This window comes from Zeus faber (genome assembly GCF_960531495.2).
Source record: "Zeus faber genome assembly, chromosome: 15".
NCBI classification, from domain to species: Eukaryota; Metazoa; Chordata; class Actinopteri; order Zeiformes; family Zeidae; genus Zeus; species Zeus faber.
In genome coordinates, this window is record NC_137194.1 from 23,191,599 (window position 1) to 23,263,687 (window position 72,089).

At 41.9% G+C, this 72,089-nt stretch overlaps 1 protein-coding gene across 1 annotated transcript; it reads left to right on the plus strand.

Annotated features, from left to right (window-relative positions):
* Positions 1-22,835: 22,835 nt before the first annotated feature.
* On the plus strand, positions 22,836-37,182 carry opn7b (opsin 7, group member b; the record flags this gene model as incomplete). Its single annotated transcript, XM_080015407.1, has 5 exons — positions 22,836-22,923; positions 23,021-23,183; positions 24,026-24,153; positions 36,243-36,577; positions 36,682-37,182. 5 exons carry the CDS (start codon positions 22,836-22,838, stop codon positions 37,180-37,182), a joined length of 1,215 nt encoding a protein of 404 aa, XP_079871533.1.
* Between the last annotated feature and the right edge of the window lie 34,907 nt (positions 37,183-72,089).

Below are 72,089 nucleotides of genomic sequence, written 5' to 3' on the forward strand. Positions count from 1 at the left end.
CAAATAGTTGACATAATTTTGGTCGCTCTTTGAATGACTAAGATATAGCTCAAATGTACACGTGTTAACCTACACAATGAGACCGTTCCGAAAATATGTTTTGGTTTTGCTCTATGACAAATAAAAAAAACAAACTCTGATTTTATTCCATTTAGAATGTCTTGGATTCCAATGGTCTCCACACTTGGCACCCGACTGCATTGGCAGGGTTGGATTTTTTTTTACTTTGTCGTCAATTCGCCTTATCAGGACAACTTTTCAAATGTTCAGTAATGACTGTTAAAGCGGACCTCAAACTTACTTTTTCAGTGTTTCTGCACATACATTTGAGTCTCTACTACTAGTCTCTACTAACACACAAACTGCTAAATAAGACAACTCAGTCAGTTTTTTTCTGTGAGGTGTCCATTTCAGAAAACATGTCCTTGAGCAAGCCGTGCAGATTTGCGACACCTTCCTACATCACATGGGGCCTCAGTAGAATTAGAATCACCCCCCGTCTGAGTAACTCAGCCCATGAATACAGCCCGTACTCACCAGACCCCCGAGCATTATGTCGAAGCTAAGAGCCAAGCATAGGGACTGCTGTAATGTTGGCTGCACGGACAAAAATCAGCAAAAATCTTAAAAAAAAGAGGATCAATACCAACTGTCAGTGAAAAAACAGATGAGGGAAATGTAAGTATTTACAGAAAAAACTGCTGTGTGTTTCTTTTGCCGTTTACCACTAGCTGATTCTAATAGTTCACCTGGTTACACTATAATCTTACGATCAGAAGATCTTGGTGGCTGTGGGTGTGATTCGCACGACTGAACGTAACATTGGCGAACTGACATATAAACAAAAACACACATAAAGAGAACCAGAAAGAGCGTCTGTCCATCTTGGTCAGGTCCAACCGTTCCGGAGTGGGGCATGTCGTAAAGTGACACACACACTGAAACAGCGTGTAAGGAACAATCTGGGTTATAGAGGCATGTTAGAATGGCTAGAATGCATAATCAGAGAGGTATTTTCAGCAGAAAATCTCAAAAACACATTTTGGGAGCGTGAGTGACCTGTATTAACTTGTTGAAAATGAGTATAATAGGTCCCCTTTAAGGTTTACAAGTCCTATTTTTAAATTCTGCTTTGAGCATGTTAGTATGCACAGCGCAAACATAATTTGCTGCTGACATACATTGTAGTAAGCAAGTATTTCTGTCGAATTGGGCTTTGTTCAAGGTTCTATCTATCTCAGCATAAGCATTGCACATAATCAGCTGTCTGTATCTGTGCGCTTTTGTACTCAGGAATATAATTGTCCTGTGAATTTTTCCACATAAAAGCCAAATCGCTGTTATCAATAGGTACAACTTGACAGCTGGGCTCGCTAATTAACTTTCCAGCTGCATGTCGACCCACTGATCAGATGTCAGCAGCAGGGAGTAGTCTTCAGCGCTTCTTACAGGTTAGCAGGTTACCCGCTGAGCAGAACCTTGAGACATTGAAACATTCTGCAGCCGATTGTCCTCACTGACGCATACCGGTCGCACTAGAAATGGACTCCTGAGAAACTGCTGAAAATAACCTTCTGCACAAATACTCTTTGGATTATTGCACTGAGTGCAGATGTTCTCCACTTGCAAAATATGTGTCATCTCGTGACATATTTTGCAGTCTTTCACTCCATATTAATTTTAAATTGAATGTGAGGAACCTGCTTCTTAATTTATTTGTTTTTGTTGTTGTTCTCAAACTGTATATATACATAATGCATTATAATAATATGAAAGTTGTCCAGAAAATCTAATTAATGCATTACAGCCTACATAAATTTAGACGACTGTACGGTACCATTTTAATTTGTGATCTAGACTGATCTTGGTGTAGTAAGTGCATATCACTGGTCAAATGTAATGAATTTTCCTCCTTACAAGTACATGTATTATTTTGATTTGATAGAATGGCTTTTTTGCATTTACTCTCAAAGCCAATATTATTGTTTCTAATGGGCCATGTAAAGGCTGTAATTCTTAATTCTTAAGTTAATGTGAGTGTCAAATAATACCTCAGGGGATAAGCTTCGTCACTGAAAAAAAACCAACACAGTTTAATTATGCAAATTATTATTAAACTGCAGCTTGAGGACTTGGTTCCGCTACATGCGGACTCTCATCTCTAGATAGTCCCATTTAAAATGCAAGGCAGGTATTGTACAACAAACTAATTTTTGAAGTGACTCCAAATTCCAACCTTTCAATCACTAGAAACACACACATGCACACGAACACACACACACACACACACACACACACACACACACACACGTCAGCATCTGTCGGTGCAGCCTGGTCGCTCTGGAGCATAGATAGCCGATGATGGGTGACATCGACACAACTGATGTGTGGTGCCTGCATCAGATCAAATGTAATCTGAGGGAATGAAAACAAAAGGTGCTGAAGCAAAGTAATTGTCGAGAAGCTACTCTAAATAGTGAGAACCTAAGAGATCTTCATGAGAAATAATATACCGTCAACGGCCTTAGACTAATTCACTCTGACGGGTCTCATGCCAGGCCAAAGCTCCTTTGTGACTCTTCATCATCTCCATGGCCTAGTCCTGGGTGAGGGGACGCACCTCTGTTTTGGGGAAAGGCTCCTCCAGGTTCCAGGATGGCCCTGATCCCAAAGCGGTTTTAACAAGCTGCAGTTTCAAGACTCCCAGGAATCCCTCTGTTTCATTCACGGCCCTCATGGTGAGGCAGGGGCTCCCTCCCTGGCTGCCTGCCTCTTCATTATTGTGTCATAATTTCTCATTAGGAAGTTAGTACAATGCTCCAAGCTGTGTATCAAATGTTTTCCAGAATGTATTATTCCGGCACACAACTATTCCCGCCGATTGATTGTACTTTTTTTTTCGGCTTGATTGATTCACCCGTTAATCCAATCAAAACGCTTTGATTCATGTAATATCGGTTGTGTTTCCTGGCACGAGCCTCGCAGCGCAGGGAGGGGAGATGCGGTGTGAACCGAATGCAAAGCGGGAGCGAGGTTAAAGGAGGCCTAATTAAGACGCCTGCTTCTATCAGCATCACAGGAGGCAGAAAGGCCGCAGGCAGAAGGTGCAGAGCCGTTTTAGGGATTTTGTAAAGCGACATGGGCTAATCACTCCAATCCATGGATCAATGAACAGGTCTGGATACAAAACCGGTGTTGCAGGCATTACCAGGGCAAGTTGTGTTTTGGTCACTTGTGACTTGTGACTTGTCTCGTTTTTTGGGAACCCAATCAACAACCAATGAGATCTAAGCTGGAGCTAAACATCAGCGAGCCGGGTGCCACTGGGACGGTGTGAGTGCCCGTGCACAGAGATGAAAAGAAGCTGCAGTCTTTGTGGTGAAGGAGACAGACAGAGAGAGGGGGGGGGAGGAGAGAGAGAGAGGGGGAGAGAGGGGGAGAGAGAGGGGGGGGTGGAGAGAGAGAGAGAGAGAGAGCGAGGGAGAGAGAGGGAGAGAGAGAGAGAGAGAGAGAAAGGGGAGAGAGGGAGAGAGAGGAGAGGGACACAGAGGGGGAGAGGGAGACAGAGAAAGAGAGAGAGGGATAGAGAATGAGAGGGGGAGGGAGGGGAGAGAGAGAGGGGGGGGGTGATGGCTAAAATCTAGGTTTGAATAACGGTGGCAGTGGACAGGGATATTTTCAGTGTGATCATAAGTCATCCCACCAGGTCACACACATATAGAAGCTGAATGATCTTTTTCAGCTGAATTTGTCTTCATGTCAATCGTTCTGGGGTTAGATTGTCTTCGTAAACACTGAGGTACAACACATTCAACTAACAATTGATGGTATGCACCACGACGATGACTGATCCATCATTCGCCATCTGACAATATTGTTGAATCCATTTATGGAAGAAAATATTCTAATTTTATTTTTTATTTTTATTTTTTTTTCCGTTTTAATTCCAGGTTTAATTTTTCACTTATTTTTGTTGTCCATTTGCTTTGGTAATGTAGCATTGCTTCGGCCACGGCATTTAAAAATTAAATTCAGTTCACAGCTTTTTGAATGGAATTGAACTGATTTGAGAGAGAGACAGAGATGTGGAGCGTGTACGCGCAGTGACTTACGCTTTGAGCAGCGGCTGGAATACGTTGCTTGGATCGTCACGCACTCGGTTTGAACTCTCCACTTGCGTTGCTATGGACTGGCCCGTGTCCCTTTTGGTCTCTGTGTGGGTTGATGCGGAGGCAGGAAGTAATGAAGGACAGGTGCCTCGCTTGATCGATCAGCTCCTGCAAACCGGCTCAACATGTGACCCACACAGTCAGACCTTGAGACACTCCTCAACACGTGACTGTTAAGCAAGGCAAGGCAACTTTATTTATATAGCACATACAGGAGGTAGACTCAATGTGCTTCACATAAAATAAGAATAAAAAATAAGAAAATGTGCATGTTACTCATCATGCACACACCACTGCTGTTATGCTGCATCGAAAGGCAATGCACACTCTACACTCTACAAACTTTTCTTGAATGAAATTCACTTTCCATTTCAGTCTTGGTGTTAATGGCATGTTGGAATCAACAACACCACACCGCCATTCCATTCTGCTCCTTATCTTATCTTAACTTCAGCGGTGGAAACCGTGCTAAAGTTCATTTTTGAAGTCTGTACTTACTTAAGTTCAGTTTCGACGTTTGACTTCAATTACATGACATTTCAAAGCAAGAATCTAGACATTTTACTCCTCAGCTACGGTTCTATCTTTTTTTTTACGTTACTATCATTTTAATTTTATTTTTTTAATCTGCATGGGCTGGATGAATTAAACCGCTGATTTTGTATTTTGCAATGAGTGATCAGGTCCATATCCGCACCACCATGACTGTGTGTATCACGGCATTGGATATATCAAGTACTTTTACTTACTTTTAATACTTACAAACTTACTTACAAATTAGAGATTTGCTTTATTGCGTGGTGCGCATATGTGTTTGTGGTGTGTGTGTGTGTGTGTGTGTGTGTGTGTGTGTGTGTGTTTGTTTGTGTGTGTGCGTGTGCGTGTGCGCGTGCATGTGCAAGTGTGCGTGCGTGCGCGTGCGTGTGTGTCCGGCACCTGTCTCCAGACTTGACTGTCTTTGCTCCGGCTACAGCTGTTGCCGGGCTAATCTCCGCCGGGCAGAGTGCTCTGGGCGCTGTGTTTACACTCTGGTGGCTGCACAATCCTCTTGCGTCCGTTGAGATCGCTGCGTGTCAGCTGAAAGGGACCTCGGGGATAGTTCACCACACGTCACACGCCGGGAACCTCTCCCTTTTGCTTTATTTACTTTCTTTAATCGCCTTTTTACTTTGTCGACCACACCGACTTGAGCCACTCTGCTCCTTTTCGCTCTTTTTTTTTTGTTGTTGTTTTTTATCACCACTCACGCAGCTGCTTTCCGCTGGTTCTGGGATTCGACCGTGCGTTTTCTTTTGTTTTATCCTCCGTTTGTTTGTGCATGTGGCTTTTTGTTGGTTCGTCGCTTGAATGCAACGAGTGTGAGATTATTGGAACAACAAATGCCTGGGTTGGGCTTGATGGCACCGCAGAGCGACGCCTGGCAGAACATGAGTGGAGCAAAAATGTGCGTGAGCCCGCTCCTCCGTGATCGGCAAACCTGATCAGCGGCCAGGAAGGAGGCGTTAAGAGGTTGGATTGGCTGACCTAAATAAATTGCAGAGACACAGCTAGACAATTTATTCGAGATAAATTGAACCAACATTTATTGCAGCATTTCGCTGTATCCTGGGAATGACTTCCAAAATGTAACGCGCGCCACGTCCAGAAAATCGGATTTCTGAAACATTTTTTAAGCCGACTCTGCTTTCAAGGCATCTATCTGGTTACTCGCTAATCAGGTTGCGCTCCAGAGAATCAGTGTCAATAAATGATGTACCATCCTTTAATCTCCAACTAAGCTTGCTATACATTCAACTGATGTTTTGGAAACATACATCTTCCAGGGGCTGGACTGGGGTTTAACTGACAACCCCCCGCCCCATTAAAAATCACTCTGGATGGGGGGCTAGTAAGAGATTTGATAAGTGTCACTATAGAAAATGAACGGATGGGCTGCTTTTGCTTGGGGCTGATAGGCCCACCTTGGGCCCACCCACCTTGGGGCCCCCTTCCGGCCCCCCCGTAAAAGCCCAGTACACCAGATTACCGGTCCAGCCTTGCAGTCTTTTATTGCAAACTCTGTTGGAGTCACAAGATGTGCACTATTATGCAGCACTGGGTGGGACGCAGGCACTAATAGTCAACCGGGACAGGGCAGTCTTTATTTCAGCACCAGTTGTAACATCTGTGCAAATGTTTATTGATCGTTGAATTGTATTCGAAATGTACGGAGCAGAAATACGCACGATGAGAATTAAAGAAAGATAGATTAAAATTCAATGCATTAAAGCAGCATTATGTAACTTTCGGTATTTGTGCCAATGAAATGTGCCATTCCCCATATTACAAGTCAGTGTCCCATCAAAATGATTCTGAAGCTGTTATTTTAAGGTAAAAAATGTACCTAGTGTTGCTTTAAGGCCTTTGTATTTGCCACTTTGGTACTAATTCTGTATGAATGCAGCTGTTATACTTTACATACTCCACTGCATAGTATTATGCTTATGACCAGCGTTGAAAATGGCTTCAAAAATCTTCTCATTCCTTGCTTCAATATATACTTGTGGTTTTGGGTGAATGTCTATGTGATGGATATGTATTTACATAAGATAAGAACAATATTCTATTATGTAAGTACAGAATTACAGTATTAGCATATTGGTACTGAATATATTAGAATCTATTCAATATTAGGTATCCATGACATTTTTTCAACTGACATCACACAATTGAATTTTGTATTTTTGTACCAAAGGCAGCTTTCTTAAATACAAGTTATATGTTTGTTGTTTTTTTATGTGACATTCCAGAAGGGATCATGCTTTGAGGAATCTGTCTAGAGTGGTATGTCAGGGTGGTATGTTATGTATTCCGATACTGTCCTGGCCCGTGTTTACATTCGACAAATACTTTTCAACATTTGCATAAGAACTGGTATTTGAAAAAGGATGAAATGAGGAAGAGTTACCAATTACCATAAATCTCCATTATTTCTCATTCATGACACTGATGGGAGATCAAATCCAAGCACCTTGTAGAAATGAGGTTCAACACATTCTAGTAGAACAGATACGAGCCATAGTGGTGTTAAAAACCCTGTTTGAATATGATCAAATAATTGTACCCCTGCCTGTTGGGTTTGTGCCAACACAATTTGTGAACATAATTGTCATATTGCCATATTGTGGCCTGAAGCTAAAATGGTCCCATTGGGGATGTGGGCAAGGGTTGGATTGTGGTGCATGGAGCCTCTGTGGGCCAGGTGGGAGCCCTCTCTCCTGGCTGGAAGTCAGGACAGTGAAAGGCAGCAAGGGACACCAGATGGGCCCACACGAGGCCAGGCGCTCACCATTATCCAGCTGGGTATAGGCATGAGAGACACAGACCCAGGGATGTGTTTTAGTGTCCATACTGTCCAACTGCAGCACCGCTCCTCAATAGAAGAATGAGATTGTCGGAGGTTTCATGCTCAGAGTTGCTGGTAGAGAGGCACGCTGACAAAGAGACATAAGCCAAACACAAACACATAAGAACACTCACACACACTATGTGGGGAATTTCCCAACTCTCCCCCGATATGCTTACATCTCTTTCCATGACCACAGGATTTGTTTGACAGCTTTTTCCCCATCAGAAAACTCTTGGGCAAATTCTTGGGCAAAAAGGTCAAAAGTTTAATATTTCATTAACTGCCGGCCATTTGTTGGGATCAGGCCAGTCATTGTCATATATGCCGCAGTTATGTTCCTTGAAAACTGGGGGAAGAGTATAATAATAATAATAATAATAGTAAGTGTTTTAGCTCCATTAATGATTGGTGTAGCTAAAGAATGGTGTAAGGTTTCCCAATATCAATCTGCGATACAACTAAATTGTAAAAGGACACATTAGTCTATTGTTTGTTGCAAGTGCATATTTAGACTATGTAGGAATACTCATACACAAACATACACACACACGTACGGACACACACACACACACACACACACACACACACACACACACACACACACACACACCTATACACACACATACATGCACAATTTGCACCAAACAAAGATAATTGCAATAGATGTCCAATTTCTATCTATTTATATAGGTACTCTTTATCTCCACTGCGCTGGCCAGATGAGAAGTGAGTGATTGAAACGCAAACCTCCCCTCCCTGTAAACGACTTGATTCACAGAATTCTGACAGTCTAAAGACTTTCTGAGCCATTCTGCTTCATGTAGATGTACGAAGAGGGTTCTTGCGTTTTGCTTTTGAGTCATCTAATTGTGAAAGTTTCTCTTCCATTATTTTGATTCTGATGCGTGGATCACTGTCAATGCATTTGCTATCCTCTTTATTCTGGCAATTGTTTGCATGCACAAAGATGCACAACAACCTCTATTTCTATTACTGCTTCTTTCTTGCATGCATACAAAGTATGCCCCAAATTGACTTAATAATGAAACACCTGTCTGCATATGTGTGTGTATGTGTGTGTGTGTGTGTGGGTGTGTGTGTCCGTACGTGTGTGTGTCCGTACGCGTGTGTGCGTGTGTTTGTTTTAGCATGTTTATATGGCCCCAATTTGATTGGTTTACCGCATGAATGTCTATATAAATGCATATAAACCAAACAAAGCCCACAAACGGGTTGGCTGCTATACCTGGGTAGGAAATTTCCAATCAAAATGTAAACCATCTCATTCCATACCAATACCATTCACATACTGAGGTGAAAAAAAATGACTTGCATGTACTGTATATGTACATTGCCTTTTAAACTGTTCACATTTTGATTGCATTACAGCCTGTAATGAAAAACGTGGTTAATATATTCCAATTTTGATTAAATATGTTTTAGCTTCTTCTTTTTCCTTTGGCTGCGCCCGTCAGGGGACCTGCCTCCAATACCTTCTGTTCTGCACATCTTCCTCCCTTTCACCAACCGCCTGCATGTCCTCCCTCACCACATCCATAAAGCTTCTCTTTGGCCTTCCTCTTTTCCTCTTGCCTGGCAGCTCCATGCTCAGGATCCTTCTCCCCATCTAACTCTTATCTTTCCTACACATGTGTCCAAACCATCTCAATCTGGCTTCTCTCACTTTTCCACCAAACTGTCCAACCTGAGTTGTCCCTCTAATGTACTCATTCTTAATCCTGTCCATCCTTGTCACTCCCAATGAAAATCTCAACATCCTCATCTCTGCCACCTCCAGTTCAGCCACCTGCCTTTTTGTCAGAGCCACCGCCTCTAAACTGTGCAACATAGCTGGTCTCACTACCGTCCTGTAGACCTTCCCCTTCGATCTTCCTGGAATCCTTCTGTCACAGATCACACCAGACACTCTTCTCCACCCACTCAACCCTTCCTCTACTCTCTTCTTCACCTCTCTCCCGCACTCTCTGCTGCTTTAGATGGTCGACCCCAAGTACTTGAACTCATCCGCCTTCTCCACCTCTACTCCTTGCATTCTCAGCTTTTCACCGCCCTCCCTCCTATTCAGGAACATGTATTCTGTCTTACTCCTGCTGACTTTCATTCCTCTTCTCTCTAATGCTGCCTCCACTTCTCCAGGCTCTCCTCAACCTGCTCCCTGCTCTCGCTACAGATCACAATGTCATCCGCGAACATCATAGTCCACGGAGACTCCTGCCTGATTTCATCTGTTAACCTGGTCATCGATGAAATATGTTTTATAGTTAAAGCATACATCTTGTTTTTTTTTCATAATTTTGTTGAATTATATCCTAACTAGTGCCTGTCTCCCACTTCAAACTGGGTTCTTTCGAAAGCACAAAAGTTCTTTGTTATTCCAAGTTATTCTGAATGTCTGCAATCAGACATTGATCTTCATTTTAATGAGTGAGGATCATTTTAGAAAGCATTTTGAAACCTTTCTGATAACAGTGTTCACACCTTTTCCCTGTGTGTATCCCATGCAACAAAGGCATCGAGTGCAATTATGAAGAAAACGAGTGAAACGGAGAGCTCATACTCTAGACTATAATCAAGGCAGAAATTGAGAAAGACAAGGCAGAGACAAGCTGCTGCTTCCGACTCAAGCTCCAAACATATTGCATGACAAAAGTTGCCACTCACGAATTATTGCTTACCGACTTATTAGATCAAGTTGTCCTGGTACCTTTTTCTTCTCTTTTTTTTTAATCCTGCCGGCTTATTGCGAAAAAAGCGACTCGCTCAACAAGTCACACTGTTTGATCACACGCGTTTATATTTCCAATGTATTGCGTCTGCATTAGACAGCTTGTGAGGAAGACAAATGACCCCTGAGGTATGTAAATGCCTAAGCCTTGTGTTTGCAGCAGTTTGACTCGAGGGTGCCTGAACAGATGGGTGGGAGGGCGTGCGGGATGGAGCGAAATGGCGATGAGGGGGATTGATGAGGCCAGTGATAACAAACTCGCAATGGGGATAAAGAATTTCAATGTTTGTTTGCATGTCAGAGCCGAAGACCCGAACAGATGGATGGATAAATTATGGAAGGGCAGCGTTACGGGGAGCAGAAGACGCAACCTCGGTACATGCGGTTTTGTATGAACTGGGGTAAATGTTTGGGATCCGGGTTGTCTTCTGCTCTGGGAGAGTGGAGGAAACAAAGGGGCAGATGAGCTGTGGAGACGACGGAACGTTGGGGGACGTGAATGAACGGCGGGTTGGAGGAGGAGGCCAGATCGGCCGGGTTGGGAATTTCAACTGCTCCTTCCATCTGGCGGAGAGCGTGTTAACTGGGATCTGCGAGATCTCCTCAGTGTCGTACACAAGACCAGTCAATCTTTCTTTGCACGCTGCATGAGAAGGCTCCCTACTTAGTGATGGTATCTTATTAATCGAAATACATTTTGCACCCTTTCCGCATGCCAAGGCTAAGGCAGTAGATTTATTCTGTCGAATGGCATAGCTATCCAAGCAGAAGTGGTTAGTCATACACACTTCTGTTGATCTGTTGAGTACTACGTTGATTAAAAATATCTATGTCTATCGTGAAAGGATTTTAACAAGAGTTTTGTTCCACTCCCTGTCCATCTAAATTGGGTCTTTCTTCCCAGCATTCCCTGAGCCTGTACCTTGTTGGTTTGAATGCTATTGATTTGACAAAATTGAATTTCAATTGCAATATTTACAATCTCAACAAGAATCATTGGGAGCGTCGAGAGTTCACTGATCTCACAGCTCACAGTTTTGTCATAGCAGAAGAAGAAGTGACGTTTTCACATCCGCCTTAACCTCTCTCAACTGAGAAATGATCGTATATGATGCCCAGTATCTGTTCTCTACAAATGACAAACTTCCAAAATCCCACCAGATTAACCCCTTCTGTGCTCCTCTCTTCTAATGAATTATTTTGCCTTTGTCTTCCAAAAATCAAAGTCTTTGTGGGCACATTGTAATTTCTTACCAATTCCCTCTAATGATCTTGAAGGGATGACACAGCAGCTCAAGTCTTCCACATTTTCATAAATGTTTCTCGTGTCTTCGTGTCTTTCACAGCGATTCAATATTACAAAATGATCGAATAAATATAAATATTCCTTTACCAACCTTTCACAAGCTTACCACACTCCAGAGCAACCTGGATAAATCAGCGATGGAAAAAATGAAAACGACAGACAATTCTCCAACATTTCTTTCCTCCGCAAAACACTTGAAAACGTTGTCAACCAACAATCCCTGTTCCTCAGCATTCTGTTTGATCTGTTCCAATCTGGCTTTAGAGCGTGGAAACATACCTTGTCAAAGTAGTTATGTAGTTGAAGATTAGGAGGGACGTAAACATTTGTCCATTTTAGTATTGAATATTTAGTACCCCGCCCTTGGATACTTTCGATCATGACTGAAATGTGTAAAAGTGTATTTTTGCATTTTTTCTGAACTAGTATTCTTTATATTTAAAGACTGGACTTGACAGGACTAATGGTCATTTGTAGAATGAAGAACTCAGCTGTTTGTGGCGTCCCACAGGGCTCTGATATTGGTCCTCTTTTATACTCGGTTTCACTGATAATAGATGGACGTCCCACAAACACAGAGAGCTGAGCAAAGACAAGACAAGACTAAGGCATAAGACTAGGGGTGATTGTGAAGTAGGTATAGTATTTTTATCGTTGTTTTTCTTCTTTCTCCCTCAAACTTAGTTGTTTCGCCAGAATTTCTGTTTGTCTTCAAGTCTCGTCACGAACGCACTCATTCGTATGCATATGCACACACACACACACACACACGCACGCACGCACGCACGCACGCACGCACGCATGTACACACACACACACACACACACGCACGCACGCACGCACGCACGCACGCACGCACGCATGTACACACACACACACACACACACACACACACACGCACTACACTCTACTCCACTTGGGAGAAGAGTCTCTGTCGTGCTCGTTTGGCTTCCTAATAATTGTGTCTGAGTGTTGATAATTAGCTTCATCCACGGGAGGAAAAACAAAATTATGATGTGCTAAGGGAGGAAAAGCTAAATCATCTGTGTTGAGGTGCAGGAGAAGAGAGCGAGAGAAAGAGAGCGAGAGAGAGAGAGAGAGAGAGAGAGAGAGAGAGAGAGAGAGAGACAGAGAGAGACAGAGAGAGACAGAGAGAGAAATGGGGAGGGGATTAGACAAATTAATAGGCTTGGGGAAGAAGATAAAGACAGGATGAAAGACAGATACTGTGGAATGTCGGAGGTGGGAGTAAAAGAGATGGCGGCGGTTTGATGGATGGTAAAAGGTCCTGAGCCTGGAGATTTGGAGACACAAGTTGGGTGGAATCCAAATGAGAGGGTGACGGTATTGGATTGGAAAACAAGTATTGAGTACCTGCCGTCCCCCCAATCACTCTCATCAGTTCTTCTGGGGAAAACAGTGTAATCACTCAGGTCCTCTTCACACCGTCATAGGTATTTCTTGTAATTGGCTCAGGGCAGAGATTTTTTCTTGCTGATGCTACAGTGAGTCTGAATTATTCAGTGATGGTGCCAAGGGATGTACTGTATGGTAATATATGTTCGTAAGGCCAGACGCGTGGTGTTCAAAACTCAGTTTCAAGCACTATGTAAATGCCTCTGTTGATTCACAAGCAACAGCCATTGATAGACCTGATGTGAAGTGAACTGTGATAGTGTCGACCGCCATAAATGAGACCATAAACGAACAAACCAACAGCGCATCCCACCCACAGCGGACAATGTGAATCATGTACCTTTTCAACTGAAAAACAGGAAACAACTAAAACGCTATCTCACAATGTCCACCGCTGTTCGCTTTACATGGACACACAATACGAAAAAATACACTGTTATTTATTAAAGTCAAATAAGACAAACAACAGATGCAAGGCTTTAGCAGGAGTTTGACTAATCCTAATATGACCACGCAATACCTCAATTAATTTGGCTACTGAATTTAAAACGCAAATCAACAAAATCAGAGTTTATAACTTTATTGCTGCCGCTGCGTGGGTGCAATGGTCATTTCTAATTTCGAATTATTTCGAATTACCTTTTTTGTTGTATTTCTGAGAGAGAGAGAGAGAGAGAGAGAGAGAAATGTAATGAGAGAGAGCAAGAGGAAGGATTGTTTGTTGTTGCTTACTTTTAGATTAATTGCACTTCTTCTGAGTGACTTGTGGCCTGTGCAGGTTTGAGAATTACGTGTGTTCCCTCCTCAACAGGCCTCGGTAATATATCATGCACAGCTTAAGTTCCCAGAATGGGACTTCCTCCTGCTTAATTTATGAATCTTACAAGGCTCATAATGGATCAGTTAGTGTTCTGCACAGCAAGAGTGGCATATCACAGTCTCACAGAGGTGACTCGGAGGAGCGCGAGCGCATCTGGATGTGTGTGTGTGTGTGTGTGTGTGTGTGTGTGTGTGTGTGTGTTTCTGTGTGTGTCTGTATACTAGATGCAAGTGATAGTGTTGCAGTTTCAAAACTTGATTACTTGATGAAAACGTCGGGATTCATTGCAATTCTGTGGCTGAAAAACATCCACTCAAAGAGCTCAAGCTCCAATGAGTAAAAACACCTTTCATTGTGGAGAGACCATCGCATCGACATCACCAACATCGGGCAGCAATAGATCCCACGGTTCCCAACATGGACTTCCCTGTTGTGAAGAGACCATCTTCACCCGAGCTCTGCGGCAAATATTCTTTACAACATATTATCCTTTAATCGTCCGCCCCTCTGATTTTGAGAGAAGGATGATGTAAGGGAAGATGTGCTGTATAAATGGTGAGGGGGGGACAAGATAAGAAGGAAGAGATTAATTACACGGGAATCGCCACAAGGGGGTTGGAGAAAGGGAAGGGCACTGCAGCATCAAGGCTTGAGCGGTCAGTCGTTTAATTCATCGGATAATAGAAATGTTCTTCCCAACTTTCTTTTTAAAGATTACATATTCAAATGTCCTATCCCTTTCCCCTAAACCTCCATCTATACAGCAGGGGAGGTGTTAGTACACCCATGTATCTGTAGCCCCTTCTACACAGCCTGTGTAAGGCGGGAATGTTGCGCCATTATTCCGCCTCCGCCGTTCTGTGTAAACGGTACTAACATGGGATGGGGGGGCCACTGTTGATTGGGCAATGAGCCGGTAGCGGAGGTCGTCACAGAGCCGAAACAGAGCCGAAACTACGTCTGTGTGAAAGGGACAGCAAGAGACATACTAGGACGGGGGTTTGACGTTTCGATGTCAAAGCCCCGGACCAGTGGCAAATCATAGCACGCTCCTGTGAGCGACGAGTGCGCGGTGTGAACTGCTCACATCGCGATCCGACCGCTCACCGAGCACTCGCCGACGGCTCGCAGACGCCGGCAAGGTATCAAAGCAGGTTCCATTTATGGTCGTGTTGGGCTCCACTCGGGATTGACGCAAACAAGGGGGAGGAGTCGAGAAGCAGAAACCTGGGAAACAGAAATGCATCGGAGCAGCAGCTTTTTTTACACCTTTATTTTACTTTTCTTCTCGAGGTTTTTAATTTATTTCTTATTTAAATTCAGCTTTTTTTACGTTATTTTTTTGTTTGTTTTTACGGTGATCAAGAATTAAATAAAAAACAATAATAATCCTGTCCCGCGCATGATATAGCGGAGGTTTCCGGGGTCACTTCTTGTGTGTGTTTTCGTGACAAAATGTAGTTTGAAGACCCGACAGACTCGTCAGGGATTCCTGGTGTTCCTGGTGAAAGATCTTGTGATGTGTGACCCCCCAACGACAACTTCAAGATTTCTGATCACAAGACAGAAAGTTGTGTCGTGTGAACAGTACAGCGATCTGACAACTTTGAAAGTGGTGTAGTGTGTCCATGGCACTATGTATGAGACCCGCCACCGTGACCTCTGCATTCACATGGAACATGGCAGACAGCAAACTGGAAGTCAAGTTCCTGGATGACCGCATGAGAACACCGGCAACGACATCGGTACACGGCATTTTCCGTGCAAAGTAAAAATATTTCAACTGTTTGTCGTCCTGCGTGACGGAATTACAACCGGATATCACGTAGGCGAGGAGCTGACTGTACTGCGCACATCTGCCGTGGCCGCCTGCCCGTCTGGAGTTTTGCACCGCAGTGACGGAGCCGGCCGTTCTCTCTGGAATATCAAACTTAAATGGCTTGATAAAAAACGCGGATTGATATAAAGTTTTCTATTCATTGATTGCGTGGAGGCTGTTTGGTGCTTTTAGCGAGGAAGCAGAAGGAGGATTTGGACGCGTTGGCATGTGTGGTGCGGAAGGTCTGCCAGCTCAAGATTATTACTTGTCAAATAATATAATTAAATATGAATAATTAATAACCATAATAAAATAAGGGCCTTTATTGCCAGGGGAAACCAGGTGATCAGCAACTTGATCACTTCAGATCATTGATGTGACACGTATATTAGACGTCACACTAGAAGCCGGCACTGTTGTGTTACACGTCACTCGCCATGATCACGCCTCCGGAAGCCTCATTCTATCTAAAATCACACACGGGCAGCATTATTCCGCCTTTGTTTGGTTCGCGTCGTCTTTACGGCAGTAATGCGGAACTGTATAAAACTAGCTTGTGTGTGTGTGTGTGTGTGTGTGTGTGTGTGTGTGTGTGTGTGTGTGTGTGTGTGTGTGTGTGTGTGTGTGTGTGTGTGTGTTTGGGTTTTTATACAGAAGGTGTGGTCTGATTGGGAATGCGTCATTGAACTCGAACAGGAATGGTTTGCTCAAGTCCTCTGGAATTGGTCATTTCCTTCACTGTGCCATTCTTATCGGCAGGACAGCGGGTCTCAATTGTAGGACTCACAGATTCTGTCTTAAATGGCTCCTCCGGGTGATTAACTGTCAGAAAAGATTCAGTGTTTTCTGTTGATGATGGTAACTAGAGTGCAATGGGATGACACTCGTACAGATGATTAGAATTTGTGGTGGTATACAATAATTGGTTCTATATATTTATTCAGTGACTGTACAGCTCTCATGTGCCAATACATTAATGCTTATATCTTCTAGTATTTTCCGGAATATAGACCTATATGATTTCATTTATTTACTCTGAGGCCAGAACTACAGTCTCCAAATTAGGGGTCCAGTGAGAAGTTTGTTATTGTTCAGCCCAAGGGGGCGGGAGTCCTTTTGCTTTTGTAAATGAAAAACTGATAATACTAAAACTGATAAAACACGGGACCTTGAAACAGGGTTCCCATACCTCAAACCAACAAATGTGCAAAAACAAATAGCTATGGGGCCTGGTTCCCCAGAACAGCACCATCCATCGGCTTCCTTCCCCCAGGGCGACGACAGACCGCCTTTTCCCCTCTTCAGGAGCATAGGGCCTCGGCTGCTGCGCTGGCTGGTGAAGGCGTGGTCGGACTTGACTCTTGCGGGGGCTGTTTGGAGGGGTGGCCAGCGGTTACCAAGTTTGATCTAGATCGGTCCATTATTGTGGAATCATTTATTAAAAAGTGCATTTTTTTTATCTTCGCCTCAACGCGCGCGCATACGCAAATGACAGAGCGCACAGGTCACATGATAGGATCACAGTCTAGTGATTGGTCACAAGATGCACCAAGATGGCGCATGCAGATGTAATTGACGTCAGAATTTCATGGATGTCATGGATCTGACGAGCCAACGGACAAACTGAATACGTTTTGAATTCGGGGCAGTTCCAACATGGCGTCGTTCCAGTTTCATCCAGATCGGTTCAGTATTTTGGAAGTAGTTTGTGATCAACAATTGCAAGCTCACCAACATGACGCCACGCACAGACATATAAATCCTTGCTCACATTCGCAAGTTGACAGAGTACACAGATGACGTGATGGCACTGCAGTCTACCAGGCCACTATTTTTTTCTTGCAAAAAACCGGCAGGTGTAAAGTAACTGACCTTCTTGTTTGGATGTAATTTATACAGTATATACATTTAGGAAGACAGAATTGATGTGAAGAAAGTCCTATTTTAATTCAAAGATTTGTACATTTGTGTTTAATTATTTATAGGTTTATAAAATACATTATTATTGTGAACGCAATTTTCTGTTAATTTACAATACAATACAATTACAATACGAAATGCAATAAAATAATTCCGTTCTCCAAAATGGATGAATAATTGTGATAGATAATCGTGATCACAATATTTCAATAATTTCAGCCATAATCATGCAGACCTACTTCAGAATGATAACTGCTGTTGGTTGCGGGGTAGGAAACCCACCCACAGCCGCAAACACTGTCCAATTATAAAATTACAGTGTAACCAGGCCGGAACAAATTAAGTTCTGCAGTCACAACACACTACAAAGAGCCAAAGCAGACTCATCCACTGAACTTTAACAAAGGACTGACTTCCCTGGACCCTGCATATTGCTGCCTGCAGCTACATTTAGGGGTCCATCAGGTATGGACCCCTGCAGTAGTCCAAAACAGTCCAAAACATATTCCATGTTTGTGTCCTCACACATGGAGTTCGCTTGCAGGTGTCCGAATCGTGTCTTTTAAAAAATTGTTGAAATGTCTCTGAGGGACATGAAGTGTTTCATCCGTTTGAATGGAACCTTGTTGTTGGTAACCTCCACACGGAGTGATTTCCTCCCACAGAGACACCGTGAGGCAGGACTCTGTGGACTACAGGATGTAGACAGCCACCTTCAATTTTAAGGATCAAGTCAAAACACACAACAAGTGTATCCTTGTATTAGTAATAAAGCGCGTCACCTGGACTCCAGTCACTGTGTAATTACGTAATCAATGCTGCGTTCATGGAAAGCTCTGAAAATTTAACTCGTCCTAGACGTAATGCTGATGTAAAGAGGAGCGACAGTACGAACTGATGCTACATTCCATGGGAACTTGAAAATGTTTAATTGGTGTCAATAATGGACTCTGCGCCTTGCCCCATTGCTACCACCATCTCTGTTTGAATGGTGGATTGAGTGGTCGCAAGATTAATTGCAATGAAAAGCGCTATATAAATTGCAGTCCATTTACCTCCGTAAATACATCATTATTGACCCGAATTTTCACCCGATCCTGGACTTGTCAATGTTGACCAAGTATCAAGTGAAAAAAAAAAATTCCAGATGCTGACCGTACATCAATCATGGGGTTTATTTGACCAAACAACTGGTTTGTGGAATTAGATCTGAAAGATGCATTCAGCCCGGGACTGGCACTCACTTTTGTGTCAAAAACTACTAGGTATGATGACGTCAGCGGCTTTGACATTACCCCTGTCAACCAGGACGTTCCAAGGGTGGTAGGCGACCAATCGATTCCACCGGATGACAGTGTCATCGAGGTGCAAGAGGACTTTGTCAGTGTGAAGAAGTGCGGGAATATATTACCCATGAGTAATAGATCTGGTCCCTCCTCAGGGTGCCAACACGACCTAGACGTTTTCCTCAGTGCGACGGAACCTTGGAAACCTGTAATACGTACCTAACATGATTAAACTGGAGCCTGTGTATTGCTGCTTGCAGCTATATTTATAGTTGCTTTTGTTCTTGGATGCCATTTTCAAGAAAGTCTAAAATCAGACACTTTCAAAAATATGGAGTGGGATGTCCTGATATATATGACATTATTGTACATGAATTACACAAATTCACAAATAGGTGGCATCAGTGGTGTCGTTAGGGGGTGACATCCGGGGTTTCAGCTCGAATGTTTTATAAATAGAGAGGGAATATGAACAAAACAAGCAAGGTCAGTAATGGGGACACTTTCTCCGTCACTCCCATCACTTTGTCTAGAGCAGCAAAATTGCTAGAGCCTGCTTGGGCATCTGTTTTGTTTAAGCAGGTTATTTGCGACAGTTTCCAGAAATTATAAGCGTTTGCTGTATCCAAGGCCAAACACACCATGATATCCAATGTGAGTAAACGCGACTTTGTCTGGCTTATGACAAAGGACAACATTCATAAAAAATATTCCCAGAGTCATCGAAAGTATAGCCTGACTTTCACATTTGGGGGACGACAGGATTTATTTCTGTAATTCATCTTTGCAAACCTCGATCCTTTTCAGTCTCACAAAACATCCGGATATATGTTTGTCTTTTCCAGCAGATTTTATGTGTGTGTGTGTCCGTGCATGCATGCGTGCATGCATGTGTGCCTGCGTGTCTGCGTGTGTGTGTCGGCGTGTGTGTGTGTCTGCGCGTGTGTATGTGCTGGTGTGTGTGTGTGTGTGTGCGTGTGTGTCTGCGTGTGTGTGTGTGTGTGTGTGTGTGGCTGCATGTGTGTGTGTGTGTGCGTCCGTGCATGCATGCGTGCCTGCGTGTCTGCGTGTGTGTATGTCTGCGTGTGTGTCTGCGTGTGTGTGTGTGTCTGTGTGTGTGTGTGTGTGTGTGTGTGTGTGTGTGTGTGTGTGGCTGCATGTGTGTGTGTGTGTGTGTGTGTGTGTGTGTGTGTGTGTGTGTGTGTGTGTGTGTGTGTGCGTGTGTATGTACCTAACCTTCATACATGAGTGCAGGTGCGGATGGACTTCCAGTTCCGTTTTCATGACAGCAGGTTGTAAGTTTAGGTTGCAATTTATTCCAATTTCCCCTTTATTCCATTATAGTTCCACAGGCTTGCAGCCACTTTGCAGCTTTCTCTTATTTTCACCACTCGTGTTTCCTCTTGGGTCGATGTGTGAGGTAAACGTTCCTTCCTTCCACATTCCGTCCTCCTCCCTCCTTTCCCTCTTTCCCTTTCATCCTCCGCTGGTTAATCTGCCCAGTCCGCTGTGCTGCTGACTTTGCTTAGAGCTTGGCAGGGAGGAGGTTCTGCGACCGGGCGACGATGTAAAGAATCAAAGGGCTCGGCAGAAAGAGCACAGAGCTAGTGGGCAGGAAGACGGGCAGAAAGACTGTGTTTTTAATTTCAGAGTGAAAAATGAAAATGTCAGTGATACAAAAAAAAAAGATGATAAAACACTTTAATACTTGATTTCTTCTCTTCTCTCCTCTTTGTTCAATGAATCAAATTGCTTTTAAACATGGTTAATTTTTGCAGCGATGGAAGAAGAGCCCAGACCTTTTACCTTTAACCTACCGTGATACGGCTCTTATTACATTTCTTAATGATATTCGTCTAAACACTGACCGAGGAAAAATACTACTCATAAACTGGGTTGGACTTTGGGGCCTTAAATTGGTTTAAGTCGTATTTACAAGACAGGGTGGTCAGAGTGACCTAATATCACATGTGGAGTTCCCCAAGGTTTAATTTTTGGGCCTTAATACCTAAAGTTAGGTGTCAGAGTTAGAAATGGAAGTTGAAATTGGAAGTAGACATTTTCTTTGAAATGTAGTGCAATAAAAGTGGAAAGTCTCCAAAATAGTTTATTCTGTTATTAAAGCGAAGTAAGTACAGCTACTTAAAAAAGTGTACTAAGCACAGCATCAAAGTACTTGAACCTTTTTACTTTCCAACACTCGAGAGAGCTATGCAGTAAGACACCAAGTTAGTAACTCTCTACAAGGCTTTTACAATTTATCGAACAGTCTGACGTCGATAAACAGCAAAAAGCCTTAATTGCAGGAGATTAAGCTTGGCACACATCATTCTCAAGATTCACCAAACGCACTTCTTCCTTATAAAAATGTGTCATACTCAGCTTGTACCAGACGCTCAGTGAGCGCATGTTAGAGGTGTAATCTGGATGTGGGAATCCGACACCAAATGAATAGGCGTGCATGCATTGACACAAGTAAACACACGTGGACATGCCTATGATCAGTGCTCCCGAAGGCTTCTAATATCTATATCTATGTATCTATAATATCTCTCCATAGAGAGGGGGCGTCGTAGACATGAGAAGAGATAATTAGTGCTCGCTCGCTTTGAAGACGCATCTCTATGAGTACATAGTGAAAGGGAATTATCAAACGGTTTCATTCACCCCCCCGCGGGTGATTCCACGTGTCTGCCGTCTGCCGTTGTTGGATTACCGTTCATATACATGTAGACTAGTATCAAGTATATACATATTTGATTATACACACCCATACATCATGCTAGAGAACATTATGTGTGAACTTTCTCAGAAAAAAGTTCACATTCAAATGGAGGGTTTTTTTTATTTATTTTTTTAATCCTTTGGTAAAATCTACAATTGATCTGGTGTAAAGGAAAGTTCACCGGTGCATTTAAAGAGAGATCGCTTTCTCACTGGGTGTGCATTAACTGAAGAAGCAAGAACTCCAAGAGGTGGAACTTCTTTGCCCTTTAGCTCATGGTTTGCTGCTTTCACCCAAAGGGGAAATGTAAAAGGAGACAGAGGCTGTTTTGTTTTGTTTTCTCTCCGTTTTTCAGACCTCCACATCTGTTTGGAACAGAAAACTTCTGATGGAAAAGTGTCTTGAGGCAGGACATTTCTACAAAAAAAGACTCTTTATTTGATGCGATTTTAGTCCGGAGGTGGTGTGGTCCTGCATTGTTTGGTGACCCAAGTGACTTTGAATTAGGTAAAAGTGCAACCGGTTTTTCTGTCTCTATTTGATGAACTCGGGTAGTTGTCTTTGCATAAAAAGGTTGAGTTGCACATAAAGTAGAGTTACGGTTTAGGGAACAGTGTGTGACATCCTCCAATAAACAACCTTGAATTGCAATGAATTTGTGAAATTATTAATGATAAATAAGGAGTGTTCTGTGTTTATCCTGACCTGTCGCTCGGTGGACAAAAATGGTAAATACGTCCTGATCGGCCTCACTTGGGCTTGTGCAAGGTCGGTAAAATGAGAAAATTTATTGTAGAAAACACCTCTAGAATAATGAAGCATGGAGTGCACTGTAATAGTAGTTTGGAATTATAATGCATCTCCATTTTTATCCTCAACTCAGGATCTGATCCATGACTCTCTGCATCGTCCTATGAATAAATGTAATGTTTTAAGAATCACCTTTAAACACAATCTTTCGCTTCTTCTTATCATCATGTTTGACATGTCTATTATTGCATGCCTCTTAAATTGCTGGTGTGTACAGTTTGGGAAAATGTGGTTTTACTGTTTTTCTGCATTTTGTTCTTGGCTTTTTGTAGGAAAGTAATTAAATTTGGTACAAACAGTCTTTTTCGGTACAACCTGTTTAAAAGCACTACACAGTGTGAATACAAATGTGAAAGTTTTTTTCTACAAATTACCAATACCAACTCTCTCTTCACCTGTCTGTGCCCTGTGTTTATGTCTCTCTTTCTAGATGGGAAATGCCTCTGAACAGATTTCTATCGTGTCAACAATATCCAAAGAAAATGACTTTGTCATGGGGACTGTCTATGCTATTTTTGGTGAGTCACCCCTCCCCACCCCCACCATCCCCATCAAATATTAAAAACTAAAAGTGTACCCCTCAGTGTCAAATTCCAGCGTCTCGGTCTCTTCCAGGTGTGGTGTCTCTGCTGGGGAACGGCATCCTGCTCTTCGTGGCTTATCGAAAGAAGTCCTCTCTGAAGCCAGCCGAGTTTTTCGTGGTCAACCTAGCGATCAGCGACCTGAGCATGACCACCACGCTGTTCCCACTCGCCATCCCCTCAGCCCTCACTCACGGGTGAGTCGCCGCGTTCTCCTTTCCTTCCTCCCCCATTGGTTTTTCCCTGCAGTTGTACGGTATGTTGCCACCCGTGGGTACGCTCTTGTGGGTCCACCCAGCCCGTTGACCACTCCGCATTCGTCTCCATTACGTTGTTTTCTGTAAGGACGTGCATTCTTAAGGGCGGGCAGGGGGCGAGGAAGAAGCGGAGGAGGCGGAGAATTTTAGGGCGGAGCTGATATGTTTAAGAGGCCTCCTGGGAAATTACGCTTGCCACCAAGCGGTTATGACAAATTCAATGTGAGGCGGGTCTTTATAAATCAGGTAAAGAAAACGTTACAAATGAATCCATAAGGAATGATCGGTGATCAATGCAGTGTGGCAGTGCATGGTTATTTCTCTTGCCCTCCCTGCCTCTCTCTCTCTCTCTCGCTCTCTCCTCCCCCTCCCTCACCGCTCGCCCTCGTCGTCTCTCTGATCCCTAAGTGCGTGAGTCCGTAAATCACATTCGGTACCGCCGATCGGCATTTTCGGTACAAAGTGTGAGGTTTTCCCGTGATTGATACTCTGTGGTCGAACTCGCTGCCAAGTTGAGCGTCAAAGCTCAGCGCGGCTCAATGTTTCCCAAAGTGGCGGCCTTAGGGGAACCCAAAATCCCTTTCCCGCTTCATTCACAGGCTGAGAGTGTCTTCATTTATCAACTGCTTCTTGTTGCTAAGGGACACAGGGAGCAGTGGCCTGCTATCAAGATGTCAGCGGGGGGATAAATGAACCCCCCTCTATTGTTCTTTCTTCAAGTCTTTCTGCCACTTGTTATTTTGAGCCCATTTTTTCCTGCTCTCTCTCTCTCTCTCTTCCAGGTGGCTGTTTAACCAGACGCTGTGCACCATCTATGCATTCTGCGGCGTGCTTTTTGGCCTGTGCAGCCTGACCAACCTCACGGTGCTCTCCTCTGTCTGCTGGCTCAAGGTCTGCTGCCCGAACTACGGTAAGGCGGCCGGCGACCGCATTTCGCTGTTATCCTCGGGCGGACCGCCGTCGCTGTAGTAGAATCGAGAAAATGCAAAGCTCAATCAAGAAAGCATCTGGATTATTTCACACTCGGGTTACATCCCTCCAGAGGAGCCACATACACATGCACCCTACCGCTCATAATTAGCGAGTTTTATTAAACGGCTCAGTGGAATACTCGATTCCGTTTTGTCAATGGGAGCAATTAGCTGTCAATTATTTCTGAATAATGACTGGTCTGTAAGTAATGACCATTGTCATGGAAACCTTTTTTCCCTGCCTGCATTCGTGTCCTTTGTTTCATGGCACCTACATGCTACATGCATCCTTAAGGCTACATTGGAGCTGCAATGGAAGACTTTAGACGTTAAATGCAAATATGTACAATTTCACATTTCACCAACAGCAAACACTGTAGGTTATTCATATAGTGCTTTTTTTTTTTTTAGAAAACCAATCAATATTCGAATATTCTAAATCAATAGTCTGTTTAAATGTAGTCTTTCATTTACTAAGTAGCAGTGTAATAAGTGTAATAATGTGTCTGGGTCCCTTACTTACCTGGTACTTGCCACTGACTGTGCATTATTGCCTCATAACACATTGTTACCGTGATTAAGTCTGCCCAAGTCGCTCGTATTTCTTTTTTTTTTTTTTTCATTCTTTTTTTACCTGTGCTGTCAGCATGCTGGGCATACAACACAGAGTATTTGTATGCAATTTGTATGCAATCAAGGACAGAGTTAGACTGCAAGTGGAGTTCAACTTCTCAACCGGCAATGCAATTTTTTAATCTATTCTTAAATCATCAAGAACTGCTGCAATAACTCTGTCCTGTGGATGACCGGGTGTCATGACATTTCACTGCATATATGTATGACCGTATGTATATGTATGTGACAAATAATCTCTTGAATTTGAACTTGAACCTGTAGAATGACAAGAGCACAGTTTTTGGTTATAGAGAACTACCACCAATCCCCCACTTTGGAGAATTATTTTTCATGTTTGGGTCTATAAACAACTGATCACTACTCCAAGAGGGAGAGATTCACCACGGTGAGACAAATAAACATAGAAACAAACAACATTTACACAAAAACATAAAAATTGGACGACAACATGTATGTAAGAGCAGTTAATTAGGTCCAGGATAACTACAACTACAACTTGGCACATGGCCCCTTCCTGTCATAGTTATGGCAGCAAATGAGGGAGGAAAGGAGAGGAATGCAACCAGGAGGGTGGTGGGGTGCACTCCAAGCAGGTGTGGTGGTGTGTGATGGGACCGCCTGTTTGTGTGTGGGTGTGTGTGTGTGTCTGTGTGTGTGTGTGTGTGTGTGTGTGTGTGTGTGTGTGTGTGTGTGTGTGTGTGTGTGTGTGTGTGTTTGTGTGTGTTAGATTCAAGAGATTCAAGAGGTTTACTTGTCACATACATATAAATACTTTCATACATGTAAGCAGTGAAATCTCAATGCAACGCACCTCGTGATTACACACAATATGTCCTAGACTGAAGACAATAGCTACCTAAGAATTTCTAGTTGACTAACGAACTGATTCCTAAAACGTAAAGAAGTAAGTCAAATACTATAGAATAAAATAAAATAAAATAAAATACAAACTCAACAAGGTAATGCAGGGTGGGGGTACAAAGTAGATAAAGGGAATAGGCTTATGTATATGGGATAGACTTATGTAATGGGATAGGCTATTTATGTATATACAGATACAGTATGTGCATTAAAGTGGCATGTGAATAAAGAGAGGTAGTGTTTGGGAGATATACAGAACAGTATACAACAGTACGGCGCAGAAATACGGTAACACAGAACAACCCAGAACAGTGACACAGTATGCGGTACAGTATGCTACATACAGCACAGTAAGGTAGTGGCTCAGTGAGGACCCCTGTGAGGTCAGCATTGATAGTTCTTATGGCTTGAGGGAAGAAACTCCGTCTCAGTCTCTCTGTTCTCACTGTGTGACTGTGGAGGCGCTTGCCTGACCACAGCAGCTGGAACAGTCCGTTGTTGGGGTGGTGAGGATCCTTCAGGATCCTGTGGGCTCTGCTACTACACCTCCTGGTGTAAAAGTCCTGCAGGGATGGGAGGGTAGTTCCAGTGGTACGTTCAGCTGAACGCACCACCCTCTGCAGGGCCCGCCTGTCCTGAGCAGTGGTGGTGTTGCCTGTCAGGATGCTCTCCACTGCTCCAGCGTAGAAGGACTTGAGGATCCTCACCGAGACCCAGAATTTCCTCAGCTGCCTGAGGTGGTAAAGACGCTGCCTCGCCTTTCAGAATCAGAATCAGAATCAGAAATACTTTAATAATCCCAGGGGGAAATTACTTTCTTCTTTCTTTCTTACCAGAGTGTCTGTTTGTAAACTCCATGTTAAATCCTCTGTGATGTGGACTCCCAGGTCCTTGAAGCTACTCATCCTGTTGACAGAAGTCCCATCAATCACCAAAGGCGCGTGTGTCCTCGGTTATAATCCACGTCCTAAAGTCCACAATCAGCTCCTTAGTTTTGCTGACATTCAGGTGGAGGCTGTTGTCCTCGCACCAGAGTGACAGGTCAGTCACCTCCTCGCGGTAGGCCTTCTTCGGTGATCAGGCCCATGACAATGGTGTTGTCAGCAAACTGGATGACGGTGTTGGAGCTAGACCTGGCCACACAGTCATGTGTGTACAGGGTGTACAGTAGGGGGCTGAGGACGCAGCCCTGGGGGGATCCTGTGTTCAGAGTGATGAATATTGTAGTGAACACCGGGGCTAGCTGGTTAGCACAGGTCTTCAGTACTTGCCCAGATATGCCATCTGGGTCCGCAGCTTTCCTGGTGTTCACCCGCATCAGAGCCCTCCTGACGTCATGTTCAGACACTGAGAGTGCGCGCTCATCCCCAGCGGTGTAACTCCAATTAGCCGGCGAGCTAGCGGTGTTGTTGCCAGACTCAAACCGTGCATAAAGGGAGTTCAATTCGTTGGCTAGGGAAGCTTCCACACTCGTGGCCGGGGAGGGGCTGCTCTTGTAGTTTGTTATAGTCCGCAGCCCCTGCCACAAGCGTCTGGTGTCCCGCTGCTCTATCTGTAGCTCCACAGTCTCTCTGTACGTCAGTGTAGGGTCCTTCACCGCCCTCCGCAGTTTGTACGACGCCGCTTTGTAATTGTCCATATTTCCGGATACAAGACCGTCATTGTAAGCGACCGTGCAAGCATTCAGAACGCAGCGGGTGGATTTATCGACCCACGGCTTCTGGTTTGGAATTATCCGAACTTTCACCGTGGGAAAGATTCTGTCTGATAACGTAGCCATGAAGCTCACCGCTACATCTGTAAACTTGCTGACGTCACTTAAACTTGATTGGAATACGTCCCAGTCGACATCAGTCAGAGCGTCCTGAAGCGCAGCCTCTGATTGGTCCATCCACCCCTTCACTTCCCTCGTCACCGCCAATTCTCGCGTGATAAGAGGCCTGTAAACGGGAACCAGCGTAATCGTGGTCGTGATCGTGGTGTGATTTCTGAAAGCAGGGAGCGAGACCGCCTTGTATCCCTTCTTGTAAGGTGTGTAACAGTGGTCCAAAGTTCTATCTCCCCTGGTGGCACACGTGATGTGTTGGTAGAAATTAGGCAGAACTTTTTTAAGGTTTGCCATGTTAAAGTCCCCAGTCACCACCACAGCTGCGTCAGGATGTTTGTTTTGAAATCCGCACAACACATCATACAGGTCCGACAGTGCTGTGTCGGTGTCCGCTTGCAGTGGAATATAAACGGCTTAATGATGACCATGCTGAATTCCCGGGGGGAGATAAAATGGATGGCATTAGATTGGAGTGAGTGCCAAGTTCCCATGCACGTAGCAGCGCGGGGCACCTTGATGTTACCCCCCCGATGCCAGCAGGCCACCAGATATACAGGCCCTCCACCACCCCCAGCACCGGGGCGGCCGCCACAGAGAAGCCGTGCAGCGGAAGCAAAAGGCCAACAGCCGCCCCCCACACTGCAACCTACACCCACAACTGCAAGCAGTCCCCCCAGGGGCCCCAGAAAGCACCCGGCGGCGCTTTCCGTAGCCCCGCCAGGTCGCAGCACATCCTAAGCCGTCGCTCTTATTTCTACCTCGAATCCTCTCACGGATTTGAATATGTGAATATCTCCCCTTCTTGTGGGGTTATGCCTGCTTAAGCATACAAATCAATTTTTCTAATGGCACAATCCCCTTGAGGCTCTTTTCTGGCAGATAAGCTGTGCCCATAAACACATCCCTCGGTGGTCAATATGTATATTGGAAGAAGCTGTAGCTACAGAGGTCTATTTGACAGCTTTTATTTTTTAATGTGTTTTTCCTCTTGTTATGTTCCCAAGGTCAGGACGCTACACGCAGACATCAAGTGCGTACGATTCGGTCGTATATTCTCCAACATCAAAGTCAATCCAATCCAATAATCCTAAAGGGTTATTCATAAAGTTAAAGTCTGGAGGCCAGATTTATTCCATATTCAAGGTCAAGCTTTTCTCCAGGTTTGAAAAAGAAGACGTATGCTCATCAAGGAGCACTCAACGACAATTGCACATGGGATTATATCCACATTCATGCATACCCAGTCAATCTGAAAATCTATTGGATCAAGAGTCTGCATTAGTAGGGCAAGCGAGGAAGTTAGTAGGGATAGTTAGTCATCTGCATTGGGCATCGCTTCCCATTTAACATCAGGATTATTCTCCCGATTAGATTTACACCCTCAAAGCTGATCGTTTACATACTGCTGGATGGATGTCAGAAAAAAAACAACCAGTGTTTCAGAGCAGCCAACAGGGTTTACGACTGTGCTTGTGTGTTCAGGACACTGCACGACGATATTTGGAAATGTAGAACTCCCAACAACTTAAAATAATAAATCTGGTCGGATACTAAAAGATTTGTCTTGTCGGTCGGTACATGCAAGGAATCTTAACTTTGAATTCTAAACCCCTCTCCACCTCACGAAGCGCTCAGCCTGTCTTCTGGTCCTGTTTCAGTTGAGCGCTCACGTGTTAATTTGTATGAATGTATTTTTGTCAGCAAACCATTAATGATCATAATGCATCCTTTGGACTGGCTGTCACACACTTGCTTGTTTTAGTACACAAACTGTGTACGACACAAACTAATATGTGATACAAGTGAGGTGCTCTTTTAAAATACGTACAGTAGTATGCTGATGGTCCCATTATATATAAATCCGAATATAAATTTCAAAAACATCTATATAAATTATAGTAGACTGATTGGCCTCGACTTAATTTGCTCCTTAAAGCGCCATTATGAGCAGGTTAACATATTTATTTCACGTGGAAGAAAGTCATTCATCAGAGCACCTCTTACCCAAATCACAACTAATTTGGAAACATCTCGTGTAATTATTATAAATTTGCAGCGGTTTACAGTAATGGTATATAACTTAATTGTGTTTACATGTGGGATTAGTATCCTATTTCTCACACTCGCGGCTCGAAGGATCGCTGCTAATACCCACAGATAATTGGAATAAAGTTTTCAAAGAGCTTTTCTTTTCCTGGTTTTCTGGTTCTCGGAGAGCAGAGAACACCGACACCCCAGAGACAACGGGCGGTGCAAAATAACAACTGTTTGAATTGCAGATGAGCACAAATAATTATTTGTTTACAAGACTCAAAAAGAACCTCCAGAGCGAATATGTAGAGATTGCAGGCACAGCATTGAACTACAGCGTCCTCTGGTCCTCACATGGATCCACATCTCCACCTTAACCATAAGAAAAAAGTAGTGAGATCGAAACACCCACCGAATTATGAAAAAAGTAAGATTGAACAATTTTATTATGAATTATTTTTAATGCGCATGATTCTGCATAATTCTCAAAAAATTCGATGGAAAAAATATTGTGAGCTGCTAATTCAAGCTTTAATCTCGAGCTGTGATCGTCGTGTCGTGTTATTAAATTTATTTCAGGGGTTGCAACGGTAACAAGGGATGCAGGGGATTTCAGCAATCTCAGCATCATTGCACAAAGTTTGTTTTACATCCCAAGTGAAAAAATATAGTATATATTATAGTATTATAGTATATATTATACTATATATTTTTTCCATATTGAAATAATATTTTAATATATGAAATTAAATGTATATATATATATATATATATACAGTATGTATATATATTTTTTGTGAGTATGTTTGAAGTGTATTTATTGCTACTTCATATTTATTTTTATGTAGTAATTTAAAGTACAGCTTTAGTATATCAGTCAGTAAAATGCTGTTAATGTAGTGTAGTTGTTGGTACAGTTGTACAAGGTTTGTGGAAATATTTACCTAATTTAAGCTGTTCTTCAGTATACTTGTTAAAAGTGTGTTTATTTGGTCATCAAAAGTAACTAAATACATTAAAAATAGATGTGTTCATATATTTATGAACATGCACACAAGTACAACACACCAAGTTTCAACTCAACACAACCTTAGTACATTAGTTTTGAATACATAAAAAGTATACCAAATACACGAAATAAACTATATACTAAACGCCTATCATCCTTTCAATGGTTTCTTTGAGATTTTGGGGAATGAAGAATTCCTTTCAGTTCTGAATTAATTTAGAGTTAAATGCAGTACTAGATTTGTTATTGTTTAAAATGTTAACATGTGAGTCAATCATGTGCGATTAATCATGGTTAAAGAGGACCTATTATGCCCCTATTTTCACAAGTTAATTGATTTTCTTTTGCTGAAAATACCACTCAGATTATGCACTCTAGCCATTCTAACATGCCTCTATACCGTCCTGTTCCACAACGGGCTGTTTTTTTTTTGTGGGAGGAGCCACCTTCCTGAGGCCCCTAGTTCTGTGAGCCAATGGGGCTTGAGAACAAGTTCCGGGTTCTACGAGCCAAGCGTTTGAGCATGGTTTCCGGGTTTCGTTGTAATTACTCCATAAACCTTCACTGATTTCACCTCATCAGTGTAATAAAAACTTTCTGAACAAATTTGAGGCGAGGAATAAGCAATCCAGTTGCTGATCTTCACTCATATTATGTAAACACATAAGACAAATTTTTCATTTAATGCTGAGCCATTGGGGGAATCAACTAAGATTACCAGCATTATGTATCCTGTATACATTCAATATAGCTTGTTATTCTTACTGTATATAATTAATCCACACTTGTAAAGTTAGTACTTTGATTATTTTGTTAGATTTAAGCTGTCTTTACACCAAATCCAAAAACTGATCTGACTGTCGGACCCTCCCCTCCAGCGGCCGTCGTTGTGTATGTGTGGATTTTGCATCACAAAATATGTGGGAGAAAATGGGAGAGCTTGTTCTTCTTGTTCTTCTTGTTCTTGTTCTTGTTCTTGTTCTTGTTCTTGTTCTTGTTCTTCTTGTTCTTCTTGTTCTTGTCCTTGTTCTTGTTCTTGTTCTTGTTCTTGTTCTTCTTCTTCTTCTTCTTCTTAACGCAAGCAGTTTGCTCAGCTGGACATTTACCATTTTCGCTGAATGAGGGATTAAAACATCCTTTATATAGATGTGCACAAATTAGAAAAATATTCACTCATATTTCATAAGAGATTCATTGATATTGAATATGGTGACACCCAACGTTAATGTTAATAATGTCATTATTTTATTTATGTAACTTAAGTTAATTTGAAGAGGTGGCATGTGCAGAGTATATTATCAGAAGATGTGTAGTTTTCACCGCTGGAAGTGGGGGGTCTGATTCGGAGACATTTTGAAATGTTATTTTGAACACCTGAAACACCATTTCCTTCAATCTAAAGCTCTCAAACGGATGACATTGACCTTGTCCGTAACAGTGACCATGTTACGGTCAACCAGGATGTCCCCCTCAATGGACACGAGCAATAAGTAACAATATAATAATAACAATAAATAATAAAAGAATCTTCCATCGTTAGCACTACAAAATGTTTTCTCGATTGTAGGGGCACTCTGAATAGCACTTTATAACGTTTTCTATATTGTAGCATCTCAGAGAATCTGGAACCCAGCAGGACTCTGTGGTATGAGGGGTTCAGACGCTGCCTTTCAGTTCTGCCATCACAGGTTAAAATCCTGATACTGCTATACAAGCCACCGCTGTAGTTCTTGAACGAGATGATCAGAGGAGACAACCTAATTTATGAAAAACCTTTTCAGTGCTTGTGCACATACATTTGGGTCTCTGATGGGCCTATCTACAAACTGTGAAATAAGACAACTCAGTCGGTTTTTCTGAGCTGTCTGTTTCAGAAAACATGTGGTGAAACACGTCGTTCAGATTGGCAGCCCATACCTACATCAAGTGGGGGCTTCAATAGCATTAGAACTGCAGCACATCTGAGAGTAACTCAACCTTCAGCTGGAGAAATAACACAGAGAATAACAAGTGCCTCTGTGAAGACCAGCACAAAAATTTTAAAAGAAAAAGGAATTAATACCAGTTGTCAATGAAAAAACTACAAACGAGGGAAATGTATGTATTTAAAAAATAATTCTACTGTGTGTTTCTTTCGAAACAAAAATAAAAAAGTATGCAAGTAGATAGACTGTAGGCTGTGATGTGCGATCCACTGTGCTTTTCTCCAAACAAAACCAATGAACATAGTGAGTTTTTATTGTTGATGTATCTATTTTATTTATTTTATTTATTTTATTTTCCAATGTTTACAAAATCCCTGGTTTGGTATCCCGTTGGAGTGTCCCCCCACAAGCTTGCAGAACACAAAGACAGTCAGAGCAAACTCTTAAATGAGGCCTTGTAGATCTAATATGAGTGAAGATTCAGCAACTGGATTGCTTATTTCTCGCCTCAAATTTGTTCAGAAACAGATATTGGTGGACTGATAAGGTGAAATCAGTGAAAGTTTACGGAGTAAAACAACGGAACCCGGAAGTGAAGCTCAAACCCCATTGGCTCACAGAACCCAGAACTCGGCTCACGGAACTCTGGGCCTCAGGATGGAGGCTCCTGCCACTTAAACAGAGCATCAGGAACCCAAGGGATTAAGAGGCATGTTAGAATGGCTAGAATGCATAATCTGAGTGGTATTTTCAGTAAAAAGCTTAAAAAAACATGTTCTGGGGACCTCAGAGACATATATTAACTCGCGTAAAGAGGAGCTTAATAGATCCTCTTTAAGATCGGTGCTCAAAGAGATAAGCCACTGTCTGAGGGTTTGAAACCATACATACCGAGGGAGCATTTAAAGTGTCCAGAGAACAAGGCCAAGTTTTGAGGTGACCCAGTGGCATGATGCGTTACTGTCAGAATATATCTGCAGCTGGTTCAGCTGGCTCAGTAGCCAGCTTGCTGCCGAATAAGCTATTGAAAGCCAGTGTCAGTGTTCGTCGTCATGTTGTTGTTTATCTGATTCAGTGTAATGGTGGGTAAAGGGGCAAAAATAATTTCAACCATAAATCCTGTTGACACTATGTATTATCTATTTCCTGGCGCAGATGTAACGCAATATTCCGTTGAGGTTCTTTTGGGCTCGTAGGAGAGCTTCATCAGTGAAAGGAAATATCAGATAAGAGCCACCCATCCCACCATGAATCCACACTGCACACACACAGAAATGTCTGTCTCATGCTTTGTTTACCACGGCTCCCCACCTTGAAATTGGAACAATTTCCAGGAAGTGCTGACACACAGCTTAGTTCACCCTCGTTCCACTTTCTCCTAAACCCCGAGGCTGTATGTCGCTCCAGATAACACTCCCTCTGTGTTTGCTTGCACGGACTCCACAGAGAAGGTGCTCGGCTCTGAATCAATTAGGAGGAGAGCGTTACGGAAGGCCCTCTTAGTGTTCCCCGTGAAGAGGGCTCGGCGCAGCGTTTAATGTGTAAATGTGTAAATGTTTGACGACATGCGAATGTTCCAACATTGCTGATTTGGCTGGCGGTACATAGTATTTTGTTTTCAAGGAGTTGATTGGAAAGAGTTGTACCTATCTAACGCCTTTGAATTCACTGCTGTTTATTCAACAATTCGCAGAAGCAGCAGCAGCAACCAGGAGATTTACAGTGGGTTAATACTAATTAGGAACAATTAAATCGTGTTTATCTAAACATTACACCATCGTCTGACACAACGAAGAGCCACAAGCTCTGCTCCGAGTGAAACCAAAAAGCTTTGTTGTTTTTACTTAATGAGTGAATACAGAGGAGGTTTTGTTGGAACTTACTTGCTTAGTTAGATTTATTCAGCCATGAGGTGGAATTGATGCATCCCATTGAGATAAAGATGGATTACAACAATAGTTTTAAAAGTTTAAAAGTTTGACTGACAGCTGAAGTTCTCCAAATCATGAAGCATGGTGTAAAAGTACTTTAACCCCATATTTTCAAATCATGGTATTATCAACAGTATTTGTGACCCACCGCAGACTTTTGGTGGCTTTTGACTTTTTTTATTTCTCACATCATTTGAAAGTGAAGAAAAGAGCTTCAAAACAAAGTGTCACTTGGGCAAATCAAGCAAATATTTTTAAAGCTATGACTTGTTAATGACACGGGTGCGGCAAACTGTGATTCTGAGATAATCACCTTCGAAGTTTTCCCCCACACTTGGCTTCATTCAGCCAGCTCCCAGAATGCAAATGGTTGGAGGACCAACACAGCCACATGGCCAATTGACACCCTGCTGAATAGAGACTTGACACCCTGCAGATATTAAGTCCAGTATGCGCTGCTTACACTAACTTGGATCTATCGCACTGCTCAGATTAAGGTCCGCGATGTGATTTAGATCTTCCACCACCCGCTACTCGTAATCCATAACAACACAGAGATGAAAGTTCACAGACAAGTGAAACCGGATCCTCGGCTTGTTTACAGAAGTGATGTCAGCATTTCTTCTTTGATGGTATGCGTTGGTGCACACCCCCCCCTACAATGATGTCTCCATGTGTGTAGTACGATTTAAAGGTTGAACTCTATCAAAACGGTTTCACATTGTGACTTCACATCACATGGAATATGGAGGAGTGATCTTCACCTGGGCTGTTGCTTTAAAGGAAATGATCAATCAGCATTGTTCAGCACTGTTCAGCCTCTTGGTAAGAGATCTGTGTTTCCCCATGTAATCTACGGGAATATTTAACTCCACGGTTTAACATTTCTTACTATTTATAAATCAAACTCAGTTTTGAAACTACATTGAGAGATAAAAAAAAACCACAAAGGATGAATCATGAAACATGAATCTGGAAAAATCGAATTTACCTCCCAGAAAGGTTTTTTTTCACTGATATCCAGAGCAGGATGATGACCCTTGTTGCCGTCAGAAAGGCATTGAGGTTGGGACAGAGCGGTGTCTCTTGATAACCCATAGACACAAACAAAAAAAACTGTGGGAGAGATATTCTGTACATATTGAATCACTAGAAACCCAATCCTGCCGTTGGTTTGAGAAGTTCAACACCTGTGGCCTTTCCATGCGAGAAAGAGAGAAATTAGCTGGAGAAGTTGAGAATCAGACATTATTGTGAGACTTTCTGCGCCCATGACAGAGAAAACAAAGCAGTGATTATGTTTCATAAAATGGAATCACATGTGCACGGTGCGGAAGGAGGGGTTCCTTCCCATACACTTTCCTCACATACCTTGTACTGGAGGATGTTACTCACGCTAAACGCACAGCCCTAGATTTAGCCATGCCAAATGTCCTCCTCAACCATGAGGAGGACATTTCCTTAACCTATGTCATGAACCTAAACAAGATGCCAGGGGGATGACTGCTTTAGTAACACCAACAAATTTGTCACCACTACAAGCAACATTTATGGCCGATTGTTATTCTGTCTTCTCATCCCGGTTCATGAAATGTAGAAATGATACCATTCACCAATTCTTGGACTTCTTCTCCTTTCGCACTGCTTTTTTCCAAAATCAGGTAACTATAGACTCAATATGCTGCGTTGTATCTTGCTACAGATTTGTTTTGGAATCCTTCATTATCCACTCATTATCCATCAGTAACATTTACCAATGTCTCTCCTTCTTTGGCCTTTGTCTCCCTGTCCCTGTATTGTATGTTAGGGAACAAGTTCTCGTACTGCCACGCCTGCCTGTTGGTGGCGGGGGTCTGGTGCTATGCCATGGTGTTTGCGGTGGGTCCACTGGCCGGCTGGGGGCAGTACGGGGCAGAGCCGTATGGCACGGCGTGCTGCATTGACTGGAATGCCCCCATCAGCAGCAACTCGGCTATGAGCTACATCATCTGCCTCTTCTTCTTCTGCTACATCGTGCCCTGCACTGTCATCTTCCTCTCCTACACCTATATCCTGCTGACAGTCCGGGGTTCCCGCCAGGCAGTACAACAGCACATGTCCCCGCAGAACAAGATCACCGACGCACATACTCTCATTGTCAAGGTAAGTGGACGTGTTTGCTTCTCAAGGAAGCAGCATGGGCTTCACTACATTACATAGCATAGCATCAAGTCACTTTTTGTGTCTCTTCCTGTGTCTCCATTCAGCTCTCCGTGGCGGTGTGCATCGGCTTCCTTACAGCGTGGAGTCCATATGCTATCGTGTCCATGTGGGCCGCATTCGGCGACCCATTGGCCGTGCCTCCCATGGCATTCGCCATAGCAGCTATCTTTGCCAAATCCTCCACCCTTTACAACCCCATTGTCTATCTGGTGTTTAAGCCCAACTTCCGTAAATCCCTATGCAGGGATATGGCCCAGTGTAGAGGAACATTCAGTGCGTGTCTGTGTCAAGACGACTCCATCCGGAAGGGAACCTGTGGAAAGTCTCCGCACAAAGAAGACTGCAACTCCACCAGGCTGTCCAACGGACGTCCAGAGAACCACGGATCCTCCAAGCATTGTCCTTATCCCGAATTGGACTCTGGGTCCAGAGAACACCGCCCAGACTACACTCCTCAGAAAACTGCAAGAATACTGACAGGGTCGTTGCACAGCGAGGTGGCTGTGAGTCAGCTCTCCAATGAGCTACAGAGCGACTTCCTCTAGGAGCTCAAACAGAGATGCTTTGGAGGGCGACAAGACTGCAAAGTAGAGCGGCAGACAGATTAACTGTGTGTGAAACTGACGAAACAAAAGGACAAAGAAGAAATAAAGGAAAAAGCCCTTTGAAGGTCAGATGTGATTATATCGCCTCAAATATATGATACTGCCAAAAACAATATGACAATAAACAAAGTAATAGAATAAACTTTAGTAAGCCTGGTTAGAAATGTAACCACACAAGTGAACATTACTTTTTAATGAATGAGACTTGCCTCACAAAAGTGACGATTAACGACACAGGGTTCAGAAGCCATGGAGAAGTGACATGTTTGTGCCGACCTGTCACTTTATTGTATCTTGCTTGATAGATATTTATTTGTAGATTTTGCTATGATAATATGTAAATGAATTTAATCCGAAAAGTCCGAACATGCACGAACATCCTGTAATTGACATGAGTTGTTGAACTGATCCAAGGAAGTTGGAAGTTGGAAGTCCAAACGGTTTGAGGATAAACACAAAGAACAGCCTATCAGGTCAATCCACCATGGATCACTCCAGAAATCATGTGTCCTATGGGGAAGAACAACAAAATAATAATATTATGAAACATTCTACGTTAAAAGTATGCAACCTATATTTTCACTCGTGTAAATAAAAACTTGGAACGGGGGAACTTTATTTAAAAAAATACAGGATTAATATGCCAATTAGGTCTGGTAATTGGAAGATTCCAGTCGAAGGTCACGTTAATTATTCCTTGGGTAGAGTGCAAATGTTTATCCAGAAGAAATCCCTGGATGTTTGGCTTATTTGTCTATGTTTAGCAAATATTGCAAGCACCAGTAATCGAAGCTTCAATATGAAACAAAGCTAGATGGGTGGAAAATGGGGTGCTGAACTACAAATCAAGAATTGGTGGCATAAACTGGCTTCTTTTACTTTCCAAGAGAAATACTGTGAAGCAATCAAGGAAATGTGAGTTGATCCCAGGAGTAGACCCTAGAGTTAAATAAAATGCATCGATTAATTTGCATGACGTCAATTGTGTGGGTTGGATTGTGCATCTGTGTGCATGCCAAACTGTGCTTTTATGCGCTAGTATGCAGTAACTGAGAGTCGATTACCGAATAATAAAACTTGTTTTTACAAACAAAACAAAGGGTATAATAGGCATATTTAATTGCGCCTAAAGCCATTGAAATCAAATAAAACGTTTTATTTTTTATGCATAAGCAGCCCTTCTACCATTGTTTTCCATGATGAAAAGAGGGCCTTATTTTAGTAAATGCCTTTGTAACACATACACGCCTCAACACCTGCCAATTTTGTTGTGATGTGATGCGAAAAACAGCTAATGAGCATCTGCAGGGGAGTCCAACTCGCAGCTTTTATGTCTCGCCCCAGGCAGCGTCGGTTCATAAAATGTTACTTAGAAAGACTCATCATCTTCATGATTAATTGGATCTACTGAAAGCATGCCGCGGCTTACATCCATTACTTTTTTCAGTAGCATGTAATTTCTTCAAACTTTTCATTATCATCGCCCGATTTGATCCAAAAGATGAAACAATTCTAATTTCCGTAATGCAGTTTTTCATTCATTTTTTTTTTTCAAGCAGCAGAGCAGAAATGCATCATCTCTGTCTTGTGGTTCAGCATCCTATTCCGTCATTATGGTTTGAGTGCACACTTTGCCATTAAATTTGCTTTAAGTTGTGTTTGACAAAGGAATCAGCTCATGTCAGCAGTTTACTGCTCTCCCTCACCCCTTCAAGGTATAAAGTGATCTTACTTTATTGGCATATGGTCATAACTGTACCTTACATCTGGTTCCTGAAATGTACAGTATAGTTAGTGCTTCAACGTTTCATCGGGATTCGACCTCACCGTGACTCTAATCTGCTTTCATCTGGATTTTCCGACAGCTCTGATTAGGGCCCACAGGGTTATGCACACTCGCTCCAGGTCAAATATACTGTATTGTCGTTTCCTTACTTAAAATAGAATAGAAATAATAATATACATTATCAGGGGATTGTGTCCACCTAATGCGACAAGAACGTCTCGGTTTTGAGATTTAATGTATATTGCCTTCATGAAAAGATTTATTACATTTGTCAAGATTGTTTGTGTTGGTACAAAGATAAACTGTCACGCTCCGCTCATGGTCCAAGCCAATTTTATTTTTTTCCTGGAAACCAGCTTTTTTTTGTGCCAAAATGGTGGGGATGCATGTGAAAGCGGGACATATCAGGCTTCCATTCTTACGTTGGAGGGTCGGAGAGAGGAACGTACAAACCAGGAACTATAACTGTGAATTTTTGATGTCTCTTTTTCTATTTTGTTCTACTCAAGGAACTTGCTCTGCACGGAACTTATATCACCAGACATTGTCACCCAGGGTCATTTCTGCTGGCTCCTCTATACTGTACAAATAGCGCACATATATATAAATATATATTTATTTATCAGACGTCAGGGATTTCATTTTGCATTGGTTTTGCATGTAGATATATGTATGTACAGATGTAAATGTAAATTCTATTCTATTCTATTCTGTAAATTCTATCTAAACAAATATGTCTAAATGTAAGCTGCGGGAGACAGAAAAAATCCTGACCGTCCGCCATCTGTCCGACGGTCTGGAAGTTTTATTTTATTTTATTTTATTTTATTTTATTTATTCATTGTTTCAACTTAATATGCACTTATATTGCAAAACATCCTCCTGGTGTAAGATTATGTCTGCTGTCGATGCTTTGCACACTGAGAGAAATAATGTGAACTCATCCTTATAATAGTCACATTGTGGGAGACATAACCTCGATACATGTATGCTGTTGTCCCTCTTAAAGTTCTCCTCAATGGCTTTTTAATCAATTTACTGAAAATGCAATTGTGTTAAAGTGCAGCTTATTAAGACTATCCCTTTAATAGCTATGGTGCCCTTCTCCTTACCAGTGTAAGTGGCAAATAGCAATTCCCATTCAGAGCTGTTTAGAAACCGTGTTTAAATGTGATTATATACCGCAGGTGAAGGCGATGCTTTTCATCGCAGAACGAGCAAGAATCTGTGGCCAAAGCTGGAGCATTCATCAATGACGAATCTCAATTGAAAATGATTATTTATGCTTGATATTATATAAGATACTGTATATATGAACTCTGGACATTGTAAGAAAAGCGCACTGCTGTAAGTGCTGATGACAGTCTTGCTTTGGCATTTTTCCTCTCAGCTGGCCAAGTGAAAGCTCTGCTTCCATCATTTAAAGATGAAAGGATCCTCAATCCTAAGATTTTATTCTTGGCCGGACCACTATTATTGCAGCTTAACCGCTTTTGCCACTGGAAGCACAGCATCATCAGCATAGAATCACATCAACTCTTCCCTTTTAATGTGCTCCCCTGGAATTCCCTGACCCATGAATTCATACCTGTGGAGAATTAGCAGAGAAACACCCAAAACCCTTGTTAATCGTATTTGAGACGGCACCCTGAATCAGCAGAAATGCCATATTGTAAAAAAAAAAAAAAAAGGTTTATGATGCATGTACTGAGCTTCTTCCGGTCCGATAAAAGCTGCATCCATTGCTCTCTGAACGCCGGCTCTAATCCCCTGTAAGTGTGGTTAAATAAGGTTGTAAGGACACGGCCGGAATTTGAATCGTTTTATGAAAGCAGATCAGCGGGCGAACCTGTGTTTGTATGGAATCCATATTTTCATCCCCCTTTGTCCCCCAAACGCAAGTCGTCTGTCTCAGAGCCTGAGGATGTTTTGCAAGTTTAAAATCCCACAAAACAAGGCTGAATGTCACGTGTTGTACACACACATACACACACACGTATATGTATATGTATATGTATATGGTGGTATTTCTCCATATATGTTTGTATATGGAGAGATATCTATACATATTGGTTTTAAAAATGCTACTGTCTTGTCATATTATATTTCTTATTTAAATTCTAATTATCCTTGTTGTCAGTGAAATATCTGAAGCACTGTGAGAATATGTTTACATACTAAAGGGTAAAAAAATTAAAACTGTGTTTCTTACAAAAAGCTGGTTGTAAGTGCCAAATACTTCTTTCTGAAGGGATATCTGTGAAGGGATATCTGTGTGGGTAATAATGGAATAATAGGTACATTTAAATATAAATGGGATGTTACAAATGACTATTACCTGCCTTCATGCGCCCTCCTCTAATTGTTTATTAGGCTCCAGGGCCTCTAATTGTTTATTCCAGAAATGTTGTCTTCATTACAATATTGACTAATCTATTAAGTAATCTATTAAACAGAATTTTCCAATTGCTGATAATTAACAGAAAAAATACAACAAAGTACTAATTAAAACGAAAATTTATTTTTTATTTTTTTTATGAAATAACATGTATTGATTATTATTGTTATGCAAATTAGTTACAACAGTTGTTTTTGTTATTGTTTTTTCAAAAATAGCTGAAAGTCTGAGATAATAAAAAAGCAATTGTCCAAAAATCCAGTCCTCAAGGTCAGTCATAATATTAAAAAAATGTACTAAAGAAAATGTGAAAAAAAAACTAATGGGAAAACTTTCAATATAAGTGTTAATTTGCCAAAATTAACACTGCCAAATCATCCTGATGAAAGAAGCTCATTTCATCAGGATGATGAAATGATGATTACATTTTGGAGACGCCAAACTGTATATTGGTCCAAACGTCCCTGCATTTTATCAAGGCGCGCAGATCTGGGAATCGTGGAACATCTGAAACTTGTATTATGTACCAAACATGACTAAACTGGACCCTGTGTATTGTTGCCCGTAGCTATATTTAGGGGGCCAGCCCGTAGGCCGAACCATAACCCTGTTGTTATTGTTCCGGAAAGATTCTAGGAAATTCGTAACCAAAACTATCTGGAACACAATATTAACAGATTGCGAACACGGTTGAGGTGTCGTTTGAACCGGTATGTCACAAGGATCTCGTTGTTTGTTTCATCCAATTCAATCCAGCAGATATTAGTGAAATACCGAACAACTTTGGCCCGAAATATTCAGCTGGTCTTGCTTAACTGACACGCTACTATATGTAAACAAAATGAACGAGATGAGATTTACACTAAGACCCTTTATGACTATCATCCTACTATTTACTATAAATGTACAGATTCCGATTGAGAATTTCCATTCGGTTAGTGTCCAGTCACTCTGTATTTGTCCAACATTACCAACTATCAATTTACGTGTGTGGTAGCTTCTTACCTGGTGGATGTCTGTGGATCTGTTCAATTGATATTTTATCTCCGTAGTCTCGATTACTTTACCGGATTAATGAAAATACAAAAATAAAGTAATCCACAAAAACTCGTCACCACGTCAAGTAGAATCCACTGGAATGTGCAACTGAGTGATGCGTTCATGATCCAGCAAGGTGTCTGAAAAATAGAAGTCGCACAATGGTAATTACTCACAGAAATACCAAGACATTTTTCTTAATTCATGGAAACGTATCTTACTGAAAATGTAATCCAAGGAAAAAAGTAAACAATGAAATTCGACCGATATTGTATTATCTACATGAATACGTCATAATTGACGTATACGAGAAACAACGTCACCTACCGCCACTGAGACTAAATAACGACTAAATACAGTCGTTAACTGAAGAAAAATACTGCGAAAAAAAACACTAATGGAAACTGACATGAAACCACCAGAGGAGGAACTGTTATAAATAGTGGAGGTAATAACATCCATAATTTGACAATGTATTTAATGTATTTATCAAGTGTGGGGGAAAACAGAATAATTTCAACCTTGACGATGATGACGACCACACCTGCCAAAATTGTATCAGATTCCAACTCACAGAGAAATACAACTGCAGCATCGGTGGCATTCCAGAAGTCACCAATGACGCAACCTCACCTGGATGTCACAGTAACTATTACAACATCTGTCATGCAGCGTTACCTGGTCAAATACTAAATGACCAACTTGATATCCAACGACAGTTTATCACAGGCAGCTACTTCCATGTCTGTTCTTTATATACCTTTCTTAAGATGGCTTATTTTGTGTACCACATACATGAAAAATATCAAGCTGTTGTTATAAAAAAAAAAAAAAAAAAAAACAACTTTTTTTTTTTTTTTAAACAACCACATGTAACACAATGTTTATAAAGACTGCTTACTCTGACAATTTCATACAAGTTCGCCTTTTTCATTTTTTTGTTTTTTTTAAGGTTGCCATTTTAATAATATACAGTTATTAGACTTATGATCTTTATACATACTGTGATATTTGTTTGATAATTTTGTCCAGCTGTTTTGGACAATTTTTAATTAAAACAGTTATCTGACGTGTTTTGTATTTTATTGCCCAAATTTCCAAATTACTGTAAACTCAGGTATTTAGAACTGTTATATAGAACTAACCAATCTCATAGAACACTTATGTCACATTAGAACTTATAATCAATGGTTGATGTCTGGTTGAAATGGAAATGCTAAATATGTATCTTAGATGGACATAACTACATCGTAGCTATATTTTAAGTTCAGTATATTTTGCTCCATTAAAAAAAAAAAAATGTAATATGTCTCTAAAATGAATAAACTGTATTGCCGCCTGCAGCAATATTTATTGTCATTATTTTTATTATTATTATTATTATTATTATTATTATTATTATTATTTATTAACTGATTCATTTACAGTATAGAATGGACAAATTCCATCAACACATAGATCAAATCCATCATTTTATGGCAGCCAACAGTTGAGAAAACCCTCAATAGAGCTTTAAAAAAGTCAACTGCCTACAACTTTTCTGTACCTATCTAAACATGTGCACACACAACCACATATATAGAGTATATATGGCTTGATTAATGAGTGATCGAGCATGATTAAGATTGCAGATTGCAGTTATTTGACTGGGCTTCTCTGTGAAATGATTCCTGTTCTCCAGATAGTGGCAATGATTCTTTTGCTGTTATCTTTTAGAGAAAGATGAATTCCGATGAAAGATGGAACTCCAAAACCTTCTGAAGTAGCGAAGGCCCTCGCCATCAGAACAAAAAAGCAGCAGCGCAACACAGATTCTGTGTGATGAATGTGTTTTAATGTGATGAATGTGTTTGCAATTACATATTTCTGGCGTTGATTACATTGTGCAGAGAACAATTTTTTTTTTTTTCCAGCCATAATGTTCCCACTGCTGCTGTTTGTGCCCACTCCACACCTCCGCTCTTCACCTTTTGAAACATTTGCATCGATGGGTCATGGCAAGAGCGAGCAGAATACCGTCTCCCCATTGACCCTGACTCTGACAGAACTCAAATATTGTATTTTAAATAACTTTTGCATATTCATCATGTGCTGTGATCACGCTCAGGTGATAGGAAGGCTGCACAAAGGGACTACTGCTGCAATTTTTTTGAGATTGCTGATTTAGACACGGTGTGTATATTATTGTTCATTTTTCACAATGGAACAATAATAGAAAATGGAACAGTAACTGAGTTCCAATAAAATACAACATGAAAGTGTTACTAATAACGAATAGCTGACCCTTCTCACTCTCATTCACAATAGAAATGCAATGTGCACAACGCTAGATACTGTCAGGCGATAGATAAATAATTGATCTAATCTTCTTCGTTTATCTTATAGTCCCTCCAAACAGGCGACATTTTCTTTCTTTTGTTCTCTTTTTCGAGCGTCAACTACCTAACATCACGTTGGTATCGGGTTTGAGTATTGGAGCATTTTTAGTACACAAGCACAGTTTTGGATATATCGGACACTGACATCAATCAAGCTGGAAACCGGCATTCTTGATTTTTCCATCTCTACTTGTAATATGAACATTGACAACGTTGAACATTTAAATATTTTATATTCAGCTACAAAACAGCTCATAGCATTGTGAAATGTCTGGACTCAAAATGAAGAGGACAAATGAAGGAATGTCTGAAAAACATCAGCGTAGGTTTATGCTTCGGTGGGTTCCCTCTACTCTGTTTCTTAGAATGAAGTCTGCTCCTTGAGCCTCTTCTCTACCTTGTTCTGCTCCACACAATGTGAAGCATTTTGGATAAATTGCAGGACTCATGAAAGACTCAAGATTAAAAAAATAAAAAAAATACAATTATTTACAACATTTATATGAGCTTTTCATCACTCCTACATATTGTATGTATGACACTATTGCACTTCTACTATAAATAGATCAATCCTCCTATTCATATACAATTAAAATATCTAAGAGTAGTTGTTCTGTAATCAAATCTAGCCACTGGGGTGCACAAGCCAGTGTATCATCAATGCCATTCCCAAGCCTGGATGAATATTGAGGGTTGCGTCAGGAAGGGCATCCGGCGAAAAAATCCATGTCAAATCAAACATGTGGACAACAAATCTGATTTCCGTACTGGATCGGTCACGGCCTGGGTTAACAACAACCGCCACTGGTGCCGTTAGCCAACAGGGTGCCAGTGGAAATTGTGCTACTGTCGGCCAAAGAAGAAAAGAGGCGGAACGTGTGTCCGGAGACAGCAGGAGAGGAAGAAGTGTAGGAGAGTAGAGTTGAGAGTAGGAACTTTGAACGTTGGCACTATGAAGGGTAAAGAGAGAGAGCTGGCTGGCATGATGGAGAGAAGGAAGGTAGATGTACCATGTGTACAAGAGACCAGGTGGAATGGGAGTAAGGCCAGGAGTATCGGAGCCGGGTACAAACTGTTCAAGCATGGAGTGGATGGCAGGAGAAATGGGGTAGGGAAAGTCTTGAAGGAAGGATATGTCAAGAGTGTTTTGGAGGTGATGAGAGTGTCAGACAGAGTGATGAGCATAAAGCTGGAAATTGATGGGCTGATAATGAATGTGGTCAGTGCATATGCTCCCCAAGTTGGGTGTGAGATGGAAGAGAAAGAAGAATTCTTTAGTGAGTTGGATGTAGTGGTGGAGAGCGTCCCCAAAGGAGAGAGAATGGTCATTGGAGTAGATCTCAATGGGCATGTTGGCGAAGGGATCAGAGACATAGGTGACGAGAACGTGATGGGAAGTAAGACAAGGACTCTTGGTGGTGGAATGAGGAAGTACAGGAGAGCATAGAGCAGAAGAGGTTGACGAAGAAGAAATGGGATAGTCAGAGAGATGAAGAAAGTAGACAGGAGTACAAGCTGATGCGATGCAAGGCGAAGAGAGAAGTGGCAAAGGAAAAGGAAAAGGCGTACGATGAGTTGTATGAGAGGTTGGACAGGAAGGAAGGAGAAAATGACTTGTACCGATTGGCAAGACAAAGGGAACAAACTGGGAAGGATGTACAGCAGGTTAGGGTGATGAAGGATAATGATGGGAATGTGCTTACTAGTGAGGAGAGTGGATCAAGAATTGCAGCAAATTAGCATGGATGAGGTGAGAACAGCATTAAAGAAGATGAAGAGTGGAAAGGCAGTCGGCCCAGATGACATACCTGGGGAAGCATGGAAATGTTTAGGTGAGATGGCAGAGGCATTCCTAACGGAGACTGGAAAGGGAGAGAATGCCGGAGGACTGGAGAAGAAGTGTACTGGTACCCATCTTCAAGAATAAGGGAGAAATACAGAGCTGTAGTAACTACAGGGGAATAAAGTTGATCAGCTACAGCATGAAGCTATGGGAAAGGGTAGGGGAGGCTAGGTTCAGAGGAGAGGTGGGGATCAGCGAGCAGCAGTATGGTTTCATGCCAGGAAAGAGTACTACAGATGCAATGTTTGCTTTAAGAATGCTGATGGAAAAGTACAGGGAAGGCCAGAGGGAGTTGCACTGCGTCTTTGTGGATTTAGAGAAAGCATATGATAGGGTGCCAAGAGTGGAAGTGTGGTATTGCATGAGGAAGTCGGGGGTGGCAGAGAAGTACGAAAGAGTGGCACAGGATATGTATGAGGGCAGTCAGACAGTAGTAAGGTGTGCAGCAGGCGTGATGAAGGCATTCAAAGTGGAGTTGGGATTGCATCAAGGATCAGCTCTGAGCCCTTTCTTGTTTGCAGTGGTGATGGACAGGTTAAAAGATGAAATCAGGCAGGAGTCTCCGTGGACTATGATGTTCGCGAATGACAGTGTGATTTGAAGTGAGAGTAGGGAGCAGGTTGAGGAGAGCCTGGAGAAATTAGCATTTTATAAGAGAGAAGAGGAATGAAAATCAGCAGGAGTAAAACAGAATACATGTGCCTGAATGGGAGAGAAGCCAGCAAAATGCTGAGAATGCAAGGAGTGGAGGTGGAGAAGGCGGATGAGTTCAAGCACTTGGGGTTGATCATCCAAAGCAGCGGGAGAGAAGTGCGGGAGAGAGGTGAAGAAGAGAGTACAGGCAGGGTGGAGTGGGTGGAGAAGAGTGTCCGGAGTGATCTTTGGCAGAAGGATTCCAGGAAGAGTGAAGGGGAAGGTCTACAGGACGGTAGTGAGACCAGCTATGTTGCACAGTTTAGAGGCGGTGGCTCTGACAAAAAGGCAGGTGGCTGAACTGGAGGTGGCAGAGTTGAGGATGTTGAGATTTTCATTGGGAGTGACAAGGATGGACAGGATTAAGAATGAGTACATTAGAGGGACAGCTCAGGTTGGACAGTTTGGTGGGAAAGTGAGAGAGGCCAGATTGAGATGGTTTGGACACGTGTGTAGGAGAGATGAGAGTTAGATGGGGAGAAGGATGCTGAGCATGGACCTTCCAGGCAAGAGGAAAGAGGAAGGCCAAAGAGAAGCTTTATGGATGTGGTGAGGGAGGACATGCAGGCTGTCGGTTTAAGGGAGGAAGATGCGCAGAACAGAAGGTATTGGAGGCAGATGATCCGTTGTGGCGACCCCTAACGGGAGCAACCCAAAGAAAAATAAGTTGTTCTGTAATCACCTTGAACAAAAACCTACTTTGTGAACAATATACTTCACTTTCAAGATTCAAGAAGTTTATTTGTCACATACTGTACATACAGTATACATACGTTCATACATATGATGAATGATGAATGTATATACTTATACTGTCTTTCTGCTTATATATTTAGTCCTTGATAGTAGATAGGTTGTAACAGATTAATAGACAGACAGACAGACAGACAGATAGACAAATAGACAGACAAATAGACAGACAGATAGATGGATGGATAGATGGATAGATGATAGATAGATAGATAGATAGATAGATAGATAGATAGATAGATACATAGATAGATAGATAGATAGATAGATAGATAGATAGATAGATAGATAGATAGATAGATAGATAGATAGATAGATAGATAGATAGATAGATAGATACAGATAGATAGATACAGATAGATAGATAGATAGATAGATAGATAGATAGATAGATAGATAGATAGATAGATAGATAGATAGATAGATAGATAGATAGATAGATAGATAGATAGATAGATAGATAGATAGATAGATAGATAGATAGATAGATAGATAGAAATTGCAGTGTTCTCACATCAGACCAAATAGGCAATGAAAAATAATGGGGCCTTTATATATATATATATATATATATATATATATATATATATATATATATAAGTCATATATATATATATATATTTATGTATCTTTTCTCTGTGTTTTGCTCTGTCCCTCACTCCTATTGATTAACTTCTGTCCTCTGCTGATGTTGCCTTCAACGAGCCTCCTCTGGCCCACTGGCTCATGTCATGACACTGAGTGAGCTTCCGGACGCCAAACAGCCAAACAGCATCAGGCCAAACCAAAGGTCTATCCGCATGACACATGACAAAATAACCTTACTTTGTTTCCCGCTGCCTCTTTTCTGGAGCTATGACAGTAGTGTCTTTGTGTCCCAGGACACTTGCCTGTCAATCCATTCGATATTCCTTCACAGTTATTTACCCTTTTAAAGCAGAGAGAACGTCCCCTTTTGGTTCAGTGGGGGGTGCTACAAAAGTCATGTTTACAAGCAAGGCTCATAAAATGTAAAGAACGTGAGATACAACATATACAGTGGTACCTCGACTTACGACTGCATCTACTTACGACTAATCCAAGATACGAGTAGGGATAGTCGCGAAAATTTGTATCGACTTGCGACCAACTGCTCCAAGATACGAGCGTGGAATTTTGCAGTTGGCGTGTTGGCGGCCAGTCAGCAGCCAGTCAGCAGTCAGTCAGCAGTCAGTCAGCGGGCGACCTACATCATGTGTGCACGTAGTTCGTGGCTTATCGATATTTTTTTCATATTTACTGCAATTGTGCTGTGTATTTTGTTTATTTTCACCCTTCATGATTTCATAATTGATATGGGAACATACGACTATTTTAACATACGACCGTTCTTGTAGACGAATTACAGTCGTAAGTCGAGGTGCCACTGTATAGGCATTAAAATTGAAATTTCAAACTTTCATTTATTTTTTTTAACGCCAAGGATAAAATAAGATGAAAACAAACCTCTTGATTATACTGTTTAGGCAATTAAAGTATGTTTAGGCATTGACAATCACAATTAACTACTATGGCTATAGGCTACCATGTTGTATTCAATAAATTGGGATATCTAAATATAGAATGGAAATGTAATGGAAATATGCATCACAACATTTTATACAAATAGATTATATTTGAAATTCAAAGAGATAAGAGACCACCGGCTTACAGTCCTGAAGGCTTAACAAGAAGACGTGTGAACTTAAATAAACTTAGATATACTTTGGCAGGGCCTCGCTGATTAACTTTAACTGTCGATTTGGCTTTGTAAAAAATGCAAACTGCCAATCATTCTAAAGTAATTTGGAATGTTTATCCTCGGCTCAGCTTCACGAGATCTCTTCACGAGACCATCTGCTGCATTAAATACAACAGGATATGAGATCGACAGGAGAAATATCCCTGAAGCCAGAGGAGCTGGAGTGACATTTTATATGAAAGCCAGTCCTCAGGCAGTGCGGAGTCACAAATCTCCAAGAATCCAGCTCCAAATGACCTCGGTGGCTACTAGACTGTGATAACCACAACGCGAACCGAAGTGAGTATTTTACCCGGAACATCAATCTATATCCTCTTTTACCAATGTTTCATTGAATCAGGCCAACTTACAGTACACCTCCAGAAGCCTCAAAAGTTAGTGAGTTCTAACATCCCATAGCCACCACCCCTCTATACCCATGTCCGGCACAAAATTATTCCCTGTACATTGCGTATATCTGCACCCTGCATCCTGAACTACCGTCACAGGCATTGCACAGTGAGATATGCCCATGGCATGGCATGGTGGTTCCATGGTTAGCTGTGTTGCCTCACCGCAAGAAGGTTCTGGGTTTTGGAGTTTGCACGTATTCCCCATGTACACGTAGGTTTCCTCTGGTTTCCTCCAGCACTAAATACAACCATTTTAGGGTTACGCACTCCCAATGCCGTTGACCAAAGCGCCGGTTAAAAACTTGGTCCCCAGGCTGCGGAAGCTCCAGAATAGTTTGGACGGGTCAGATGCAGAGGACAAAGTTCCCCACAGGGGTTAATGCATTTTATCTTCTTCTACCCTTGATGCCTAATTACCAATACGCTACAACGAGACTATCCCCAAGGGCAGCACTAATACGTTCTCATGACACCATGGAGCTAACCCCTGATCAGCCATCAGATTGTTCACCACAGCCTGTGACCTCCGCATTGTGACCCACAGTAATGTGGCAGACTCGGGGGCGTGCTTGGGCGGGCTCCGGGAGGCGAGGGGAAGTAGTGGTAGACTGACGCTCCCAGCCTCGGTGCCAGCTGTGGCCGATTGGGCTGACTTGCCGAATCACAGCAGCTGGGAAGCCTTTTTATTCGTCTGTTTTGTCTTCCAGTGAAGGGAGCCACGGCAGAGAAAGTGCGGGAGTGCTCCGGAGAAATCCAAGTCCGAGCCCATCTTTAAAATTCTGCGTTTCATTGACCATTCCGCTCTCTGTGTCACTGCTTCCTTGTAAGAACCTAGGTGTCGAACCCGCTACATGTATGTATACTACAGTCATTTTTACTGACCATAGAATATCTGCTACTTGCTCATATTGGGCTCACTAGTCAACGGTTACATAGAATAATAGTGTTAGATATTTGTTATTTCCTGTCTCATTTTATTCTGTATCTCTTTCTTGACTAGACTGTTTTTTTATGCCGCTTCAACTGCCAAATTTCCTTCAGGGGATTAATAGTTTTATCTCATCTATTTGTTCTCATCGACAGCCACTGACTGTTTCAGCCAAATCATAACAGTCGCTGGGAGGCGGGGAGCGCAGTGGATCCTCTCCCGTCTGAACAAGCTCCTTTTTCCTTTCGCTCTTTTTGAATCTTTTATCACAGAGCTAATAACAACCAGACAAGGGGGGGGGGGGGAGTTACGGACCGTCAAAGAGTTTAAATACCTTGGAAAGACTCAAATTAGGGTGACAAGAAATTGTATGTCAGCCAGCCAATATGTACACAAACTCCTATGACCTATTGTTTAGCCACCTGGTCCCAAACTATTAAATATACAGTACGCTGAAGCCACTGGAGTCTCCTACAAACTGTCTGGAATTTCGTCAGAGGACCTCTACCAGCCGAGTTACCCATTGAGGAAGAAGCACATTTAGTCAAATTGCCTTTTCAATTACAGCCTCACGGGAATGTGGAATAGGGCTGCTCTGCTCCTTCTGCCATTTTGGAGGTTTACCTTTTTTGTCTGCAAAATGTGTTTGTTTTACTCTTCATTCTGTTTGCACAGTTGTCTGATTATAATTACTGCGTCTATCTTTTTATTTTACTTCGGTTAATGAGCTTCTAAATGTGGTGGTCTGCACTTGGTGCCTAACGCCCTGTTCAGAGTGCAGTGCAAAATATTTGGCTGTCCCCAAGACAAATTTCTTAAATCTGGGACAAAAAAGCTCCGTACCGGCACGTCCCGCACCACGCTCCCCTCACTGCTGCTGGTTTAGTTAGGATGAGTGTAGTTGTAGTTTGGAATAGGTCAGGAGCTCGGGGACGAAGGCAGCGGTGAAGAAGCCAATGAGAGCACGAGAGGAAACCAATGGGAGGAGAAATAATATCAAAGTGCGGATGGAATGTACTGTATAATGTCATTTATCACCCTGGGTTTGGTACTGACGATTATCCTTGCAGTAGCATGAAAGAAGTTTATTGTGACTTTTCAACACTACATGTGTGTGTTTCCTCGCCTCTGCCCACCATGCCGGTTTCAGCTCCCTACGTTCTCTTACGGCCTTTTTATTTTGTTTTCTAATTCATATTATCGGGATACTTACGGGATGTGGAGTGACAACAGAAAGCACCGTTTTTATGAAGGGGGAAAAAAAATTTCACGCAAATTCACGAGGCCCCCTAGCACAGGCAATTGCCTAACTATGACTATGGTGTGTGTGTGTGTCTGTGTGTGTAATAATTATCTATATTTTAAGCATGGTCCAAGATTACAGAAATAAGATGTACATTGATCTATAAGGTTGTTAACCTTTCGACCTTTTAAATGTCACTCATACGTAACCTGTCATCTGTTTCTGTCCATTTTCATCCGAAGCCTCGCAACTTCTGCCCAGGAGGATGAATGAAGCCCCAATTAAAGGATTCTCCATCTGACACTCCAGGCATTCTACAAGATGAGGGGAGGACGGTCTACCTTGGAATACAGTCGTACACCGGATATGTCTTTTGTGTGTGTGTGTGTGTGTGTGTGTGTGTGTGTGTGTGTGTGTGTGTGTGTGTGTGTGTGTGTGTGTGTGTGTGTGTGTGCTTGTGTGCGTGCGTGCGTGTGTGCGAGCGTGCATGCGTGTGTGTGTGTGTGTGTGTGTGTGTGTGTGTGTGTGTCCGTCTATTAAAATGAGTAATAGCACAATCAGAGGATGGAGCATGAATGGCTGAGCTGGGATAAATTAAGAACATGAGTGACGCTGACCTTTATTTTCTAAATGCCCTCTGCTGTCCTTCACATCCCATTGTGCACGGCTTCCGAGAGAGCTGTGCGGCTGATCTCATCTCTCCTCAACCATTGATACTGTAACCGTAATTGTGATTCTGTTGATAATAGATTTCAACATTGACACTGACACCTAATCAGCCATGTGTGACAAAAGGAACTGATTAAAATGAACCTCAGCGTGCAGTCGGGTCTTAGTATTATGCAAATACGAGGGTGTACGCTTGGTTCTGACATCGGTCGGGATGTTGTTTTACCATAGCTTCTAGTAATTAAGGTTCAGTTCAGGTTCAGTTTGGTTATCATCGTCAGGTTTTGAATGTTAGCCCTGTTGATTAATCCTCAACCGATTAGTCTGCCACACCCTCTGAGAAATCAATCCTCTTTCCCCCTGCTGGATTTGTCGACGACTTACTTCTCTGTTGTCACATCAGATGCTCCCATGCTCCATGCGTTTTAGTCATTTTCATGCAGACGGCACTCAGGTATACTTCTCCTTGGCTCCAAATAATATTGACCAATTCAGTTCACTTCTGGCTCGCTGGAAGAGATGATGATGGTCAATATACGGATGTCCTGATATGTCCTCCATGGTCCCATTGCATCTCACCTCGACACCCTGGCTTATGGCAAACACCTCAAACTGAGAGATCTAACACATTATTTTAGATTTTCCTTATACCATTTAACCGAATAAATGCAATAACCCATCTTCTCCTTTTTTATTATAATTCATTTGTACTTATTTTTTTACATGTATTTATTGCTTTCTGGGTTCACACAAATGTTTCCACATTTTGATCATCTTGCAATGTCTGATTGCAGTATCTACACTATAGCTCTGATCTGCCTACAGAGGGCAAAGAGCTTCCTCCCCCAGAAGGAACTGCACTTTTCCTTACATTCCTCACGTTCGGCAATTTCACAAATAATGTCAGCCTGCTCTTAACAAGACACTCTATTCTAAATTCACTTGAATAATTTGATGCACAGCTCAAGAGTTTGGAAAAAACCTCTTTCCCATCTGCAGGCTAAGCTCTCCAATGCCCGTTCGACTGACCAAACCAAGTGTTACACTTGCATCAACCGCTTGAGCCTCCCGTCCAAATCTAAGCGCCTCATACAGTCTGTGCCCTATGGGGCAAACGTTTCCACTTGTTTGAGGGCACACACTCTCCAAGGTAAAGACATTCATTTTGTAAGTCTCACTCTACCAGCAGAGTACAACAAAACAGTGACATCAAATGGAAATATAAACCTTCTGTTTATTGTTTGCCATTTTTATCTCCCAATCTTATTTGCGACTGAATGAGCTATTTTGGATGTGAAAATACTAATCATTGCGGTTGGAGGTTGTCAAGCCCTCACTCGCAACACAAAGTGTTCAAAGTGTTCAAAGTGTTTGATTTGTCAAGTGTACAGTACAACACAAGGTCATTTGGTACAATTAAATGTTTAGGGCATGACAGGCAACAACTAAGTAGTTGGCATAAAAAGATAATATAACAAGGCAAAGATAAGGAGGAAATAAAACATTTAAAATAAAATAAGAGTCGAATAAAAAAAGAGTAAGAGTCGAGTTACAAATACGGGCAAGAGGTTGCAGTGTAATGTACATAAAATTTAAATAAAAAAATAATCCTAAAACGGAAACTAAAAATTGGACATTGTATTAGTTCCAACAGAAATAGGTCAGTCTATTGCACAAGATAAAGATATAATTATAAAGTGAATGAGTGCCGGTGGATATGTACATGTAATTGTGGTGATGTACATTTCATTTACATAGGTGACTACAGATGTTGGAGGTTGAGAAGCCCAATGGTCCGAGGGTAAAAACTGTTTACCAGACGGCAGCAGCGTGAACAGACCGTAGCCTGGGTGGCTGTAGTCTTTTGATGATGCAATGCGCTAATCGCCAATGATGTGCTCCGCTGTCTTCACCACCCTGAATGCTCTCAATGGTGCATCGGTAGAAGCTGGTGAGAGTCCTGACAGACATGCCAAACTTCTCGAGTCTCCTCAGGAAGAATAGATGCTTTTGGGCAGTTTTTATTGCCGCGTTGGATTGCCTGGACCAGGAGAGATCATCGCTGATGAACACACCGAGGAACTTGAAGCAGGAGACTCTCTCCAGTTCAGCTCTGTCGAAGTGGATTGGGGCCGTGCCCCCCAGCTTTCATTTCCTGTAGTCCACGATCATCTCTTTAGTCTTGCAGACGTTGAGAGAGTGGTTGTTATCCTGGCACCATGTTGCCAAGACGCTGACCTCCTCTCTGTAGGAGGACTCATCGTTGTTGGAGATGAGACCCAGGATGGTGGTGTCGTCCGCAAACTTAGGGATGGTGTTGGTGCTACGCGTGGTCACACAGTCATGTGTGAACGGGGCATACAGGAGGGGACTCAGTACGCAGCCCTGCGGGGCTCCAGTGCTCAGGGTCAGTGCCAGGGAGGAGAGGTTTCCCGTTCTCACCACCAGGGGTCTGCCTGTCAGGAAGTCCAGGATCCAGTTACAGAGGGAGGTGTTTGGAGCTTGGGAACGAGCTTAACAGGCACAAATGTGTTGAATGCTGAGCTGTAATCTACAAACAGCATCCTCACGTATGTGTTGCTCTTGTCCAGGTGGGAGAGGGTGATGTGCACTGCCAGGGCGATGGCGTCGTCTGTAGATCTGTTCGGGCAATATGCAAATTGAAGGGGGTCCAGGGTGTCAGGAAGGGAAGAGCAGATGTGGGTTCTGACTAGCCGCTCGAAGCACTTCATGATGGTAGAGGTCAGTGCTGCTCGGCGATAGACATTCAGGCAGGTGATGGGTTGTTTCTTCGGTAACACTTGCAATCTGAGGACACATTAATTTGCTCTTAAGATGAGCTTTTTGCCAAAGGCATCGGAAGCCAAGTCTGACAAGGAACATCATACCATGAATGATTGACCCTCAAGGTAAAAAAAAAGCCACTTTAATAAAATGCCATTGTGTAAGTCTAATAAAAACATACGCCCTTACTCAAATGGTGCATTCCCCCATTTGTAGCAATTTCAAGGAGGCCAATCCAAGATCAGTCTGAGAGGTGGCTCAATGAAATTTCTGAAAAACTGCCCATCCACTCCTGTAAATGCCAAACTCCTTTCCTCTCAAATGTCTTGCCATCCATAACCTGTGTTTTCTGAGAGTTGTTCAGAGTGTTGCTGAAGGAGTGCATGGGTTTACAGCACATCTAAATAAAAGAGTGATAATAAATAATAAAATTGTATCAAATACAGATGGCAGCTGATGTACAATTAATGATTGGGATACAGTGTACAGTAGGTAGATTCTAAAAGACAGTGGGAAAAAGATAAAAGCATTCAACCATCATGATGAACCTTAATGGATTTAATAGACATGTAATTCACATCAACATCAAACTATTATTTAATTAGGAATTGAAATATTGGCGATAAATAGATAAAAATGCAATATTTTCTACCATTAACAATTGTTATTATTTGTTTATTTCAAATACATCTGAATGATCAACATTTACATGACAAAGCTATTTGCTTTCATTTTGATTTTGCTCTCGCCCAATAAGGACCCAACCCTCACCTCCAGTTATAGACCCATATGCCTAATTAATTGTGATTTGAAGATCATTAGTAATACACTAACCAACAGAATTGAAAAAATAAATTTCATACATAATTCACCCAGACCAAACAGGCTTTGTCAAAGGCAGACACTCATCCAGCAATAAGCGCCGTTTATTCAGTCTGATCAGCGTATCTCAAAGGAACAACTTAAATACTGTTATTGCTTCCTTAGATGCCGAAAAAGCAATTAACAGAGTTAATTGGACATATCTCTTTTTCACCCTTAACAGATTTGGCTTTGGAGAGTCACTCATTCAAAGGATCAACCAATGGTTACACATCACAGCGTTTCAATCTACAACCTGGCACACGACAATGATGTCCATTCTCCCCTTTACTATTCACCATCTTTATTGAACCCATCATGGCGGCCGTCCATCAAAACAGTAGTATCATTGGCATACAAACAGGAAACTCTGTTTACAACGGCAGTTTATATAGAGACGACATTTTGTTGTATTTACGGAACCCAATACCCTACTGGAAGTGTTCAATTTTAGATCTAAATTTTCTGACATCTCAGACTATTTAATAAACGGGACTAAAACCAAGGTCTTACCACTCAGTGGGGAAGACTGGAATGCTGTAACCCAAAACTTCCCTTAACCATCACAACAGGCAACATTAGATACCTTGGTATTGATATCTCCAATCTGTCTGATTTGTTTACCCATAACTTTATTCCATTACTCAAATCCATTGAAGAAGACCTCACTCAATGGAACAACCTACCCATCTCACTAACTGGCAGGACAGCAGCAGTGAAAATGAACATACTACCAAAAATAAACTATATAGTGTCAATGACCACAGTCAAACCAACAGCAAACTGGTTTAACACTCTAGCCTCTATAATCAATAAATTATATCAGAAACACAAGACATTGAGGGGAATATTCACAAAGCGATTCTACGGCTTTTGCAGTCACTAAACCGTGCCAAATAACAGAAAAAGCGAGCGTCTAGTTCTCAAAGCATACACAAACAATGAAATGCACACACTGTGCTGCCATGCAAATAGCCTTTTGTGCTCCAGTGCTATTTGGGTGTATTTAAATGAGGTATTATTCATACATTTGGTGCAAGATTAGCCCCTTTCTTTGCAAATGCGCCTCATTGCAAATAGCATCTAATTTACAAACACCAACGCTAATCGCCACACGCAGTTAGAGTGGTGCATTACCATCTGAGACCTGTTGGCAACTGCGTGGAGACCAAAAAAAAGTCAACAAAAGACTCTGCCGTGTGATCGTCTGCAGAAAGTTGTTGCAACTGAAGAGCATTTTTAATGGGTGTCACCACCACACTTTCCAGTAATCTGTAAATAATATTTTGAAAATTGTATTATTATATTTCTTTACATTATTATTATTATTATGATTATTATGTCACGGCATCTGAAGGTTGCCGAACGCGCAGCAGTCCGTGGTGGTTCTCAAAATGCATTCCAAAAGCAACTTGTTGAAACTGTGAATAATTTTTCATACAAATAAGGCGCAACAAACAAAAACGGTTCTATAATTCCTGTTCGAAAAAAAACTAAAAGTAATAGGGAATAGTGATAAAGTAGTCAAAGCTGGCATTAAATCACAGATGGCCTTGAACCTGCAGGACCATGCCGCAGGCCGCAGCCTTGGGTGCAGCGGCCCAGAACTTTGTAGAGCAAAATATATTAAATTTACTTTCATCATTTCTACATTGTAATATTAACATTCAGTGAGAATTACAATTTCTTAAGTAAAAATATAGATTATAGATTGTAGATATATTTAGATATAGATTTTATATATTTACATAAATATATACTGTATGTATATATATACATATATATATATATATATACATACTGGTTAAAAACAGATCAACAATAAATGGTAAGTATGCCATTGCATTTATGACAGAGTTAGTCAGCAAGTGGAGTTAAACTTCTTAACCTGCAATGCAACTCTATATTCATTCTTTAATCATCAAGAACTACTGCAACAACTCTGTCTTGTGTACGACCTGTGGGATGTTTGTTACACAGAACCACCACCAATCCACTTCTTTGGTGAACTTTTTCACCATGTTTTAGTATATAAACAAATAATCCTCATTACTACCAAGAGGGTAAATGGCCTCCATGTTATACGGCGCTTTTTTAATCTTGCGACCACTCAAAGTGCTTTACAACACATGCCTCACATTCACCCATTCACACACACATTCATACATCGATGGCGGTGACACCCGTGCAAGGCGCACACCTGCTCATCAAGAGCAGTTAGGGGTTCAGTGTCTTGCTCAAGGACACATTCTGGCGCACCGCCGGGGAGGAGCTGGGGATGGAAACAGGAGGCGCTACAATATAATTCCAACCTCATACACCAGAACGCATTGGGACAAGGCCCGTACACTCACCGGTGGACACATCACACACAAACACACCCACACACACACACACACACACACACACACACACACACACACACACACACACACACACACACACACACACACACACACACACACACATACAAGCGGACTCACAGGCACACACACACCACCAGCACCTGCTTTGAACACACAACCCAACACCCCCTGGTTACATCACTCTCCTTTCTCCCTCATTTACTGCCATAACTATCACAGAAAGAGGCAAAGTTTGAAAATATTGTTGCAATTTTCCTGGACTTAATTAATTCTGTTTTGATGATACATGTTTCCGTCATCTGATATTTCTGTGTTGATATTTTCCCATGGACATGTTTTTCATAATTATTTATCTCTGATTCCCCACTTTTGGAGTAGTAATGATGATTAGTTGTTTGTCGACCAAAACATGGTTTTGTCTATAGGGAGCAGTTTTGGTGGTGGTTGTGTGTAACAAAAAGTGGTGTTCTTATCAAGATTCAAGATTCAAGAGGTTATTTGTCACATACATATACATACAATCATACATATATGCAGTGAAATGTCATGATGCCTGGTGATTATGCACAATAAGCTCTATAAATTCCAAAAATATTAAAAATACTAAAACGTGCCATTGTGGAGCAGCGCCAAAATCGCGATTCTGGGTTCTATAATGATATAACATTATTCATCAGTAGTCAGTATTCATCCTCCCAAATGAAACTAACCTTAACTTACCTAAGTCGTTTAAATTCAGATACATTTACCATAAACATCTGCTTAACTTGTAAAATGTATCATCCTACAGGTCATCCACAGGACAGAGTTATTGCAGCAGTTCTTGATGATTTAAGAATGAATAAAGAGTGTCATTGCAGGTTGAGAAGTTGAACTCCAGTGGCAGATTAACTCTGTCCTAGATGCAATGGCATACAAATACTATGTGTTGTATGCCCAGCATGCTGACAGCACAGGTTTAAAAAGCAAACAAAAAAAAAAACCCCGATATTGAACAACCATTAACAACGATTCGATACAACTAAGAAAGTAGTGAATGTGTGTAGCTGCTTCTGAATCTGGCCGAGCACCAGAATACTAAGCAAACAATGTAAAAGTGGGGCACTTGATGATAGACAGAGAACACTCATAAAAGCCATGTCCTTGCACCAGTTGTGTTCTTGTAAGTTGTTACAAGCCTCCTGAATACAAGCGTGTTAAAACTGTGTTGAATAAAGTTATCATTTGGCCATGATACACCCTGGAATACCCAACTGTAGCCATTGTGCTTTTTTCCACTCAAACCTTGTTTTCAACCACCGGGAAGGCAATCAGAAAGGGAAAAGGAGACTTCAAGCGAATCCTTCACAAGTATAATTAATTCAAGTCAACACACAATTCTCAAGGTACAAACACTAAGAAGCTAAATCCCTCACACGCACCAATCCGAACCTCGGGATGAGTAAGAACAGCCGCCGCCGAGGCAATGCGCTTCGGAACAAGAAGGAGCCTTGGGGAACTCCGCATTTCATTTTTGTCCACTCAGATTGCTCAAATTACCTATAAACAAAAAAAAGAGCTGGTGTACAGTCGAGAGGAGGCGGAGGAGGAATAACAACGACCGGTCGAAGAGAACAGGACGAAGAGAACCGATTTTTGAGGAGCCTCCTCGTGGCTTTTAATCTTGACCTTCACAGGATAAAACCGATGATTTACTGCTATCAAGTGTGAAGGTGGAGTTCTACAGTTTGCACTACTGTGGTGTTGAGCTGAGGAAGGAAGTCAGGGATATTTTTGCACGGCATCGCATTGAGAACAGCCGAACAGAAAGTGACACGTTGAAAATCAGATCAATCAATATTCATTTTGTCTGAAGGTGCCACTGCCCCTGCCCCACTCTCATGCCCTACAACCCCACCCTCCATCCATTTAACTAGTGTTCAACTAACCATTGTTCCAAATTTGACATCACACAACACTTGATCTGAGAACGTTTGATGAAAAGGTGAAACACTGGCTGAAACAAAACCAAACCAGCGATCATTGATCACTGATCACATACACATACATAACACATGTGAATGATTTATGTAAATTAATTTGATGTCATTATTGTACGATCATGTAAAGAATGTCACTACTTATATGTGCTTATTTTAACTTACGTATTTCTGGTAATGATGATGTGTAGTGACCATTTTTTAAGTGGAAAAGCTTAACCAGGGACAGGGGTTGCAAATTAGCCTCAGCTAGAAATCCTATATGCAACACATCTGTTTCATGTTTTTGTAACCTGTGACAATGTTTTTTGCATCGTCCCCGACAAATAAATGAATAAATAAAAATCTCTTTGATTCTCCTTCCCATACAGACATATTTCTCTCGGTAAATCCTATAGCTACAAACTTTCTGCACATTTTTTTCCACAAGAATTTTGCTCTCGGTTTAATTGTCATATACTGTATGAAATATATGTAATATTGCAATCCAGGTTTAAATTAAAAACAAATATAAACCCCTACATGCTTCCCACTCTCCGCTGCTATCTGCTATGTTGCCCTCATCGGTATTCAATAGCCACACACACCACTGCCCCTCTAAGTCTGGCTTCCCTGATAAAAACCTGAGCAAATACGCTCTCAAGTGCTGCCCTAATATTGAAAGTGACGCAATGTAAAATTTGATTAAAAATTATTCTTGATTAGGGATCAAGGACGCATTTCTTTCACACCATCTGTTTAGCGTGTAACATTCCAGAGACAGCCAGCTCGCTGTAGGGCTGACTTGGCACTTTGGGTTGATCACCTGTGTGGCGATACGCTCTTCATCCCCTCTTATCCTCCACAGCCCCAGGCTGATCTAGCCCCTTCTCATACATTATTTTAACCCTGACACTCACATATGAAATGTGGCAGATCAACAACAGGTTTCCCGGATGCGTGAGAGTCTTCAACTGTAGCACCACAGAGAAAACCCGCAACGAGATATGCAAAACTAAAATATGGAGTAATATTTGAAAGTCAGATTTTAAAAGAAATACACATTGCGAATTGAAAAGTAAATAATGTGCGGGTAATGGACAGGGTGGATTGCGGCCGCTAACAACACCATGAATTGCACACCAACTATCTGCAACGTCTTAGCGTCCGATTCACAAAAGATATTGCGCTAATTATATGCCAGCGCAAACACAGCCATTATGTTTTGCTGCTGAGTCCAATTTTGCCTTGTTTTGCGTCTGATCCCAATTATCCATGTAGTAAAGTAAACCCTGTGCACGGGGAGACCCCGTTATGCAGAGACGCTTCACACGCAAAGGGGATCTCTGTGTAACGGAGTGGGAGGTGATGGATTTCGGGGGACCCCAGGTTTTACTTTTTATTTTTAGGTTTATGTGCAGTGACTATAAAACATTTAAATAGTATGAGTCAATCGATTATAAAACGTACTCTTCCCACACAGTTAATTTGTTACATCAATAAAATGTGTATAGAGTATATTCAAATTTTTACTTCAGAAATTCTAGTTTTCACTGAATCTTAATATTTCAATTCAGATATTATGACAGTTTATTTGATATATTTTACTCTACCAAGTTATGGGCCACTGCACGCGTAAGACCGTGGCCTGTGGAGCTGTCCATGGTATGAGGTTCGATGCCATCTGTGGTTCAATGCCAATTATGACCACTTTATCGGTATTCCCTATAACTTTAAGTTGTTTTTTAATGATATCTTTTGAGTACGGTAATTAGGAATTATGGAACTGTTTTTGTCAATGTGTGTAACACCTTTTTTGTACAATAAATTACTAAAAGTTTTAACAATTTGCTTTGAGAGTGTGTTTTGAAAACCACGGACTGCTACCCATTCAAGGCATCGCTATAAGATGCCATGACAAAATAAGAATTATAAAAATTATGTCAAAATATTATTTACAGATCATTGCAAAGTCTGAGCATGACACCCATTATAAATTTGCTTAAATTGCAACAGTTCTCTTTTTTTGCCCTTTTTCTTTTGTTTCGTGCAGTTACCACCAGGTAAACTTAAATGGTAAGTTACCTGGTGGCATGATTATTACCCTCTGCAGGGGTAATAATTTCACTCTGTGTGTGGCTATTAGCACTGGTGTTTGTGAATTGGACGCTATTTGCTATTTATTCACATGTGTGCATAATACATAATTCAAATACACGCAGATAGCACTGGCGCACCAAGACACTATTTGCGTGGCAGCGCAGTCAGCGGTGCAGTTCCACGTTTGCGGTTGCTTTGAGAACTAGACACTCACTTTTTTTGTTATTTGTGCCCGTTTAGCGGCCGCAAAAGCCATACAATCCTTTTGTCAATTTGGCCCTCCATGCGGTTGTTAAGAGCCATAACTGATAGGGGGAGCCAGACGATCAGTTTTGGGGGGCCTCGTGTCGGGCTGGCCCTGAAACACAGGGCAGGCAGAAAAGTGATCAGCGATAGCATGAGAAAATGTATTTTCACAAGCATGTAAAAACTAATTATTTAGAAAGAAGAATGCAAACTGTGGAACCCAAACATCTTTTGGCAGAGAAACACAAAGTGTGATTCAAGACAATAATTTACTTCTGTCCAAATTAATTCCTTTGGTGTAACGTGAAAGTAAAAACCAGTGAGATTACATATTGTGGCAGTTTTGCCTCCCACATGCCACCCAAGTGGCATGTTCAGGGACCTCCGGCACAGAGACACAGAAGATGGGGTCGTAGAAAAGACACGTTATTGTGGAGATAAAGCCCCGGAGCAGATCGACATGTGTCATGACAGGGCTCCTCTCTCCTGAGTGAGTGTGGGGATGAGGTTTTTACCTGTTGCTTGTTAGACCAACCAACGAGCAACAGGGACGCAGCCACTCTGATCCTGGGTCCCCAATTATCTAGATTCAGCTCAGGTGTGGCTGCTCAAACCACACCATCCCCACACCACACATATGAATTACTTGTTCTTGCAGTAGTGACTCCCGAGTCATTTAAATGATTTGTTTGCTGCAAACGATTCGTTCTTGAGTCAATGATTGGTTGTTGCCTCTCTGACCATATTTGTACCTGCCATCTTGCATTCAGATACATCCAGATGTAGTTTTTGATTGACTGGTGTTTTGGCCCATACCACAGCCTACTTGGATGTTATTACCGATAGTAAGTATTTGGGTGGCTTAAAAAGAAGACGTAAATTAAATCTACCCCATCAACATTTCCATGCAGATAGAAATCAAATGATTGCTATGATAGACAGAATTATTGAAGATTTTTATGGATAATTCACGGATTCACTAACCATACAGTCTTTCCAGCTTCGAGTGAGATCTTCCTCATCACATCCCATAGCACCATAGCTTCGACACATATGATAACTTTGGTGGTTGTCATGGAAACGGAGAAGTCAGGGAATACATTTCTTGTCATTATGGACAAAAAGATGAAAAAAGCCAAGGGTCAGTTAACAGACTTTCCTGACCGAAAATTCTCTGCAACAAATTCAGTTAGCTGCCAGTCCATAAATATGATAGCTCACAAAAGCAAATGCTAGCAGATCATCACACAACAGACTGAAATAGAAAACGCCTGTGAAATGACCCACGCACCCTCAATTTCCTGTGAGGCTGGTTTTTGATTTGATACGGAAATTCACATTTGATGCAGTGGTAGAGACACAATTCTGGGCTTCAGAGAAGATGAATGGTCATCTTCAACATGGTAAAGCACCACAGCACCGGTTTCTGCTCTTGGCAGAGGCCAACATCTTCTCTGCTGCATAGGACAGACAGTTCATTCTTTGGACATTCTTAACCCAAAGTTGCACAGTGATCAAGCACAAGGCTCATGACCCAGAAAAAACTCTGTTCATTTAATAAATAGCACAAAGGGCTAAAGGCTAGTAAAAGCTCAGCTCATTTGTATGAATTTGCGTGATGACCCGTGACATGGAAAATTTAGTATGATACAAGAAACTACACTGGGATTCATCACAAGCTCTAGCACCCAACACAGTCAAAATAAAATCTACTGTATGTACGGTAAGTGGTCAGAGGGAGTAATAAGTATAAATGAATGCAACATTGTCCTAAACTTACAGAATGAAGGCAGGCAGCGACACATGTCGTGTAAATGATTTTTATTTATTTTTTGTCTATCTTTACACTTTTCTGGTAAATGACTTGCACTTCAGCAATCATATATTGTCCAAGTCAGTGATACTCAACCTTTTTCATATCAAGGACCGTATCAAGTTTGATTTTCATTAGGCCACAGACCCTATTTGATAATATTCTGATGTGAGAAGATTTTTACTGTTAGATATAACTTTATCCAAACTTCCATGCCTGTGTCTATAGTTACAGAGAGGACTGTGAAACTAGGATCAAAACAGTCCGTATTGTGCATTCTATAACAGAGCTAATGTCTTGTTAATTAAATAATGTTGAAATTTAACAATTAATCATTTTGCTGGGACACCCTGGAACCTCTTGAAGGACCCACTGGTGGTCCCTGGAGACAAGGTTGAGGACTTCTGGTCTAAGTTGCTCTCATTTTCTCTGAGAGGGATTGGCAAACTGGACTGGTCTCTCACTTGTAAGGCACCCTTAGCCCTGCTCAAACACACACACACACACACACACACACACACACACACACACACACACACACACACACACACACACATCCTAACACACTTCAACACTTTCCATTCTGGCATATGCTTATAGGGGAACACTAGTGTGTGGCATACATATTCCTCCCTTGCTCTTACATAATGCATGTCTTATACACCAGTCAGCCACAACATTAAAGCCACTGTCAGGTGAAGTGAGAAACATTGCTCATCTCGTTCCAACGGCACCTGTCAGGGGTTGGGATATATTAGGCAGCAAGTGAACAGTCAGTTCTTGAAGTTGATGTGTTAGAAGCAGGAAAAATGGGCAAGTGTAAGGATCTGAGCCACTTTGACAAGGGCCAAATTGTGCTGGCTAGACGACTGGGTCAGAGCATCCCCAAAACGACAGGTCTTGTGGGGTGTTTCCTGTATGCAGTGGTTAGTACCTACCAACAGTGGTCCAAGGAAGGATAGCCAGTGAACCGGCGAGAGGGTCATGGGCACCCATGGACTCATTGATGCATGTGGGGAGGGAAGCCCGTCTGGTACGATCCCACTGAAGAGCTACTGTAGCACAAATCGGTGAAAAAGTTAATGCTGCTATGATAGAAAGGTGTCAGAACACACAGTGCATACCTTTACCTGTGCTGTCAGCATGCAACACAGAGTATTTTATGCCATAGCATCGAGGACAGTTAATCTGCCACTGGAGTTCAACTTCTCAACCCGCAATACAACTCTTTATTCATTCATTAATCAAGAACTGCTGCAATAACTTTGTCCTGTGGACGACTTGTGGGATGATAAGAGCACAGCTTTTTGTTACACAGAACCACCACCAATCCCCATCTTTGGTGAACTATTTTACCATGTTTTGGTCTATAAACAACTTATCATCATTACTACTCAAAGAGGGGGAGAATCACCACTGGTGAGACAAATTATAAAGACAAAATGTCTCTGGAAAAACATTAAAATAGAAACGACAGATGACAACATGTATTGATCTTTTCTTTTAAGATATTTTTTTGGCATTTACATGCTTTATTTGACAGTGATAGTGTGGGAAGAAAGGGGACAGAGAGAGAGGATGACATGCAGCAAATGGCCACATGCCAGAATTGAACCCTAACCCTTACCCTAAGGCGATAGTAGGCTAGCTTTGTAATTGTTATAAGGTGGCTGTTTAAATTTAGGTCCGAGTCCATGAATACAACAAGATTTCTGGTTTGGTTTGTGTTTTTTATCATTACTGAAAGAAGCTGAGCGCTGACTTTTAGTCATTCTTTCTTGGCTCCACAAACAATTCCTTAGTCCGGTGGTGATATGGTTATGTAAATGTGTGTGTCGTCTGCATAATTATTTTAATATATTTTGTTGTTTTCCATATTCTGAGCCAGTGGGAGCATATTAAACAGAAGGAGCCTTGGGGAACTCCGCATTTCATTTTTGTCCACTCAGATTGCTCAAATTACCTATAAACAAAAAGTAGTCCCTGTCTTTAAGTAGGATTTAAATCAATTTAGTACTGTGCCAGAAAGTCCCACCCAGTTTTCCAATTGGTCTAGTAATATGTTGTGGTCAACTGTGTCAAATGCAGCACTGAGATCCAGTGATACTCAGACTGAAATTCTGCCAATTCTGTTTAGATGGATATCATTGAAGACCTTAACAAGACCCAGTCTCAGTGCTGTGGTGTGGTCGAAATCCTGGCTGAAAGACATCAAAACAGTTGTGTAGTGCCAAGAAATTGTTCAGCTGTTGAAAAACAGTTTTTGTAACAATTTTACTTAAAAATGGGAGGTTTGAAATAGGCCTATAAGTGTTCATTAGTGTGGTGTCTGGGTTGTTCTTTTTTAAGAGTGGCTTGACAATGGCTGTTTTCAGGGCCTGCGGGAAGAAACCTGAGAGAAGAGATGTGTTGACAATATGTAGAAGATCAGAGGCCATGCATTTTTATGCATGTCATCGGGCTATCCCATGCCCCATAAATAGGATATACAGACACCACAGTAACATTAAATTCCATTTATAATACCATCTTGCCATCACATAGAATTGTTGCTACTTGTGTAGTGGCTAAGCTGGAACAATCATTGCGCTTTCTCCTAGGTCTGCCTAATTGCAGCCCTGGTCTCCATGGGTTGAGGCCCAGAGAAGCCCAACATTAGTCTTGGCAAACATCAGCTTTTATGGTAATATTGTTTGCATACTAACACAGTTTACAGATTCATAGATTACAGAAACACACAGTATTGATCAATGTTGTCAATTGAAATTCATTGTGTCAAATTTTCAAGCGTTTGTCTCCGTGCACTCCTGCACATGTGATTACTGCCGGCGACTGCCGAAAGCCAAACCAGAACTGGGAGATTCCAAATCCTTTTCTAGAGGGGAGGCCCAGACTTTTCCAAGTGTGGTGGAGTACAGGGGGGTTGAGCATTTTGGAGGGAATAGGCCTTTAAAGTTCTAAATCCATGACCTTTATAGTGTTAATATATATATGGCAATATAGGTAAAATAAGCACTTCTTATATGCAGTACTATTTAGCCATGCAAGTAATGTCTGAATTTATTGATTGATTGATGTATAACGACGATGGTTTGTCTCTGTCGGAGGAGCTTCCAGTTCAAAAACCTGGGATAGAAGCTTCTCTCGAGGCAAAGCTGCATTTGTCCTGCTGGAAGCAGCAAATGCTAGGGCCCAATAGCCCAAGACCTAACTTTGGTTAGATTTTTTTCTTTGTTTTGGAAAGTTAAGTTCCATTATGTTGTTCTGAAAAGCCTAGAGTTTCTTAATTATTATCATTATTTTTATTTATTTATTTTTGGTTGTTTAGTTTTTTTTCCTGGTAAAAGGAAAATGAAACCAACACCAGGTGATTGACAACTGCCTCCGTGACTCCTTCTTCCACCACTTGGCCTAATCATTACAGAAACATTTTTGAAAAAGCCTGTTGGCAGAAGATCAAGGCAGCAGGAGGAGGATTTAAGATGTTGTATAATGTATGGCATATATCCTGTGTAAGGCGGTACTGACTGCCTGTCCAATTTTCTGAATTTATCCGTGAAGAAGGATGCCAATTCATTGCAGTGCCATGGTGGACAGAAGTTCAGAGGCGACACAGAAGGGTTTGTTAGCCTGGTGACAATAGCGAACATGGCGTTATTATTGTTTTTGGCGATGATGTCAGAGAAGAAGGAGGGACTTGCATTTCACTTCCAAATTATAAATGAGAAGTCTCTCTTTATAGATGTCATAATGAACGTGGAGATCTGGTTTTCGCCACGTTCGTTCAGCTTTTCGACATACCCATTTTATCAATTCTTACCAGCGTGGCATCTCTCCATGGAGATCTTTTCTTACCAGAGACCACCTTCACCTCAGTGGGTGCAATGGCATCAACAACATTTGGAATTTTAGAATTTCAATTTTTTTACAAGCTCATTGACTGAGACCCAAGAAGCGTGAGGGAGGAAGAGAAAGCCTGAATAAATATTTCACTGGTGTTTTCACTGATATACCGTTTTGTGATTACCTCAGTTTGAATATTTGTGTGCACAGAGATAGTGCTCTCAAAGAAAACATGATCAGAGAGAGCAAAATCAGTCACCACCACCTTAGAAATGTTCAGACCCTCAGAAATGATTAAGTCCAGGGTGTGTCCCTTGTTGTTTGTGGGCTCCGTCACATGCTGAGTCAGTCCATAGTTATCAAAACGCAACACAGTTGTTTGGTCCTTTTGTCCTGGAGGTTGTCAACATGGATGTTCAAATCACCCACAATAACTACACAGTCAAAGTCAATGCAGCTTATCGACAGCAGTTCAGCAAGGCCATCAAAAAAGGTTGCACATTATTTAGGTGGCCTGTAAATATTAAGGAACATAGCTTGAGAGGAGGAAGAGCAACTGAAGAGCCCCATATTAAAAAGAAGCCAAATTTCCATGATATATCGGCTTTCCTTTGAGGGAATCATTAAACAGAATGGCAACTTGACCTCCTTTTTTATGCACTCTAGCTTCACTCATAAAACTGAAGTTGGAAAGGGGTCGACTGGATAAGCACAGCTGCACTGAAACATAAAATCAAGGTTGTGCTAGATAATAAAATCATGAATAAATTTATTTTTTCCTGCCAAAGACCGAATGTTTAATAATGCTACATTTTGTGTGTGAAGAGGATTAACCGCCCAATCTTTTGGGGGACAATCCTTTGGTAGTCGGATGACATTCCCTGAGGTCAGTGCAAGGCGTAGAACTGATTAACGTTTAAGACAGGCCATCGATGAGGAGCACCACCACAAACGCTCACCTTTCTCCAACATTGGAACTGACATGGTTGCTACCTTCCATCATGATTACATGTACTTGTTGTGCTTAGGGGTGATGAGGCGTCTACTCGATTTGTGCCTGGGTCTACCTGGTCCCCTGTGTTGTCGTATGTCAGAGGGACTACTTGCTTTGAAGGATTACATCCCAACAGTTTGGCAGAAGATGTAACCACATACACTGGCTGAGAGAAATAGATGGAAGGCAACAAAACTACGACAATTTTTTGTTGTATACTGGTCCTGTTGTACTGAGGGACATGTTGAAGTCTCATAATCTATAAAAAATAATTTATTATTTAACCTGTTAAATGTCTGTAATTCTTTGGTCTTTCTCTTTGCATAACAGAGGGACTGCATAATGCACCAGAAATGTTTTCCTTTGTTGTTATTTATTTCCAATTCCTGAGTAAATGATTCCACTCAGAAACCACCAGCCTAGGAGGACACCCTTGCTATCCAAAACCCAAAAATCCAATGTTAATCACGTTGAGTCCAGAGTGTATCACACTTTGGCCTGCATCAGAGAAGTTTTGAGTCTCCGGGTCTGCACCATAGAACCAGTGGGTCCCTTGACCTGCAACACAGAAGCCCTGACCTGCACCAGAAAATGATTGTTTCTTCTGAGCTCCGGGCAGGTTATCTCCCAAAAAGGAGCCTTTCTGTGTGGAGAAAAAAAAACCATGCACACATCATTGTCTGACCAGCGATGGACACTCTGCACCAGGTCCCCGGGTGCATCGACGAATGCTGCCCACTGCTCCTGGCTGCCCCCCAGAGGTAGGACAAGCCAGGATGGGTTAAATGCAGAGGCCACATTTCACCAGCATCCTGTGCATGTGTTGTGTTGCGTGATAATTAAGATTCTTTTTCTTCTTGGACACATTTTTTAAAGGATCAATTGTTTAACTACTTATCCACAAACCCATTTTTCCCGAGTACTCCTGCAAAATATAAGAATTGAAATATAATAGAGATGATGATGGACCAAATTGGACCAAAACAATTTGCTGCCATTAGCTGATCTCCAGCGGCTGAGAAATAGCCCCGACTACAAAAGTCCACTGGGAAGAATCTAAATTCTACTGCTGAGAAAACCATTTGGAATTAAAAATGGGTCTGCTGTGTAAGGCTAGCCATGAGCTTAATTAAACAGGCTTTAAATATCCTGGCTGGGACATACAGAATATAATTGAGAAGCTATTTAGTCAGTCTAAAAAGAAAAACATGTGGACTTCTGTTCACACAAGTAATCTAATACTCTAACAGCAGATCTGACAGGTGCCATAAATACCTACTATCTTCTTCTTCTTCTTCTTTTTCTTTCGGTCGTCCCGTTAGGCATCAAACAACGGATCATCTGCCTTCAATACCTTCTGTTCTGTGCATTTTCCTCCATTACACCAACCGCCTGCATGTCCTCCCTCACCACATCCATAAAGCTTCTCTTTGGCCTTCCTCGTTTACTCTTGCCTGGCAGCTCCATCCTCAGCATCCTTCCCCTTCACTCTTCCTGGAATCCTTCTATCACGGATCACTCCAGACACTCTTCTCCACCCACTCAACCCTGCCTCTACTCTCTTCTTTACCTCTCTCCCGCACTCTCAGCTGCTTTGGATGGTCGACCCCAAGTACTTGAACTCATCCGCCTTCTCCACCTCCACTCCTTGCATTCTCAGCATTTTGCTGCCCTCCCTCCCATGCAGGCACATGTATTCTCTCTTACTCCTGCTGACTTTCATTCCTCTTCTCTCTAATGCTGCCTCCACTTCTCCAGGCTCTCCTCAACCTGCTCCCTACTCTCACTTCAAATCACAATGTCATCCGCGAACATCATAGTCCACGGAGACTCCTGCCTGATTTCATCTTTTAACCTGTCCATCACCACTGCAAACAAGAAAGGGCTCAGAGCTGATCCTTGATGCAATCCCAACTCCACTTTGAATGCCTTCCTCACGCCTACTGCACACCTTACTACTGTCTGACTGCCCTCATACATATCC